This window comes from Pholcus phalangioides, unplaced genomic scaffold (assembly GCF_987345545.1).
Source record: "Pholcus phalangioides strain wild (caught in Gottingen) unplaced genomic scaffold, Ppha-v1.0 ptg000011l_1, whole genome shotgun sequence".
In the NCBI taxonomy this organism is placed as follows: domain Eukaryota; kingdom Metazoa; phylum Arthropoda; class Arachnida; order Araneae; family Pholcidae; genus Pholcus; species Pholcus phalangioides.
The window spans coordinates 20,297,007-20,357,274 of NW_028301604.1; the positions used below are offsets into that span (position 1 = coordinate 20,297,007).

Below are 60,268 nucleotides of genomic sequence, written 5' to 3' on the forward strand. Positions count from 1 at the left end.
GAAAGGGGGTTGACTGCACAACACTCTTGCGTACTACACAGGAAGTAGCTTCATGGCAACATCATTTGCACTTTCAGACGGTAGATAGTGCAAAATACCGATGTTATTAAATATCCCCAAAAGAACAAACACTGATAAGGAATTAAAATAAAAAAATAAAATAAAAAAACACTGATATAATTAAAATTATCGAAGGTGGTTTTAAGTGAAATATAAATAATATATCTTTGTAGCGGTTTCGAAATATCGTCAACAATATCGCTATAGAGGAGTTTATTGTAGTAATTGTAGTAAAGGATATCGTGTTGCAGTGAGGTTTTACTGTATTAGAAAAATTTGAATTAATAAAAAGACTCTTCAGTGAAATGAAATTTTATTCTCTAGAAAAAGTTTTTCAGAATTTAAACATTCGACACAAAGCACTGTTTTTTCTTTTTATCACAGTATAGGCTATTAGTGAAACAAACAACAGATTTTGTTCTTTTGTATTCCCCAATTTCTAATGAGGCTGTTGCTTCCTAAGATGTTATAGGAACAAGAGTTAACACAAGTCTCACAACTTCTCTTTTGTACTCGCTGACCACTCGCCAGATGGGGCTCTGTGCGTCTTCCAGTTTCCATTGAAATTAAACTATATATATATATATATATATATACTCGTTCAATATACAGATATATTTTTGGTAATCAAAAGAACTAGCATCCACATCGGTAAGCTCCTCCTTGAGTAAGCTGCTTACTTTGCAGTAGATCGGCTTTTTCCCATTGCAGCCGTTCCATCTCGTCGAATTTGCTAGCCTGTAAGAAACGAATGCCAGACTGAAAAAAAAAACTTTTACGTGTATAAACTCACAACATTAGGCACCTGAAAGCAGTATGGAGGCGTGGTGGGAGGAGGAGGTAATTATCTAAAAATTGTGCCTGTGACATGAAAGGTTTTGTTTGTGGTTTGTAGGCTACAAAATAGATGAAGGTTTCACAAAATATATTAAATCATGTTGAGAAGTTTTGGGATGAGCCCTCGTTAATTGCTGTATAGTATAACTTTCTTCCCCCTGCATAAACTTTCTGAAATGATGACGATAACGTTTTCAAATGATTGCTCTCTAATAACAGTTACAGTATCGTCGAGACAAAGAGTGCAGGTATACAGGGTGATAACTATCGACCGCCCAATAATTACACACGCGATTTCTTGTAAAAAACTTATAAAGAAAAGTTTTTCCGTTTTTGAATCGGACGAATATTAAAGGAGTTATAATGTTGTCAAAATTTTGTGACGTGTCATTTTCTAAGGGTCAATTACGCGCCAAACAAGTAGCGAAAGTAAATTTCTCTGCCAGCAGTGGGATTCCACTGTTTGAAAATATAAACTGAAATTCGTATTCGATCCCATTTATTTTATTTATTTATTTTTTCTTTTACGTATTCCCAAGGGATCAGCATGATCCGTCCAGGGAATTTGTTAGTAGACATCCATCACGGCCGACTAGACATTCATAATTGTTTAGTGGGCTATGCATCCATGCCCGAACCGGGGCGGAATGCGTAATTCCATACCGTACATAGGATTTTTAACATGGGATGTGCCTCAGTGGTTAAGATCACTATTGCGTCACTAAATCGTCACACCCGATCGTGACTTCGGGCCTCGATGTAATGCGCATGCGCGACATAGTTATTGGTGCGCATTTTTCCGTCGACTGTTGGTTGGCGCCAATATATTTCCTGGCAAGATTTAATGATAGATATATCTAATTTTACCAACGATCGTTATATACCAGTCGGTTTAATGGTAAGAGCATGGAATTTGTGTAATGAAGGTTGTGGGTTCGAATCCATTGAAAACCCACTCGAATTTTTTTTTTTTTTTAAATAGTGTTACCCACGGTCTGTTTTTGGAACATCTTGTTTCAACTTATCAGTTTCGCCATATTTCCGGTTGTGGTGAGAACAGAGTTGACATTTTCAGTCCGGGGGCAGAGGGCCTCCTTTAACAGCCGGAGGAGCGAAGCGACATCCGAGGGGTGAAGCCGTTTGGGGGGCCTACAGGGGCACTTATTGATAAAGTAGTCGGAAACATGTTTTTTTTTGCGTTGTGATATTATATTGTATATCATTATTATTATGATAATTATATTACTATAAATTTTTAGATCCTTGTAATATCGCGCGAGCATTCATGACGAAATACAAGCGATATCGTTAATGAATCCTGGTGTTTGGCGATAAGCTGCCAAACGTAACAGCCGTAGCTCCGAATCGGTAATGTTCGGCTCCTACGTCGCAAGATAGGTTCGGAGTCAGAATTTCCCTCAATCTTCAATGACGTAATTGTGATCTTCGCCAATGAGCGTATCCCATGTTAAAACCTAAGTACATTATGGAATTGTGCAACCGGGATTCGAACCCAGACCTGCACAGTGAGAGGCTAGCTTCCTAACCACTCGACTGCTAGGCGACTTCGACGACGAGTTCGATCATCTTCTTTCACGATTGGCGCTTTTCTCTTCGTGAAGAAGAATATAACCTTGTTATGACGTAATAACTTAGCTCACTATATCGACAAATTTATCACCAGATTTATAAAGTGTTACACAAATAAAGTGTTTGAAAAATTGTTTTCCCAAAATCAATACTTTTTGCCGAAACGTGGTAATTTGTTCTCCTTCACTATCAAGTCAAATTTTTTGAGGAAAGGTGAATACAGTGCGTATGTGTGTTAATTTTCTTTTTTGCGATCGTTATTTTACGCTGTCGTTTTAATCAGATTACATGTTAATCAATGAAAAGGGCAATATTTTTGAGCAATTTTAAAATTTCATCGAAACTGTTGCGCGTAAAAAGCTTCAATCAAGGATGTAAAAATTGTAGTTTGACAAAGGTGACTGGTGGAAACAGTAAAATAATTACAACGATTCAGTCAGAAACTTTTAATTAAACTAATTATTTTATGAATTGACATTCGAAATGCTTAGTGGTTTCGGATTTTTTTCTATTGGTTATTCATTCACATTTGCATACTAATTTATAAATGAAGATTTTTAATTTCCTTGTGACTGCAATTGATTTTTATCGGTGAAATGTTAATAAATTTACCTTTTTATAAGAAAGATTTTGACACGACTTCGAAATTTATTCCAGCTTGCATGATTCGAGCAGAATTTGGTAAATTTTTTAGATGAATTTTCATTCTGGGGCGTATTTATAGGGGGGGGGGGGCTGTTGCCGCGGGCCCCTCTTAGCAGAGACGAACTTCAGGCTCTCACCACCCTAGACACTACTAATTTTGCTGCCCCTTTGAGAGATGCTCTTATATTTCGTTTAATTTTTTTCCCCGAAAAATTATGCACTATTTTCTTAGCTTTCAATCTTCAAAATGTGAAAGCTATCACTTTATTATTTGTTTTTCTAAATATGGTTTTTAATATTTTTCATACATACACTCATAACTAAATGAGATGATATAAAAATGTTAAACTGTATTTGTTAGACTTCGTAGTAACAATTTGTAACTGTAATCGATTTCATTCACTAAGCATATAGTGTTAATCAAATTAATTGTGTCGCAGAATTACAATCAAAATCTGATTGCAACATGTAAATTTTCCAAAACTTCTGAATTGGAACTGGGGGAAAAAAATCTCATCTCAAAATTGTTAGTGATACTTTATTCATTTAAAGGGTGTCACGACCCCTGAAGTCAATTTTTCAAACATGACTTAAAAAAATATTTCATGCAATTGAAAATCAAATACAAAAAAATTTCGAGTCTCAATCGGGTTAATTTGTTTTTTCCAAATAAAGTAAAAAATTAATGAATTATACATAGTGTAAACGCGTAAACAAGAAAAACCACTGAACGCGATTTTCTGAAATTGCAGTTTTTGAGCTCATCCATAAAGATAAAAAAAAAAAAAAAAAAAACTATTCCACCAAAAAATTTTGAAACTTTGTAGGAATATTTATACGATATATGTGTTGGTAAAATGAACATCCTTAGATATCTTCATTCGTTAGAATTTTATTTATTTTTACATTATGAAAAAAAATGTATCAATTTCAAAAATCTGAATTACACATTTTATAAAATAATACTTCGCATGGGTTAATTTCTGAGGTTCATTTTATTAATATACGTGACGAGTAAACATTTCTGCATAATATTTCAGAATTTTTGAAGCAGTTGTTTTTTTTTTATCTAATCCTCAGGATGAACTAAGAAACTGCAATGTTGCACACACATACATACGAGAGAGAGAGAGAGAGAGAGAAATATACATAAAACTCTGTTTGCATCCCTCAATTTCTCTAAGGGTTCTTATTTTTATATAGTTTCAAAAACGCTAAGTTATACGTTTGGTGTGCGTGTGGTGGATTTGGCAGAATTTTGAAGTGACATCATCAATTTTTAAAGCGTTATAACTTTTTTATGGGTCAAATCAAAAAATTGAAAGCACTTTTCCATATTAGTTTTCACAAGGAATCACGTGTGTAATTATTGGGCGGTCGATGTCGCAATAATTTGGAATTGTAAAAAAACTACATCAAAAGTAACTCAAATACAGGGTGGGAAAAAAGTCCGTAGAAACTTTAAAAATGATTAAAAACCGGAAAAAAACCGAAATAAGAAACGGTTTGGAAGGTTAGCATCGCTAAGTCACGGGAATTTTTTAAAACAGGAAAAATAACTCAAAAACGGCCGATAGGTGGCGTTGGTAAGAGCGACTTCGGTGGAAATATGCAAATGAGATGGTTATAATAACTTGTGCTCCTAATCCACAAGCAGTTCACCGTTGTAAACCGTGTATGTGGACCTGCTGCACGCTGCCGTTGCTGGATTTGTGACTCGACTGAAATGTGTTATACCCTGTGGTGGTGTTCATGTGGAACACATACTGCTGTAATAAATGATTTGGAGGCATTCTGTTCGTTATTTCCGTATCTTTTCTTTGACTTGTGTACATCAGTGCCACCTATCGGCTGTTTTTTATTTTTATCCTGTCTTAAAAAATTTCCGTGACCTAGCGATGCTAACCCTGCAAACCGTTTTTTATTTCTGTTATTTTTCCGGTTTTTATGAATTTTTAAAGTTTCTACCGACTTTTTGCCCGCCTTGTACTTCATTTTTTTAATATTTCAGTTTTAATCTTACGTCGAGCTATTTAATCTGCGAATTAAAAAAAAGTGTGATCTCTTTTCTTTTCCCGTTTAGAATTGGATTTTTTCTTGGAAAGACACATGACTCACATTAGTTTTCCCCTCAAGCCACCGTGGGGTCGTGTGGGGATTGTGATGGACTCGCATCGTGAGGACCCGGGTTCGATCCACTTAGGTAGTGTTTAGTGATGCGACTACATCGATCACGAACGAGAACATAACTGGCACTTTAATAATAAACATCCGGCCTAGACATGTTGCCATAACAACCGAAACGACATTCGAATGCCATACTGTTGCCATTCCGCGACTCGTTATAATAATAATAATAATGATGGTACATTAATAACATCTTCAACAGGTAGCACAGTGGTATTCGGCTGAAGTTGTTTCCTGTGGTTTTCCAACTTGGAGGTGTGAATGTAAGCCCATCTCTCATTTAAGGGGCCATTCAAGTTTTACGTACGCAAATTTTTAGCCATTTTTGATCCCCTCCCCCCTTGTCAGCAAAATTTCGTCATCAGCTCTGCCCCTCTGTATCCTAACGCATATTGGTGGGATGAGAGACGTACACGGGGGGAGTTTCCGACGATCAAAAATTTTATTTTTTTAATGCAAAAAAAATATTTTTTTAAATTGAAACTTCGGAAGAAAGTACCTTTATATGTTATTATAATCAATTTCTCTTAATTTCAATGTTATTTGAAGGCTGTGAACTCAAAATTTATCTTTAATAAATTCATTGCGACCCACCCTCTAAGCCATATAATGATAAATCGAAATAAAGGTCCTTGGCCCGCGGACCAAATATGGCCCTGGGGTTATCTGCTGCAGCCTGCCCTTTAACCTAATTTTGTAAAATGAACTAAGCGGCACATTTACAGATCACTTAAGTGTCCCGTGGTACAATTCCAGAGCATTTAAGCGGCCCGTGGCACATTTTCAGATCACTTGAGTGACATGTGACGTAGTTTTAGAGCACTTAATTGGCCCCCAGTGCGGTTCTACATCACTCAAGTTACCCGCGGCGCATTCTCAGATTATTTAAGTGATCCGCGGCTTATAATTGCGGATCACTTGAGTGATGCGTGCCACAGTTCCAGAGCACTTAACTGGCCCGGACACATTTCCAGATCACTTGGATCCGCGAAATATTTGGAGATCACTAAAGTGGCTCTGTAGGGCACTTATCAATAGGGGGGAATGTTACTTCAAGTGCCCACAAACTATCGAAAGGTTTTTCTCGTTTTTGGTGCACCGAGTAAGATGTCATTAAAAATATTTCATATTTTCATAAAGGGTGGTTGATGACGTAAGCATTATCCAAAATCCTTTTCATCAAAAGTCAGCAAATTGGAAAACCCCCTCCTCCCATCGATGCTGATGTAATACTTGAATAGCCCCTAAACAAAAAGTCTCTTCACAGAAAGTAATCAGACCTACAACATTTAAAATTCGCGCATGATAGGAGCAGGCAAAAATAACTTTCCACGTTGTTGCCTAAGAGTTTGGATGACAGAGGGCAGCAGTTCTTGAAAGTTTGAACATACAACTAGAATTTCTCAGAAACAAACGTCATGTTAGGTACACGACATACAACGTGGAATTGGCCTTTGCTGCAGCATTTATATATACCACTTTAATTTATCTCGGTGACTAGAATCTTGCGCGAACTGTTATGTACTTGCGATACAGGTGACAGGGAGGTCGAAAGTGTTTTAAACTTTTAGGTGCTCTGCCTGTGCTCTATGTGCGTACATATTAATATAAGACTGCGTAACACAGTTAGACCTAGTATGACTATATTTCATCTATAGAAAAACGCAGGATATTGAAATACTAAATACAAGATAATTGGAGGCATTGCTGATTGTTTCCAAAAATGTAGCCAATTTTTGACAAAACTGCCTACTTAATATTAAAACAGCTATAAGAGTGCCCACTGATAGGGAGTGAAGTGTGTGTATGTACTCTTTTACTTAAAGTATTACACGGAACTCAGAATAGTGCCTGTTAATGGAAGGTGTCTGCTACGTGGAATGTCCGTTAACCCTTTTACGCACGAGCAACAACTTCAAATGATTTATAGTTGAAATACCAGAGATAAATCAGAAAAAAAACTCAGATATTTCCTCTTCCTTTCCAACTAGCCACCCTTCCCTGCACACTGTATGTAATATTAGGGCAGAGGGATTTAACTTTCATAGCCGCGACCCAAAATAAACAACAAAATCAGCTTCGCGACACCTGGAACTGTTTGTTTTTTTGTGAAATTAGAGAAACCAGTGACGCAATAAGTGCATTTATAAGAGGACTGTAAGTGGATTTGAACGACCCATCTAAGAGGCCCCTGCGCATCAAGTTTGGGTACTGACCCGCAGCTCGCTGGACCCTAGCTGTGTGTATTATTACGACGCATCTCGGAAATAACGCGAATCAACCACAAGCTTGGGTAGCTACCCATAGTTCAAGAAACTGTGGCAGCAAGTTTACTTGTACGACCTATCTTGTAAGCCCGGCAAATCAAGCTTGGGTTGGGACCTATAGCTCAAGAATCCCTAGCTGCAAGAGGATTTGTACTACCCATCTCGGACACCCCTGCGAATCAAGTTTGATTAGGATCCATAGCTCAAGAGCCCCTGGCTGTTAATGGATTTGAACGATCCATCTCGGAAGCCCTGCGACCCATAGGTTAAGAACACCCGTTCTCGAAAATTTCCGGGAAATTGGTCGGGAAATCGGGAAAATTGTTTTTCAACCTAGTTAACCCACAATATGAAATAGGAAAAAAGATGGTTGCAGATGTGTTCTGTCTGAAAATATTTCTTTCCCCATATATCCCCTTACCTATCTCTTTTTCTTTTTATTTCCTTTCTGGCTTGTTTATAATTTTTTCCTTTTTACCAAGAATGCAAGACGTATTCTACGGTAATTTCAGTTTGAATGAGACGAGGCGAGGCGTAGTATAGCCCCTGACGGGGGGGGGGGGAGGAGGTTCATAGGACATATAGGACAGCCTCAGTCCTATAATGGGCAACTAGCGGAATAAAATATTCCATGGATGTCACCAAATGGAACCGTTCTCGATTCTTGAGGGGGGGGGGAATATCCTTTTCCATTTGAAAAAAAAACGTATAGTAGAGATGTGGCAGCACTGAAAACCGCTTTTCCATATATAGAAAAAGTTGAAGCCATGCTATCGACGTTATACTTCTTAAAGTATGAAACATAAGCATAAAAAACATTAAGCACATGACTTCTGGGGAAGGAAAAAAAACTGAATTCCGTTCATAAGGTTACCAACAAAACGTCAAAGTCATGAGAGGGAACAGAACAGAGCGTGAGCTCCCTTTAAAGTATTTTTCCAGCTACTCTAATACGAGCTATCTCGCCTTTTGTACGGGAAGAGTTATATTACCTTAAAATAAAAATGCCAAAAAATGAAACTTCAAAAATAAGAATCGAAACTTGATGGCAATACGGATGTAAAACCTTATAACTACTTTAAAAATAAAGGTTAGTACATTTGCACTGTGAAACTTTTACGAAGACTCCATCTGGAATAAGTGCAATTAACGTGCTGGCCGAAAAAAATTCACTTTTTATCTAAATCCTTATATACACACCCACATATCTAGGATAGTAATTTAAATTAAATTCAGTAGCAATAAACATAAATATTTACATACATTTATGTTGTAAGTTCGATCATAACAAAGTTCCATCACATAAGAGGTGGCATTGCGTTTGAAGAGAGCGGTCCTGTCACACAATATTTCGAATACATGACAACACTCTTTATAGAGTTTAGTTATTGTTTTTGCGTTATAATAAGAGTGATCATGTTGTATAAAACAAAAAACTATTATCTAGGACAGTGTTTCCCAACCTTTTTGATGACGTGAACCCCTTTTTAGGGAAATTCAATGCATCACGGACCCCTGCAGCTAAGGTCAATTTGGAGCACCTCCCACCATGAAATCCAAAATGTGTAATGTATGTATGTAATAATGTATGCAACAATTAATTTTGCGTAATTTGCATATCATAAAAAATTGATATAATAAATTAAATTTCATAGCACTAAATGTGTCATTCATGCAGTATGGTAGTGAATGAAAATGACACCACAGACCCCCTTGCAAAATACTCACGGACCCCTGGACCACAGGTTGGGAAACACTGATCTAGAAGTTGAAAAGACTCACCCTGATTTCTCTTTGCTCACGTATTTTTCTTGCTAGCTCCATGAAGGCCTCTTGAATATTCTCATTATTCTTACAGCTGCATTCGAAATAAGGAATTTCGAAAGTTTCAGCAACCTGAGATGAAACAGATTGAACAATATATATGAAGATTGTTTCTGCGAAATGCAATAAATATCCATCCATTGCTCGATCACCAGATCTACCGTAAATGAACACGTGGGGAGCTATCTGTGATATGAATTTTAACTGCTTAAAACTTGAACGAATATTAAGGGAGTTATAACGTTTTGAAATTTTGTGACGTGTCAGTTTTGCAACTGTCAGTTACGCGCCAAACACCCAACGAAAAATTTTTTTTCCTATACAACCAATTGCCGCTAATTGAACTGAAATATTCAATCCCTTAGAAGCCAAGTTCAGTTAATTTCTTTCACGGTTGACGCTTTTTCCTCTTCGTGTAGAATCATGTTAACCTTGATACTGTATTACGTGTTTTACTCGCCCCACTATACTGACAAATTTATCACTAGATTTGTAAAGTGTTAGCCAAATTTTATCAATTTGGTAAAATTTGTTAATTAATTAATTAATTATTAATTAAAAGTTATTTACCAAAATCAGCTGAGCTACATACTTAACTAGTAACTGGGATAAATTTGCAATATATAAACAAAATTTACAAAACTTACCAAAAGGGACTGACGCTTTTGGAAAGTTATATAAATTGTGTTTAAAAAATTAGTTATAATCGCCAGTTAATATTAATGTATATAATATTTTATATTTATATGAATAGCATAAATGATTGAATTTATTTAAATATCTGTGCGTATGTTTCGTGCTGCGTCATTCAACCGTAGATGGTTAGTGGTGCTTATACGGGTTGTTCTGTTAATGGACGGATAAACTCAGAGGGTTGTTAGTAGGCATCAAGAGGAACAAAAATTGCAATGGAACATGGTGTCACAAACCACGTTGAGAGGGTGAAAATCGCGAAAAACGCATGCAGGCTCCGAGTCCAGAGGAGACGAAAGGTGGATGTCAGTTGATCGCTGAATGCGTTCGTGGGTTCGCTCATCATATCTGACGTAAGCAATGTCGCGAAACGCATGCGCTTGAGTAGGATCACGTGCTGCGGACGACGTAAATTAGTGCTATTGCGGTAGCAAGCATGTGTAGCAGTTAGTTGTCTGTTTCAATGAGTATTGTGATGGCTGACTACACGAACGAGGAATACGCTGATATGTATCTGATTTACTGCCGAGCAGATGACAATGGGCGCTTATCACAGCGGATGTACCAACAGCAATATCCGATGAGGCGTTGTCTGCGCCATACTATCTTCGCCACGATCGATCGACTACTACGGAAGGCGGGGACCTTCCACCCAGCACGGCATGATGCAGGGAGACCGCGCAATGTACGCACTCCTCAAATGGAAGAAACCGTGCTGCAACGGTTTGCTGATTCCCCGTCGACAAGTACACGAGCGGTTGCAGCTGAACGCGATGTTCAGCACACGGCGCTCCAGAATCGCGTCAGGGAATCGCTTTTACGTCGTTGTAGACTGTGTAATGACGTCATTGGCCGCCACTTCCAGCAAGTCTGGTAATAACTAATCAAATAAATTTTTTTGTAGTTATTATTGTACTTTTTGTCGTTCCAGCGTGACATCGAAACCTGCATGCGTTTTTCGTGAATTTCTCCCTCTTACCGTGGTTTGCGATACCATGTTCCATTGCAAATTTTGTTCCTCTTGATGTCTACTGACAGCCCTGAGTTTGTCGATCCATTAGTTAACAATATGTGGAAAGTATTTGATACATATGTGCAGGGCGGGACCTAGAGAGGGCGGGGAGGTCAAATAAAATAAAACATAAAATTATCGAATTTTAAAGTTGTGGGGGCGCCAAAATAATGTTTGCCCCAGGCGGAAAAAAAAAATAAATAAATAAAATAAATAAAATAAATAAATATATATATATATATATATATATATTCGTTTTTTTTCAAATATTACTTTGTAAATTCACATGTTCATCACTCCTAATGAATTATTTCATTTCTAGTGAAAATTCTTTGTTAAAACTGATGCCACTATAAGTATAATACCGGAAGAATAAAAAAAATACGAAGTACACAGGTAATAACAACAAAAATAACTAAAAATGGTATAAAGTCAGATTTCAAAGTAAGGGCGTCGGAAGTGCTTTATACCTGTGGGTGCTCAGCTTTCATTTTGGTGTGAATCTATTTATAAATCCCTTCTGGATATGCTCGGCATGTGTTGCAAAATACTATGGTTGCTGACAAGGAAGAGGTGGCGGTCTTGACAAAGCGGTGGGGGGGGGGGGCTTGGGGGTCTGGTCCTCCCCCGAAATGTGAGGAAATGACCGAAAAAAGGGAAAAAGATGGCTAAATCTATTGTTCTACACACTTTGGTCCCTCCCGAACGAAATTTCTGACTACGGGCCTGGTTCCTGATAAATTCATAGCACCCCCGATGCCACAGTTATACCTACATAGGTATATAAATTGTCCCTATTACGTATAAGAAATCATTATGAATATTTAGTTATACTGTGATCTTTGGTTTTAAAACCTCTTGTTTAAAAGGAAAAAGAAACCACGACGCGTGTTTTAGAACCAGGAACGACTGAGAACAAATACTCACTCTTCGGCCGAAAAACCTTACCTACTCTATAATGACGAATATCCACTCATATACACCCCTCTTCTCCTTTTAGCAAATCGTATCGAAAACCTGTTTCGAAATCAAGAATGTATTTGAAGAAAAAAAAAAATCCACCTTTTCTATAGAGAATAATCTCTTTTCGTCTATTTTCGCGATCGTAAATTTTCCACTTTTGGCGAATCTTTGCTAGGGAAAGAAAAAATGCGTTTCACTGAAAGAAGGAGAAAATAAAGAAACATTTTTTTCCTCTCTAGGCGTTAAGTTAAATTTCTTGAGGGTAAGGGCAAGGATTAAAAAATTGGTTTGCACAGCTTTAACTTTCTTGATTACTTTCCTTTCAGGATTACAGCATTGCTATCACCTTAAAACCACCAAGTTATACGTTTGGTGCACGTCCGGTGAATCCAGCCAGCACCTCCTAGAGATAGAAGGCCTCCACACTCAGCTTGTGACGTCAGTAAGTAGTCTATTTCCCTCAGAATATTCAGGGGAAAAAATTCCCTGCTCGTGCCAGTATCATCGTTGTGAGGAAAAGAAATGATCAGGCTCAGAATGGGCGATTTCTATGAACCGCATCCAATCACTATGCGGTATTTGTGAGATAATCGGGAAGGTTCTACGCCAAAATAAGAAGAAACGAAATAGGATGCTGTGTTTCAAAATGTGGCAAACTTGCTAGGTAGTCTGAATGGCGTTTATGGCAAACACTGCAGAGGCCTTCTATCTATAGGAGGTGCTGATCCAGCATGATTCGAAAGTGACGTCATCAATTTTTAATGCGTTATAACTCCATAATTGTTGTTCAAATAAAAAACTGAAAAACTTTTCCATATCAGTTTTTCACAAGGAATCACGTGTATAATTATTGGGCGACGGGACTCAAACATATACGCAGGAGAGGGAAGGGCATTGCATTGTTTTTTCAGAAATTATTGGCGGAGGTGGGCTCAAATGCAGGACCGTCTTAAGAGCGTCATGGGCCCTCGGGCCAAGTGAATTTTCTGAGGCCCTACTTGGCAAATTCTTGAAAAATTCAACTACTTTTCATTTTTCTGAGGCCCCCGGGCCGTGGTCGGGTGGACCCATGCGTTAAGACGACACTGCTCAAATGGCCTCAGCCCCTAGGTTCCAGCACCTGTGTGATTCGACTCCGAAAACTCATACATTTTTTTTGACAATGAGTGCATTTTTGGCAATGAGTGATCTTAAGACATTCATGTTCTCCCTAATTTGTTGTATTATTAAAAAGCTCAGGAAATTTTTTAAAAAGTTTGTTAATAATAGGAAAATATTAAAGTTCCAAGAAAAAAACGAAGCGTATTTTGATAAAAATTACAATAAATGGTGGATGTATCTATTTTTTTTACGACTCTATATTTTTTCTTCAGTTTTCATCAGATTCGCTTGTTTCTGATTGTTTATAATATCATTTCGAATTACAAAAACTGTGAATACTGAAAATGTTTTAGAGAAAAGACTAAATTTTAATTTTTAGAAAAGTGACGGTACATGAAAATTGACGGTTCGCGTGGGTTTTTATTAGGAGGTATGACTATATTGTTTCCGTGTACAATTAATCAAATTTCTATAGCAAAGAAATTAAAAGATTAAAAAAATATATTTAGAGGAAAATATTTTCACACAATTTTCATTACATTGACATAGAGGGAAACATTCAAAATAAAATATACTTTTTGGCCCCGTTCTTTGTCAACTATTCTCATATGAGTGACGTCGCATTTATTTGCTGCTAAAACTTTGACAACATCTGGTGAAGCATTCTGTAAATGAAGAATAAATGAACGTGCAAATAAGTATTCTTACTCTTATCTTATAAAAAATAGATATTTGCTCTTTTTTAAGATTTTTTTTAGAGTTAAGAAACTAAAAAAGTTTATTTTTATTTCCTTCGTTGGTTATTTCCAAAGTCAACTAATAATAAATTTTATAATTAAGTAGTTTAATAAAGAGATGATCATCAATTTATCGTTCCAGAACGTAAGTGTTGTTAATGACATAAATTGAACGAGAACCAAAATGAATAGTCTCACCTCTTCAATATTTCTGAACCAGTACGTTAGGTGATCGAAAGAATCAAAATTAGTGACATCATACATCACAAGAATACCCTGAAAATGAATGAAAGTTTTTGAACCGTGTATCTATGTTTTCGAAAGTTGTCGATATTCAAGATCACGTGCGGATAATATGATCGTTAAGCAAAAAAAAAAAAAAAAAGATCAAATCAGCGATTTTTTGGATATTTATAATATTTTCGAAAATAATTATCACTTGAGCCGCTTACTCTAAGTTAACTAAAAGAGGAGGATTTATTCAATAACAATTTATAATAATTGAAAATTCTTATTTAATCCCAGTTATAATTTCTTCCGCATAACAGACATATTCATTGCTCACAGGGCACTGTTGAATTCCAGAAACTTTTCCTTGAAGGGTAATTCAATCTCTAGCACAAATCGAGAAAAAAGCAGGTACCGGTGAAGAAATGTATGGGTGGCTGAATACTATAATGAATAATGAAAATTTGAAATGAAGAAATGCCATACACTGGACATCAAATACAAATACAAGGCCATAACAGGCAAAATGCCCAACGAGGTGGCTGAGAAAAAAGGTGCTCATAACAAATACGGATGTTATATATTTCTAAAATACAGATATATATATATACATACATACATATATATATATATATATATATATATATATATATATATATATATACAAATGATAAAATATTATACAATGCCCATAAAATGTATTTATGGTTATTTAAGAAAAGTAATTATTAAAAGTTACAATATAGTTATTAATTATTTAGAAAAGTTATACACAGAGAATACTAACAACACGATGATCACTGGAAGAAAACTCGTCCCCCACATCATAAAAACTAAAGACTATATATACATGATAAAATATAATCCAATGCCCATAAAAAATATTTATGGTTGTCTTATGTACGTATGGATAGCTTCTCGATTTACTCCAACATGTTTATCGTATTTCTTTTTAAACGTGTCAATTGTGTTAGAATTTACTACACCTGGGGGAAAGCTATTCCATTTATTAACAAGAAACAAATCACTGGTCATACAAAAATATACTTGTATAAAATATACGGTATGTTTCGTTGAGAGTGACCGAAAGGACAAAGGAATAAAAATTTTATGATTGACTCTAAAATTAAAGTAAAATATTGAAAACAAATCATCAAAACAATTGAGAGAGTTGAGCTATGATTGTTTCACTCCTGCAAAATGATTATTGGGGGAGTATAAGAATAAAAAAAAATTTAATGGTCCCCCCCCCCAATTAAAAAAATGTCAATAAAGATTGAGATAAAAATTGAGATATGATCAAAGTGTTCAAGATTTTCAATGAGATGGATAGGATGGACCATGAACTTTTAGTACACCGCCAATCGACTGCTTTTACAAGGGGACACCAGTATCGATTGGTGAGGGACAATGCAAGGTTATGGTGTCGCAGGGAATTTTTCTCTAATAGGGTTGTTAATAAATTTAATAGCTTACCCCCGGAGGTAGTAAATTGTAACACAATTGACACGTTTAAAAAGAAATACGATAAACATGTTGGGGTAAATCGAGAAGCTATCCATACTTAGAATAAGGCAAGCATAAGTATTCTTTATGGGCATTGTATAATATTTTATCACGTGTATATATTGTTTATAATTTGTGTTAATTGCATTTTTAATTGGGTTGCTATATTTTTGAAATATATGACATTCATATTTTAATGGGCATCTTTTTCTCAGCCACCTCGTTGGGCATTTTGCCTGTTGTGGCGTTGTATTTGTATTTATAAAATATTTGAACCTCTCTGTATTATACCGAAAGAAATTTATCGTTTGTCATTGGAATAAAAATTTGTCGAGATGATGGTGATCGAAATAATTCATTTTTACTAGTTTTTACGACTTTCTCAGTATTTATTTTTAGAAAATTGGTAATTTTATCACGTAAAAAGTGTATTTTGATGAACTAAATTTACCGTATGTGTTTTTATTCATTTTTTTTATTTGACATTGATTCCTTCTTGCCCTTTCTCTGAAATACTTCGGAGTAATAGGTCTAGATTAAATGCAAAACTGTTGTTATTTCTATATAATTTTCGGGGCAGGTGCTCATTTTGGCGCCCCTTGTGTTGAAGGAGAGATCTGACAATAAATTCTGCGTCCCCTCCGGTCCAGGGCATGGGGCCCGATTACTCGGTTGCGGCCCTGTGTCTGTATATATTTATGTGTGTGTGTATTAATTTGTGCACAACTTTCCAGTTCTGACTTATGTATTTTTTTTTCCTTTTAATCGTTAATATATATGTATATATTTCTTTTAATTTAGTCGAATGTATAACAATGCATGCTTCTCACGTGTTTATTATTTTTTTATTTATTTTTATTTATTTATTTATTTATTTTTTCGTTTTTACTCCCTCTTTTTGTTTGCATATATATATGTGTACATATATATATTTTTTCCCTGCATGTATTTCATATAAAACCAAAATTTAACTGTTCACCTTGTTTCCTTGTAACGGGGCAATTGGCCCTAAACAATAAAGATTATTATATTATTATTATACAAGGATGACGTCACTCTCCGCTACCATACGAAGGTTTTTAACAACTGGCTGTTGCGAAGATATATTTCGGAAAGAAAGAAAATTTAACTGCCCCTGTGGGGAATCGAACCCATGTCCTTTCATTTTCCGGGTGAACGCACTAGACTACAGAGGCACAGAATCTCTCACTCTTTCCTTGGAGCTCGTGTACACTGAAAGGGACCGTACATGGAGTTGTGAGCGTGGCCCGAGTCTGGTCCGGCCGTCCATGTACGGTCCCTTTCAGTGTGCACGAGCTCCAAGGAAAGATCGAGAGATTCTGTGCCTCTGTAGTCTAGTGGTCTAGGGCGTTCACCCGGAAAGTGAAAGGACGTGGGTTCGATTCCCCGCAGGGGCAGTTGAACTTTCTCTCTTTCAGAAATATATCTTCGCAACAGCCAGTTGTTAAAAACCTTCGTATTATTATATAATTTTTAAACCAACTTCATACGAAGTTTTTAAAATTTATGAAAAAAAGGAATCTAAGTTGTGGAAAGCTGCTTGCATCACATTGAAAGAAATCCAGAAAATAAGAATCAGCAAGAGAAAAAAAAAAGGTAATAGAGATCTATATAACAATTACAGATAAAGATTTAACCCTATCACTACCACATTATGAAAAAAATGAAATAATTATCATGCAAATTTTTTGGTTGATCATTTTAGTTCTAATTAAAGCTTAAAAACTAAAAAAATATATTTTTTTTTTCAAAAATTATGTACTACACAAAGAATTAATTAATCTGGTACACTTGAAAGTTTCGTCTCAACACTATACGCTACAGTAAAAACAAAAAATAACAACTCAACTATGTTGAGTAACACATAATAATCAATATTTACAGTATTTATTTTACTACAAAGAAAGCCATAATTTGTTTTATACATTTATTAGGGAAAACAAATGCGGTAAAAACTTTTACAGGGGTGAAAGATCTAACTGAATTTTATTAATTGACATACTCTCTGTATTTAAAAAACTAGCTGTCTTATACACTTGTGCTGTCATCTGGTAATCGTAAAGTAGTTATTCAGGTTTTATACTTCAAAATACCACCACCACCAAACAACGATGTTACTGGGTTAAAAAATTAGTGGTGCTTTAAATTACTGTCAGTAGTGAAAGGGCTAATTAAAACAACAGCACCGAAAGGTGGATTTCTTCGAGTTACAAAAGTCAGTGCATCGAGTTCAAGTACACTCTTAAAAAGGGGGGGGGGGTGGTGGTTAATAGAAATAAGCAGCAACTGAGAGAGCAAAACGAACATTTTTACTGAAAATTGCGATTGACGTTTGAAAATTTCTCAACTCGTCAAAATGGAAAGGAAGCGACATCAGATACTCTGCTGAAGCAGAGATCGTATTGAAAACAGTGAATACCTTGGCAAAGTGCCATGACCTGTTAGAAATATATTTCCACTCCTCAAGAAAACGCGGAAAATCTGCTTTTCGTTATCAGGATAGATTTTCTGACAGTTGAGAACACGTGAAATCAATATGCTGCCGCTATTTTATTTTATTTTGTTTTCAGATCTTTCATTTTCTCGTAAATAACACTAGTGGTCAGAATATTTGTAAAAACTATAAGCTTTAGATGAAGTCGATACATTTTAATTTTAAGATGAGCTTTGAACTTTGTCCTTTCGTCATTGAACTCGAAATGAAAGGACAGATTATAATAATTCCAAACTAAAAAAAAGTTTATAGTATAAGGCTCGTATTTCGAGCGTTCATAGACTCTCATTTGAAAAAATCTACAGCTATATTCTGACTCGCATTTTTTATTTAGTTTCTCTAATGATTCTACAAGCAAGGATGGTGATTCATCACGTACAGTATCAGCTTTTCTGCGGAGAGGGATTCAGAAATTTAATTGGAAATGTTTGTTGGGTTCTGTAATTACTGTAGCCACCTGGTGGCTTTAGTGAAGTGCATATGCTATTCAATGAAGAATATTTGTTTGAGAGCATTTTTTATGAGTTTATTATCCATAAAAGTGTTTGTTTGAGCATTGCTGATATATTTGATCGCTTCTTATTTGATTAGGCTTATTAATAATGCATTGGAAGTTTCTTATACGAACATTCACAAAGAATTTCATTGAATCTACTCAAAAAGTAAAAGCGGTAATTTTTATAATAATATAATATACTGTACTTATATGTATTCTGTCATAGCTTCAGCTATTTTATTTTGTTTATATCTCTTACTAGTTGGTAGGTATCAGGCGCTGATATGACACTTCAAGGTAATTATCGTATTTCTTGGAACAAGTGCCACATGGGCGTTTGCGTCGCAATGAGAAAAAGCATTAAATTGTGTTTGTGATCCTGAAGTAACCGCCGCATTGGTGTATCCACGGCAATTTTCCAGGACAATATTCAATATCCATTTAAATGCAATTTACATTGTTTTTCTACATTTTATTCTACAAACAAATATTTTTTCTCAAGATGCTTCTAGATACTGAGAACAAATTCGGGATGGTTGAAAAAACTTAATTTAAATTTGATTACCATACGATGAGACCATAGCAAGAGGGGGGACCAGAGGGTCCACCTCCCCGAAAGATGTGAGAGAATGACTGATATGTATGGAATAAGATATGGTTAAGTCTATTTTTCTATCACTTTGGTCACCCTACCCCCGGAACACCAGATGTTTCCATCGGAAATAAATTTCTGATTACGACCCTGTTATACGATGATGTTCATAATAAATTCCTTGGGGATAATGATTATTGAACAAAAATTAAAGTGCACACAACATTAGTGTACGCACCGCAATCTACCAAAATTATATTTTTAAAACGTAAGCGACAGGGGGATAGGCCAAGAAATATGGTAATACGAAATAAGCGCTGTATAAAATATCAATTAGTAAAAGACGGGATGCATTGTTCAAAACCATAGTCAGATAATCATGGTTCGGAAACAAACCACGACAGACTGATGTTTGAAAAAAAAAACCATTACTTATATTTTTTTACACTTTCTTTAGCCATTTTTTAATCTAAGTTATATACAGAGTTTTGTACAGAAAAATTGCAAAATACTATCCACAAATTACGCAAATTTGATAAGACAATCGATAACAAAAATTCACGCATTTTTTTTATGCAAAGAATTGTTTACACATTTCGGGAAAACTCTTAACATTAAGTCTTAAGCCACATTACCTGGTTACATTATCAGAAAGTAAGAAAGAAACTCACCATAGCTCCTCTGTAATAGGCAGTTGTCAATGTTCGGAACCTTTCCTGTCCAGCAGTATCCCTAATACAATAATAATAATAATAATAAAACGGTTTTCGTGATGCATACTTAAATTTTGCCACATCGCAGATGCAATCATCGAGTGGTAGAATTTGAGAATTTGAATGCAGGAAAAGTGTTGGATCCTTAGAAAATAAAAACAGTTTTTTTTACCCATTCCCTAACGCAGACGAATTAACTCGTTATGACTCGTCGGAAGAAAAATTTAACTCTCCTCCAGCCACATTCTTGTGACATTCAAGGTAACATCATAGAATTAAAGGAAAGAAAAGTTTAGGGGGAGGCAAGTTTCAGGAAAGAACAAAAGTACCGTTATAAAATCATTGAATTTTGCAGTGGGGAGGATATGTTTGCCCCCCTCCCTCACAAAAATTCTAGTTACGGTCCTATATTAGCATGTTGCACTTGGATTTGATTCTGTCGTGAGTATGTCTGAGGAAAAACGTGAAAAAAAATGTAATCAAAGGCCAAACAACATAATATTGTTGTTCGGTTGGAATTAATAAGTGAAGAACAAATTCATTGGATCTTTTTCTCTCAAATTCCGAAAAATCTTAAAATATAATAGTTTTTTATTTTTTTCAATTTTTGAATTAATTTTCAAAAAAAAAACCGAAACTCTACATATCAACCATAGCCAAAAAGTGAATTTAACAATGTGCAAGAGAATTTATAAAAATTAAATAATGAATAATTAATATACTAAATATAAAAAACTAATTTTTCTGATAAATAGGAAACGCATTATCCAAGGGAAGGCGGGGAGGTAAATCGTATTGCAATGTGGGTGCAGGATGGGGAAAAAGGTCAAGAACCACGGATCTAGATGCTTGTAAGATGAAATGGTCTAATTTATCGCAATGTTAATTTAAAATTCAACTATTGTGTACATATTTTGACAAAAAAATAAATTTCCAACTATTAGAACTATTACAAGTGGAGATTTCAAAGTGAAATCCTGCTTTCAGGAAGTGCCTTGAAAATATTCCAAGCTTAAATATAAAATAAATAATAATAATACAATAATGAAAAATAAATCAACCTGCACTCTATCTTAAAAAGAATTGTAACTGGCGTGAGGTAGAAGGTTGTGGAACGAATAATTTGAGTTTCTATCACTTTTTATGGGGAATTTCGTTTTGATATACGAGTATTTTTGATTACGACACGTTTACGGATGGAATTATTTCTTTTTTCCGATTATTATATTTTTTTGCAAAGGCACGTGTTAGACTTGATGAAGTTTGGAAATTAATCAGTCATATTTTGTTACCTGTTTAATACGCAATTAACCAATTTCGCGTATAAAATTAACATATTAAAATCTCCGTATCTGGTTTACCTTATTTCCCAAAAAACAAATGCTATTTTTCATGTTTCGATAACAACAGCAAATGAAAGCGAAAGTTTTGCTGACGAAACGGCCACTACTTTCAATGGAAAATAATGAGAGAAAAAAAAACATTCACGGAAACGCAGTAGGCTGTAAATATGTTTGCCACACTTACATCTCGTGAAGTTATTTTTTTCTTTTTCAATTACATAAAGTGGGGGAAAGATAATTTTTTCCCGTAAATTAATATATGGTCGCAATGTGCTTCATCTTGAAGACACAGTGATTAAATTTGCTTCGCGATGTACTAAAAAGTTATTCTGAGCCAGGGGCGGTTTTAGGGCAATGCGACCGGTGCAATTGCACCGGGCGCTAAATGAGAAGGGGCGCCGACACACATTAGATATACATTACTAGAAAAATATCTTTAAGATACGTATTTAAAAAAATAACTGTAAAATAAACATGAAAAATGACCGAGATGAGAAAAAAATTGGAGGTTTGAGTGTATATAATATTACGGTTATTTTTCGAAAAGAAAAGAATCGATGGGCAGTGCACCTATAAACGTACATCACATAGCGATTTTAGCCAGATAAAAATACATACTCTCTCTCTCGAGCTCTTTTCGTTTACCACTGAAAGAGATTTTGGGGGAAGACGCTTTCTTCTTTCTCTTTTGTTGCGCTGTAAAAAATAAAAATAATGGAGCAATCGCCCTCGGGGTCACCCAATTTTTCTACTAACGAGAGCAAAGGTGTTTTCCTGTGCTGTGGGCAGTATTACAGGAATCGAAGGTGTATTCTGATGTGGGAAAGATTTTGAGCTAGAGGCGTTTCATTCCTCTTTTTTTCCGACTTGTATTAAAAACGCAGAATCGAATCGCCAACACAGTAAAGTATTTCAAAAAAAAAATATTGAATAAATATATTTACAACTCATATTATTCAACTCAATTTTCAAACTGCGCTACCCCATCCGAACGTTGGAAATTGATAAATACAATACTTGAATTTGATAAAAAAAAATGACACACTGTCTTTCGAGACTAACTTACAATTGCTAACAAATAATTTTAATAACCACTTTATAAATATTTCACAACAAAACCAAAAACTTGATGATAGTTTTGAGCAATTCATTACTCACAGTGATAAATAAAGCAAGCTCTCATTTTTCTAGATCTCACTGACCGTAATGAAATCCATAGAATAACAAAATCACTCAAAGACAATGCCTCTTGTTACAAAACTTTAACTACAAAAATTCTCAAAAGTCTTCCTGAATGTATGTTTCAACCACTGGCACACCTAATTAATAATTGCATTGAAAGAGGAGAATTTCCTGAATCACTTAAATCAGCTATTGTTATTCCTATTTTTAAAAGTGGTGACCCAAATAACATTAGCAACTACAGGCCTATCTCAATATTATCACCTATCTCGAAATTAATTGAAACACTAATTAAAAACAGGATTTATTCTTTTTTAAATAACAATAAATTCTTTTCTAATAATCAGCATGGTTTTCTCCCTAATAGAAACACAGAATCTGCTCTTTTAAACTTTTCTGAATACGTCTACAGGAATATTGATCAATCCGAAAATACAATAGGCATTTTTCTTGACATAAGAAAAGCATTTGACAGTGTAAATCATAAAATATTGTTATCAAACCTGTATTCCTATGAAATATGGGGCAATGCTTTCGATTTTCTCGAATCTTATCTCACCAACAGAACTCAAAAAGTCAAATGCAATAATTATTTAAGTAATGCCATGGAGATAATCAGAGGAGTCCCACAAGGATCTAATTTAGGACCATTATTATTTATAATTTTTATCAATGATCTCTGTAATTTAAATATTAAAGGTAAAATCATCACATTTGCTGATGATATTGTTATACTTTACTCAGAATATGAACTCCCAACACTTATCAATAATATAAATACTGACCTAAAAACGATTCGTAATTGATTCATTGCTAATGATCTCCTAATCAATGTCTCCAAAAGTAAATTTATCAACTTTTCCTTATAAAATATTCTACCTATTGCCTACGACATAATTTTGTATGAACCAGTTTGTACTATCTATCATTCATGTAGCTGTCAACATCTAGAGTAAATATGCAGCATAAAATACCTTGGTATTTATATTGATCAAAATTTAAAATGGCTCTCGCATTGTAATTATTTAAAAGCAAAACTCTGTTTCATTATTTACAAATTATACAACCTGAAACCATATGTAAACCAATCTTTTTTGTTGACGTATTACCATTCAATGTTCTAAACACACTTACTATATGGTCTGCCACTCTGGGGTAGTGATTATCTTTCCGCTATTGCTCCCTTAATTGCCTTACAAAAAAAGCTATTAGAATTTTGATGGGAAATTACATCACTCCCTCAAATGAACTTTTTTTACACCTAAATATCCTACCCTTAAGGCATTTATATCTTTTTAGATCCATACTTATAATCAAGAAAAAACAGTTCGCTTTACCTTTGGATTCGTCACGAACATCCAATAGACATAATTTCATATACTCTCTGCCTTTAGTACATAAAAATATTCTCAAAAAACATTTTAGCTTCCTCATTCCTAAATTTTATAATAGCCTTCCAAAAATTATCTATACAGCACATCCATATTTTCGATTTTCAAAAAACTTCTTGAACAATACTTATTTCAAATAGTCAATATTGAAAACTACTTTTGATTTCGTCCTCAAATTCACATTCTCTTCTTTGCTACAGATTGACTTCCTGCTCCAACTGGTTAATTTCTCATTTAAAATTCCCTTGCTGTCAACTCTACTGTACTATTTCAAATCATATTACAGTTGTATATAATCTCATGTTGATATTCATAGATTTTTTTATAAGTGATAAAGCACTCCCTGCCCGTTGCATCATTATATTGCATTTTATATATAACTTATGTATTATGTGTGTGTGTGTATATATTTTGATTTTTTTCATTTTATCATGATTTTTTTTCCTCTCTCAAAAATTACTAAACACTGTACGTAATTATATTTTATATTGTCAATTGTAGTGTTTATGAATTAACTTCATTGTAACAACCAGTATGGGACCTAGGTGTCTCCTTGGTGATTTTCATTAATCAAATTTAACATGCTTATTAACCTTATATATTAATAAATTGAATTGAAATTTAAAAAATTAATGAATTAAAACCTATGATTTGCTGACCATTTTAAATAGAGATCCTGCACTTGGGCCTCGTTCATACCTGTCACACGAGGAGAAATAAAAATGTGCTCACACGAGAAAACCCATGCACTTTGGCACTTCCGATCACTGGAAAGTCTCCCGACTCACCAGACTTTGCTATTAGTTCAACTAGGGGCAGCTCGGTAGCACTGGGTGTGCTCTAGAAAGGCGTCAAATCCGAAGTGAAAGGGCGAAAAAAAGTTTGGGGAAATGATTTCTGTCCCCTCTAGTAAGAGCGCCAAATCCAACGTAAAAGGGTGAAAGAAATTACAGAAAATGATTTCTGCTCGCTTTAGGAGGGGTGTCATATCCGAAGTGGAAACGGAATAAAAATTAGAAAAACTTATTTGTGCCCTCTTTAGAAGGGGCGTCAAGTCCGAGTTGAAAGGGCGAAAAAATGGGAAAATGATTTCTGCCCGCTCTAGGAGGAGTGCCAAATCCAAGGTAAAAGGGGGAAAAAAATTTCAACATGATATGTTATGACATAAAATATCGCTGTTTCTTTGAACGCACCAAAACGAAGCGGTTGAAACAGAAGTTTTTTTTTAATTGGGGGAGGTCAATGGGCCCAGAAATAGGTCCCGCTCCAATAGGTAGAGATTTTGTCATGAGCCGCCCCTGAGTGCAACGTATATGTGTGTGGACTTGAAAATTGTAACAAACCGTACATACAGAACTGAACATCTTTTCGGAGTTGCATGGATCTTATTCCAGATACCCGGTGAGTAACGGCAAAACCTATGAGGTTCCTAGACAGTATCTCTGTCTAGGATGCCTTGGTAAAGTGTGGTCACAACGGGACTCTAAAAAGACATCTTTTCCCTTTCAAGAAACTAATGAGGAACGTATGTTGGAAATTCAATTAGATTTTTTTTTTAAACTGCTTTGTAAATCAGATTCCACAATCATGACCCCCCTGTTTTTGTTTGCACCTTGGTAAGGTACTAGGTGGAAGAGCGATGATACGTCTCATCAAATAGATTTATTAATTAAATAGTGTGCAAGTTTATTAAAACATGCAATTTTTCCACTATGTTATATATTATTCGGGAATACAAATCATTGTGTGAACTTAATCAATCTAGCTGCCTGTAACTGTAAGGTAAGCTTATATATTACGATTTGAGGTACAGTGGAAAACATATTGGATACAAAACATATTGGAAAACATTTGGATTGGCACCGCAAAACAAGAAAAAAAGAAGTTCGGGAACTAGAGTGATTTTTATGACCATGTTTTAGGAAATGGAAAGATAACATCTGAAAGAGAGAACTGCTAGATTTTCCAGGAGTAGATTGAGTGGTCTTTTTTTGCCATTAAAAGGAGATGTAGAAAGAACCGTTGGAAGTTGCGATTAGCTGAGCAAATTCGAAATAATAGAACCATAGATCGAACTCCTTTTTCAGAACAGTTCGCTCTGTACAAGTGGAGAGTCGACAGTAAAAGTTATCTTTCTTTCAAAAGTGGAGGAGGTTGATAATCATCGATTTAGAAGCAATACTATATGAAGCTGGAATGTAAAAAGATTGTTCTCTCTCTCTCTCTCTCTCCGTTTTTTATAACTTTTTATGGGGGGTTGGGCCATTGATTGCTGTTCAAATCTAAAAAAAACAAAAAAAAAAGTATATATACGTTTAATAATATATACGCATCACGAGAGACTGTTGACACTCCAAATTCTTAAATGGGGAGGATGGGGGAGGCGGTGGTGATAGCATTTTCGAGGGGATATTTTGATGACAGCCCTGCTTCGGAGTGGTCGGTCAACCAGTGAAGGATGCAGGAAGGTCGTAATCACAAATCGATGTCGAGATTGCTTGACAAGATATGCCAACCGTATTTCAAGAAGGGCCATTTTACTAGGATCACCAGATTTTCATTTCGATCGAAATGAAAATCTGGTGATCCTAGTATCTGGTGATCTTGGGATGTTCAGCCAAAACTTCAAGAATTGTGCGTTATCGTTGAGATTAAAGCCGAAGTTCCCGAGGTTAAAAAAAAATCTACAAAGAGAAAAAAACAACCCCTTCCCAGTGCCGTCTTAACGCATGGGCCACCCGGGCACGGCCCGGCAGCCTGAAGAGTAGAGGGGGCCTCATGAAAATAATATCTAGTTAAAATTTTCTAGAATTTACTAGGTAGGGCCTCAGAAAAACCACTTGGCTCGGGGGGGGGGGCATGATGCTCTTAAGACGGACCTGCCCCCTTCCCCAAAGCCGTAGGCTTTTTCGGGGGCAGTCTTTTCTTGGAGTCTCCTTGAAATGGTTATGCTCAGGAAAAGGAAGAGTTACAAGCGACCCCCCCTATTCGATTCTGGGTACAGCCCAAGTTACCTCAGAATAGTTACGGGCAAGCCCAAGTTGCAAGGCCGGGTGCTTTAGCAGGTGTTTGAATGCCCCTTCCGTTTCTTAGTACTGTGGGTCTGAAAGGGATAATTTCAAATGAAGTTCATGAGTTTTATAAATATGAAAGAAAAATCATACGGAAATATCACTTTAATTTAACCAATTTTATTATCAGTTTAGCCCATACGTGATGCGTGCACTACACGTATTTTACTATAAAAATCCAATTAAAATTCGTGTGAAGAAGATAGATTCTTTGTGAGTATCCTGCATAAATGTGTGACGTTTTGCTTTTTTTAATTTTTTTAAATCTCTTAATTAAATCAAACAAGTTGGGTTTTTATGCTTGTTTACAAGTTAAATAGCAGTAATCCCATTTTAGGAAGAAAGTTTTTCCGACTTCTTCATCCCTTGATATCCAACAGGAGGGGGGGGGGCGATGAGGGTGATCACCACACCAAGAGTCTGATAATACGGTAGAATGAATCTGCCCGTATTTTAAGGGACAGTAATAATACTAGCAAAAATTGCCTCCTCCGGCACATCACTCTGGATCGACGCCTGGGGGAAGGGGGGGGGCGCTGACTACTGTTTTTGCACAGGGCGCCGCTAGGTATAAGACTGGCCCTGTTCTGACCTTACACTTTATTCGATTAAACCCTTGGTATTCGGTGAGGCATGATTGCATTGCCTGAGTACTTCCATCTTATTCGCAATATATACGAGCCTGTTTGTGGATGAAATTTCTTTTCCACTAAAAATTTTTGTATCCATTATTTTTTTTTAACTGAGAATCTCTACGTGAGCTTCATTTCTGCTTTTTCCTTCAAAGCACATTCGAAAATATTTCTAGCTTCCCTGTGACCCCTTGAAAGAAATTGCCTACTCAGCTATCTAGAATTGTTGTTTTCCAGTCGATTTTTTTTGAAAAGCATGAAAACTATTCTACAGAGACACACACATTATGCTTTTAAATTTTTTTTCTCTTTTAAGAATACTTTTCATATACTTTTATAATTTTAGGTCATACGTCGTACCATTCGCATTTTCTTTGTCAACTTAAAATTACTCTCACGTGTAATTTAAGTCTGCATATGCCGTCAGATATCTTACATTTCATTTTTGAAATAGAAAGACGCGTTCTACCAGCATGTTTAAACGTACTTGAAAAATTTGAATCTCAAACTTATTATAACATCACAATATTGACATATTTTAAGCAGTAAAAGACAAAAAGTGACAGCGAATTTCAAAATAACTATTATTAGTTCAAATCATGGTAAGAAAACGTAAGAGAAATTTTAACGCAAGAGAAAAAAAACGTAGAGAAAACGTAGCTGAATGATACTTTTAAAATAAATCACATGGGTTGTAAGAGGTGAACAGAAAACCTTAAAAAATTCCGTTCTCAATTTCAGATACTCACACAAACAAATTGCGCGTAGAATGATAGTAATGGGTAAAGTTATTTACCAGATTTGAAGTTTTATTGGCATCCCATCTAAATTAACTATCTTCTGTTTGAAATCTATACCTAAAAATAAAATAATGTAAAATTAGTGAAGCTTTGTTCACAGTATGGTAAACAATAAACTTAGTAACTGACTGATTTTATCAGGTTCACTGAAATTGCAAAGAGAACATAGAGCCAGCCCACTGTACATAATCATGAAAAATAAAGACAAACTTTTATGTGTGAAAATTTAATTAATATGAGAGTTACAATTTTTCTCGAACAATTAAGCAAATTGCCTTCAAACCAATCCTAAACATGTATTCCAGAACTTAGTGTCTGTAGCATTGAAAAAAGAAAACTTTACTGAAAATTATAATTTATATTTAAAAAAATTAAGATTTTACGTAGGTATATATGGAGAAACTTTTTCAAAATTTAGTTAATGCCCCAAATAACATAACTGAATAGAAGATATATTAACCAATTATTCCTTTTTATGTCTTGAGCATTTAGGGATTTTATATTTTCATATACTTTATGAAATGGATGAACTTACACATTAGAGCGGTCAGAAAGAAAACCTTGAACTTTTATTTTACGCTGATGCTACTATTCCAAGAAACCTCCAGGCGTTTAGACAAATTGCCAAAACTTCTTAGATAATGATGTATTATTTAAATTCATTCATTTATTGCTGTATACAGCCGTGGCTTATTTTCTTTTTCTATTTTGTGCGTAAGTAATTTTAATTCAATCTCATTGTAGCTTTAGCTAATTTTTAAGATAATTAAAGAAAGGTGAACCTGACAGAAAGTGTTAACCTCGACATTTCTCTTCAGTTAGTCCTGAAGATCTTCGTTCCTGAGCCGGGAATTCGATCTCAGACGAGCATAGACAGAGACGGTTAATAGTACTAACCACTCAATTACAGTACTAGGAGGTGTATTAAACTTCCTCTTAAATAAACACTGATAAAAAACTTCATTTTTTTCTTTAAAAAGTACTTTAGTGTATATGACGGAAGCTTGATCATTGATATGACTTGTCCGTTGAGTTTTTGCTATTCATTTTTATCAACCAAGAAAACACCATGATAAGAAGCTTTTTACCTCCTGTTTATCGAACTTTATCTATTCACAACTTTTCGTAACAAGTTCCAAAAACATCTTTCCATTTGATTAAACATAATTACAGAAATTTAAATTCAAAATATAATCATGTCAATAGCAACGATTTTTGAAATAAATTCTTATTTTCACACAAAATAAATTTTGTCTGCTCATTTTAAAGAACCAGAGATACACTTTTGAGGAAGACCAGAGATAACATATTTAATAACAAGGGTAATAATTCGCTTAAGATATACGAAATAAGAAGTGATAAAAAAGAAATACTTGACAGTTGTGGATGGTTGATAGTGTCAAGAATTTGAAAGCTTGCCAAGCTGTAAATTGCATTATTAAATACATTAAATTTGTTCGAAATGAGACCTTTTTATTTTAAATTCATTCGAATCAAACGTTTCTCCGTCATAAAAAAAATTATACAATCTACCACATGACTTCCTTCCATTACTTATTAAAATGCTATGACTTGGAAAAGAAGTTCATTTTGAAAATGGAAACTCTCAACAAACATTCCTTACTTACTTCGCAAAAGAGAAATGCATTATAGGATCAGATCGCAATACTGATATAAATTTGTAAAGATGATCAATTGATCAGTTTTACTGATTGTATCAGTTATTTAAAGAAACAAATATCAGAACAAAATTTTATTCAGATTTGAATAACGTAAATTAAATATCGAAATACAGTTGCAATTCTTGTGCTGACGTGTACAATTAATACAAATGGAGAGCGAAAAATATTCTCTAAAAATGCTTCAACTTACGAGCATGGGTAATGTAAATAGTAAAAAATTAACAAAGTAGAAGGTCCATTCTCTGGCAACCCGGCTGAAGCCCATCAGCTTCATTTAATGAAATATGATTGTCGTTTTCTCTGGACCTATGTATTCGTGCTCAATCTTACCTGCTTTATTCCTAATTCAACGACCGAAAACTTGTGGTTTTCAAACTTTTGCCACTGGAGACTCCCTTCCCTTATCATCGTTTATCCGCAGCTCCCCAAAATAGTACTGTATCAAAAAAAACCACTTCATAGCACACATCAATATCGACAGCTCACCACAACGTCGCTAACAAAGGTTGGCGATACCCCTAGGAGCCACTTGCACACTTTGAGAAATACTACTTTATGGATTAGGGCTACCACACCCATATCCTTTTTGAAAAGACGCTGACTGAAGCTACAGTCCTGGGAGCCTGATATGAATGTAATTATATATATATGGCTTTTGAAAGGGGCACAAAAGATTTGGGGCGAAAAGATGCAAGCATTTTCTTCCCGAGGAATTTTGAGTTAATAACCTTCAAAAAGCATTCAAATTAACCGAAATATTTTAAAATAGGATATAAAGGTATTTTTTTCCGGGGGGGAAGAGGCTCGTGCCCACCCCTCCCAAGACGATGAAAAATTGCTCCTATGCTCTGATGTTGTGTTTCACTGTTTTACCCTCGGGACACCCATGTCAATAGCTTTTAATCATTCTTATTTTTTGAAAGCTTAACGAGAATAACAAAATTTTGGACATTTATGTTTATTAAATGGGATTTTTTTTTTTTTTAAATATAAACAGAGTGGGCAAAAAGTCCGTAGAGACTTTAAAAATGAATAAAACCCGGAAAAAAACCGAAATAAAAAACGGTTTGCAGGGTTAGCATCGCTTTAGGTCAAGGGAATAATTTTTTTTAAGACAGGAAAAAACTCAAAACAGCCGATAGGTGGAGCTGGTACGAGCGACTTCGGTGGAAATATGCAAATGAGACGGTTATAAGAAAATTGCGCTCCTAATCCACAATCAGTTCATTGTTGTAAACCGTGTATGTGGACCTGCTGCACTCTGCCGTTGCTGGATTTGTGACTCGCCTGCAATGGGTTATCCCCTGTGATGGTGTTGGTCATGTGGTACACATACTGCTGTAATAAACGATTTGGAGACATTTTGTTCGTTATTTGCGTATCTTTTCTTTGACTTGTGTACGTCAGCGCTGCCTATCGGCTGTTTTTTGGTTATTTTTTTCCTGTCTTAAAAAAATTCCCGTGACCTAGCAATGCTAACCCTGCAAACCGTTTTTTATTTCGGTTATTTTTCCGGTTTTCATGAATTTTTAAAGTTTCTACGCGGGCTTCTCGCTGACCCTGTATATAAATAGGTTTAATAGTATTTTCAGTAAAAAAGAAAAATTAAAAAAAACAAACAACAAAACTACCCCTCCTCAAAAGGTCTTGCCTACATGCTCTACGCAGAAACACTGCTATGATGAAAATGCACGCACTAACGCCTTCTCTTTTTCCGAGCTTTAACGCTTTTAATTAAATTGCATTATCGATGACTTAAGAATCATAAAAATCAGTTTTTAATCCAGTTATAATGTATAGAAGAAAACAATAAGCTTTTTTGAACTAGAATCTATTTTCTATTTTTTTTCATATGTAACCAACATTCTATGTTTGCTGAATTTCTGCGGAGGAAATGTAAATACTTTATTAAAAAGAGGAAAACCCGCACCTCGCTAAAGAGTTAATCTCGTAAATCGAGGATCGCCAATTTGTTTGAGTTGGAAAAACTCTCTCGCGAGAAGTTGTTGAATTCTCAGTTTGCATTATTACTCAGAATTCATTCTCAATTCAAATTCCTTTACACCATTCTTTGTGGAAAAAAAAATTTCAGAGGTAAATGAGCACATATATTAAGCGCGTTTAACTTTTTTGTTGATACAAAACATGAGGGGCTGCGTAAGTGGAAATAAAGAGTGAAACGGTTTTCCGGAAGTTGGCTTATGAATACTCAAACTACTCCCGTAAAGAGGGGGAGCACTCCTTAATTGTCGAGTTTTTCTCTTGTGATAGCCAAAAGAGGACACCATCTCATCAATTATGAACCCAATAATAGAAGCAGCAATATTAAAAGAGCTTAAGTACGAGTAGAATGTTCGAAGAGTGCCTAGCCATTGTGTTTTAAAAGTGATAAGCTTACCATTATGTTTGCTTCTTAGCAAAATGAGAGATGCTGCAACAAAAACTGCTACTTCAGCAGCTAGCTCCGACAAGGTTTGAATAGATGCTCAAGCCTGTTGAACAGTCGACAAAATATTCAGGTATACGGAAGAGAATAGGAAATTTAAAAAAAAAAATTCACTTTATTGCTATTTGGCAAATTTGTTTTCAACACGGATTTTTTTTTATCATGTACATTTTTGTTTGTTTCTTCTCGTAAAGTACCAATAAGTCTAAATAACTATTTAACAAAATGAAAATTGGTCGTAGTAATTCATGTTGCGAGATAAACGATTGGATACGTAAAAGATGGGTATTATACATTGGATACGTCAAAGATGCTTTTTTTAAATAGTATGACAGACACATCGATATACGAATGATATAGAAATCCGACTTCATTAATTTGACCCAAGTCATAGGAAATCCTTTGTTTACAGATTTTCTCAGTCTGTTTGCGCACGGTACCAAATCAAACTTCATGCTAAAAATACTGTAACTATAGCTGACATAGTTTGCAGATTTCTCTCTCTTTGTTTCTCCAGAAAAAAAAACCAAAATATATACAGGGTGTCCTGTAAGTGCTAACTCGGCTTTTATCTCCTCAACCGTCAGTCGTAGAGGTATGATTCCAACTTAAAAAGTGCTCAACAGGCGTTAAAAAATTACCCTGTACCAGTTTTGAGAGGGGAAAATACAGTGTGTAACAAAATAAAAAATCTAAATTTTTATGCGATCTTTCCGTCCTCTAACTATCAATTACAAAGTTGTTTCCTTGTTTTTCCCCCGATGCAACAAAAAAAATTCCATGTTTCTAAGTGCAATATTCACAGAGACGGTTTTCCGTATTTAACGCTGTACGATGGACGGTTGATGAGATAAAGGCCCTGCTAGCACTTACAGGATATCCTGTACAATGTAAAGTGAAATAAGTAACCTCTTACTGTACAAATGCGTGGCTTTGAATATCTGAAAAAAAAAATGAAATTGAAAAGAGAATAAACGAATATTGACCTTAGAGAGATGTGATTTAAGACTGTAACAAGTACTAAAGAATTAAGTGTTATGGACTAGTACGTGTATTATATGATTAGAAGTAAAAGGAACAAAATATGACGTAAATCAAATTTAAACGAGTATTACGTACGTAAACGAGTATGACGTAAATAAAATTTAATCACATATAAAATCTCCCCCCCCCCAAAAAAAAATTAGATACTTGAATAAGAAAATAAAACAAACTTTTCACGAAACTAATGCAAGTTCACACCCACGTTGGAATTTGTGAACTCTTTATACCCGAAATCATTATTCATTTCAGAAATCCTTCAGAATTTTTGAGAGAAAAAGCTTAAAAAATTCAAAAACCTTTTTTCTGTAAATTCAAACATTTATCAAGTTGGGAAGATAAGAAAAGTGAAATTCCTTACCTATCGTAGAGATGTAAGTATCATAATACCTTTCATCACAAAATCGGTGAACGATGCAAGTTTTTCCAACATTGCTATCGCCCAAAACGAGAATTTTATAGGTGGCTGAAAACTCCGCTGCCATGTTGATACTGAGCAGACAGATCAATCAATGGCTGCCAGCGTTTCTCGCCAGGTGTCGTGCTAGTCATTTACAGCCGTTTTTCCCGTGACGTCATTTCGGATTTAACCGTTAGGGGCACACAAACACTTACATGGTTAGATTCGTTCGCCTGCACTTTTTTCCCTTGGTGCTCTTACTGCGAAGAGAAGGAGGAGAATTCCGATAACAATCCTATTTATGTTTTCCCCCCTCTCCTAACTAGAAAGGAGGTTGTTGTGGAAATATAATAATAAAATAAACGGGCGAAAAAGAAATACACGAAAACTTGGTATATTCGTAATTTCCAACCAATTCTTGGAAGAGCATTAACTGCGCGGGTTTTTTTTATCCTTGAACTTTTTTATCCTTGAACTTTTTTTTCCTGGAACTATTTTTATTTTCACTACCAAGAAAACTTCTATAGTGAACAGATATCATTCATCAACCGTAAAACCATATCTTTGCAAAAAGGAATGAAACATATTTTCAGTGTCAATTCTTTTCAGAAAACTAAAAAATTTCTCCCCAGAAAACACATGTTTTATGCACAAACAATAATAATAGAAACCAAAACAGTAAGAAAACATTATGCCGGATGAAAGAGAGTGTAAGCTCCCAGTTTGGAATCAAGAATTCTCTTTTATATCTGTGTATTATGTATAGGTGGATACAGGGGGGAAAGGCGATCGCTCCCTCGTTCAGGAATTTTTTTCTTTATTGTAGGGGGGGGGGGGAATCGAAGGTGGGCATTCGCCCCCCCCCCCCGTTCAGTGTACATACCCTTGGTGATTCTCCCCCCTCCTCCCCGTTCAAAGAGCCTGCATTCGCTTATGGAATTACGATGTATCCCGTCGCGTTAAAACGTTTTACCCATTCGGCTGCCAATTGCTTACGGCATAATAAATGTGTCCTCAACTGATTTAAAATTTTTTGATATTACATATTGTGAATACAGGGAGTATTATACAGTATAACATTTACGGTTATGCAGTATAGGCTAAGATACATCTTTAAGCTACTGCTATCCCTCTATCTCAGCTTCGTTCATCATATTAAAAATAACTGTTCTATCGTGACTATTTAAATATGACTTTTTTTTCTCTTTTTTGTATTTTCTTTTAACTGCTCTAAAATTTTTAATTAATTGTAAACCTGAACTTGTATAACCTTATTTTAATTTAATAATCAGGGACAAATAAATTATGTTATGTTATTTTACAAGTGTAAAAAAAAATTGTAGGAAAGTTCACGTTTGAGACTTTTCATGTTGAATACGTCTTTTATAGCATGTCTCTGACATCTCGAGTAGGGCCCATTGTATCAACTAATCTAACATTTACGAAGTTACACAGATCTAAATTTTAAAAATATGACTATGGCCGGGATTTCACTATAGAAGTTTGACAATAGATATTTTACAAAACTGGAAAAAAAACAACCAATGAGGCTATTGGTTACGCACGGTTATTGGTTGCATTTATTTTCAAGTTTTATAAAATAATTTTTATAATTGGAGAACGCTGTTTAATACCGGGGACTACCATGATATGACTCGGTGGCCCGCGGGCGTAATGGGAAGTTTTAATTTTACCCGCCATATCTGAAATTTTGAAGACTCCGGTTAACAAAAATAATTTCGTCCAAGAGGGATGAAAAAAACTGTCACGGTGAATGATGGAAAACTTGAAAAAAAAATCATTAAAACATGATTTAAACAATAAAAAATTGATTTCATTCCATTTTTGTAAATTCCCAAAATAAGTGTTTTTGATCCAATGCAAACTCGTCAACACAGAAATAAATTGCCAAAACATAGACACATAGTAATTTTCCATCTTTAATATCTGAATAAATATTGCGTTTAAAAATATGGAGTTTTTTGCGAATGACTTTCCGGAGCAGATTCTACGTGCCACTAACTGGAAGAGGTCTAGAAAATGTTGTTGTTGTTGTTTTTATGTATACGACTCCTCAAAAAATTATGACATTTTAAGTAACCGCGTGTCATTTTTTTTAAACAAATTTTGTAATTGAATTTTGTTGCCTCTCTGTGTGCAACAGAGGCAAATTTGGAACAGCCTGTATAGGCTATGTCAGTCGTTTTTCCACATTCCGAAGTGGGGAGGGACCTAGGGGTGGTCTGATTCCCTCCTCCCACTACGGTCTTGGGAGCAGGTCGGTAAGGCACTCGCCCACAGAACCAAACAGTGCTAAGAGGTGTGAGTTCGATACCCACTTGGTACTTGTCAGTGAGAAGCTTTCCTGACACAGGGGTACAACCGAGAAGCGACGCAAAACGATCGCATCAACTCATTGCTGAATCAAGAAGTCTTCACGCCAGGTGTCATTCTAATCAACCCTTGTGTGCAGAAAATAGCCGTGGTGTGAAAAAAAAACTGATCAAATGGAAAATTGGATCAGTTTTTTTTTGTGACAGTAATATACTGTGTTAGTCATTGCAGCAGTGGAATTTTATAATTGAATATATATCACTGGAAAAAATGAATGGTATCTTTTGATTTAACTACTGTACTTCGAGTTCGACCACTAATCTGCAATAAAAGATTTTTCATTAAGCATTGACTCATTTTAGGTACGAGTTAAAAATGTTATATTTATGTCACCAACGGGACTGTTTGTCTTAGCTGATTTAACCCATTCGTGAGGTCATTGATGCAGTTGAGCAGTGAAATATTTTACGTTACATGTATGATCATAAGTTGAGTGCGTGAGGAATAACAGAGAGGAAGTTGAATGAGATAGAAAATTAAACGTGGTGTAAAGTGAAAAGCATTGCAAGTTGGCAATATAAGCGGTCGATGACCTACTGAAACGAAGATAAAGCACTTTTCTACGTGTTTCCAGTGACATTCTACGCTCAAATGGGTTTGAAACTTTCCTAAATGGATAATTCCAATAAGCAAACGCAAGTCTTCTGTAACGTTGAATAGCCATTGTCGCTCCACATTAATGATAGGCAACTGTGGAGTAGATGATTAATAAGAGATATAAACTCTTCCATATATCATTTTGTATAGGTAAATTGCTAAGAGAAGAGATTGATGGACTGTTGGAAGTATAATTCCTTTTCCGTAAAATTAGTCGAAACCTGGAAGAAAGAGACATAATTATTGTTTTAAAGTAGATGTCTCCATTTTTTACTGACAGTTCGATGTGTTCCACGGAGAACTAAGCATCAATCAACAATACTAAAACGTTTCTGAAATTTTGTGTTTTGAATTACTTAACGGAATCAATTAAATTTATTTATTGCACAATATAACAAATATACATAAGGCGATCTGGCAAAAATAAAATTCGAAAATTTATAATGCCCAAAGTATACATATACAAGAGAAAAACGCGTTATTTTTTCGTCATTTGTGTTTTCTTGCAACGCGGTAAGATAGTTATATTCTTCTGGTGATTCAGTTTTAAGTTGTTACTATTTTTTGCAAATTATTTCGCTAAAAAGTAAGATCTTTTAAAGTTAGGACTCAGGGTAAAAGCTTGGTCTCTCCTCGGGGGCATGTTGGTGCTCATGCCATTTTCAAGAGCAAGAAATTAATTCAATCTCTGGTCAAAGGAACCAACGCCAACGTTTTTCAAAAAACCATGTGCTCTGTCAAGGCGGATACCTTCTCTTCGGCCAGCAAAGATAAGGTGCCTAACCTTTTTAATGTTTGGTCGTCCTCAATTTGTGATGCGGAAATCACATCGATCTCATTGAACTATTATGCATGTTCACTATCAAGTTGTTGTGTCCTGAAGCCATACCGAAAACGAGACCTTTCGAATTGAAGAAATATATATATATGTGGGCAAATTTTTCGAATGTCGAAGATATTCATGAAATCCGTTTCACTCTTGCTGGCGAGCTACTTATCACTTTATCACCTGAGAGAGGATTCTAAATTTTAATTGCTTAAGAATAGCCACGAGGGAGTAAAGTCTGATACGGACATGACCCTTTTTTACAATTAAACATTTTAGAGCCCCAATGCCCCAATGAAAAGTCTCAGGAAAACACATAAATAAACAAATATACGCAATGAAACAAACTTTAACTTTTTATACTACAAACTTCGATTAGACAGGGATCAAAAGCACTCCTCCGGTTGCCTTTCTAATGAGATAATGGTTGGTGCACTAAAAATCTGGTCCCAAAAACCGTTATACTCCATTAGGATGTACATTTTTGTTTTATTCAAGTCGTCAATTTTTTCTTTGGTTATTGGAAGTTTTGTCGATGAATAAGCCTTGCTTTGGGGTATTATTAGTGGTACACTAGGTTTTCTCAGTGGGAAGATTCGTGAGCTAATACCATTGATGTATTGTGTACATTCCACTGTATGGGATGCATCTTTGTGAAGAAGAAATAGATGGCATTTGGCAATAGAAAAATAACTTTTGTTCTTTTGGGACATTCTTTCCCCTGCTTTCCAAATTTAAGACTTTCTTCTTGTACAGATTAGGCCACCATGTCTTGAAATCGATAATGTTCTTAGTTTCAAGTTTTGCTACAGTAAACTTTGAAGCATTCTGGTTGATCAAATCCACATTTGGTCCACTGTGTACAATCTCTCATTCTTGTTGATAAGTCTTTTTATCAGGGCGAAGTCCTTATCACAGGGTAAACTTTTTCTGAGGTATTTCTCACTCCTCGTTTCCTTTGCTTAGTCGAGACGGTTTTCCTCCTGACACGAAGAAGAGTCTGTACAGTCTGATGATACACTCGTGTGCAAAATTAAGAGAATTTGCATATTTGTGTCTATTTTCACAAAAAGAATTGAATCCCCCATGATTATTATTGTACATTATTGCTTTACGTTTGCAGCTTAAAATTTTTATGTGTCTGCTTTGTTTTGTTTTTTGCTGCTGTTTTCGTAATAAGGGGTCATTCAAATATTACGTCAGCATCGATGGGGAAAGAGGGGGTTTCCGATTTGCAGACTTTTAATGACAAGGGGAGAGGGGTTTGGATGATACTTACGCGATCAACCACCCTTTATAAAAATATGAAATATTCTTAATGGCATCTTACTCGGTGCGCAAAAAAACGAGAAAAACCTTTCGCTAGTTTGTGGGCACCTGAACTAACATCCTCCCCATTGATAAATCCCCTACAGAGCCACTTCAGTTATCTTTAAGTGTTTCGCGGATCCAAGTGATCTGCAGATGTGTCCGGGCCGCTTAGGTGCTCTGGAACTGTGCTACGCATCACTCAAGTGATCCATAATTATGCTTAAGTAATCCGGGAATGCGCCGCGGGTAACTTGAGTGATGTAGAACTGCAGTGCGGGCCGCTTAAGTGCTCTAAAACTGTGTCACATGTCACTTAAGGAATCTCTAAATGTGCCACGGGCTGCTCAAGTGTTCTGGAACTGTACCCGGGTCACTTAAGGCAACTTACTACGTGCGGGGTACTTTTTTTTTGAAACATTGTGATTTTTTCAAAAAACAAGTGGGGTTTGAATCAAAATACTGTATGAAATAGGAAATCCAGTGAAATTTCTGAAATATCTTTAAAAGTTTTTGATATTCTAAATAATGTCCTCAAAATTGGTTCATTTTCAGTACTTACGCCAAACATTGTAATTGAAAATCACACAATTTATTTGAATAGTTTTGATACTGTATGTTTCTATGACTGTTGTCTGTGCAATGGACTAAAAGCTTTAAGATACACGTAATATTTTCTGAGATCTGGTAGTTTTCGTGAAATAAAACGTGAATTTCCACAAAAAAATTCAATTTTTTTCATTCAAACACCGGTAAAATACTAAATTCTAAACATATGGCCAAGATCCTAGTTCATTGCACAGCTAACGTTATCTGGAACACTGTTGAATAATTTCATGAGAATATATTGTATAGCTTTCGGGAAATTTGGTTTCCGCGGAATAAAGTAACGAAAAAATGAATTATCAAAAAACGCGTTTGAAACTTGTTTGCTGCCTTCGAAACCCTTGGTCCAGATGAATTAAATCAACCATAACTTTTGGATTCTGTGTAAAAAACATTCTTTCCAATGAATTTATAAAACCATTTTCGACAATTTTCGAAAAAATCCTCATTTGAACGTAGTCAGTTGCCTTAAGTGATCTGAAAATGTGCCACGCGGGCCGCTTAAATGCTCTGAGATTGTGCCACGGGTCACTTGAGCGATCTGTAAATGTGCCGCTTAGTTCATTTTTTACAACATTAGGTTTGAGGTGGCGGGCCACATCAGATAACCCCGTTTCATCAGATAACACATTTAGTCCGCGGGCCATGGATTTAACATATATGGCTTAGAGCAGTGTTTCTCAACATTTCTGAAAACAAGGACTAGTAAAGTGTCTGAAACAATTTGACGGACCACTTGTGCATCGTATTACGGGACATTCCTGCAACTTTTCGTTGCTCCGATTTTTCTCATGCATTCGTCCCGTTCTTTCAACGATACTTATTTGAATTTGTAATGCTCGCTGAAGTCGTGAATACACAGCGTTTTCATGCTATATATAAATTATTTTTGTGATAATTATGCCGTCACGGCTGCTGGATGCTCCCTCCAGTAATAAGGCTTTTTGAATCACTGAGCTATAAGTAAACTTATAGCTCAGTGTTTTGAATAGACGTCAAAACCATCATCAGTAGCACTCTGCGGGACAGGCACAGGATGATCCCCATAGAAATCAATGCTAAAATTGCCAATTTCAATTGTAGAAATGCGGAAATTTAATTGGGTTTTCCTCCACATCAACAATTTTAAAAATTAAATTGAATTCTCCATTTTCGAAATGTTGAGTTCGCTTAGAGATACGAAGCCCAGAAAATTAAATATAAAATAATTAGCCGGACTCATTTTTGAGTTGTATATTCATGTAATAACATCGATTTCAACTTTTTATTTATATCTTCTCAAGCGTGAAAATGAGAATTAATGTCTTTGTATTGTCTTATATTATCCAATTGCATCAATCCATATAGGGAATGTTATGATGTTTTGAAACTAATTATGGGCCCATATAAATTACATTGAAGAAATTCCGCGGCTTCAATCAAGCATTTTATGAAGGAAAAACAGGCAGATTGATAACTTGAACTTAAAAAAAGATTTCGAAATATCTAGCTCAAATTAAAAAGGAAAAAAAAACGATTCATTTCTATGTTTCTTTAATTTATATTTGTTTCTTTCATGAGTCGCACAGGAAGTCGCCATATTGGTTACCTTGTATGTTCCTCAAGAAAAAGAGAAATATCACGTGATCCAAAAAGCCTCATTGGGCAGGCAGATAGATAACTTGAACTTCAGAAAAAAAATTTTAAAGAGTCTGAATATTTACCACTCATCAATGAAAAAAAAATAATCTGTTTTCATTGTCATCATGTTCATTTCTACATTTCTTTAATTTATATTTGTTCTTTCAGTCTTTTATGAACTGCCGAGGAAGTCGCCATGTTCGTTGCCTTGGATACGGTTTGGATGTCCCTTAAAAAGAGGGAAATATCACGTGATTCAAAAAGCCTCATATAAGCTTGATGGTGATAATGTCTTGTCCATGGTTTTTGTTATTGTGCATTTATCTTAGACAGTAATTTGTTATACTCTGATTATTGTTATTGACTGTTAGCGTATAATTGAAAGTCTTTCTTATCTAATGTCCTTGATTTTGTTTTTGTCATAATCTTGGCATCTTTTTTTTCTGTTAATTAATTTTTTTTTATATTTATTCTAATGATCAGGGGATAGTCATAGTAGCCAAAAGTCTTGTATAATTATTATTAAATTGTGTAGAGATCAGCAAACTAAAATGACCATACTTCCCGGTTTTTCTGTTTATCCCGACTTTTTTTTTAAAAATGCCCTGGTTTTTCATGTATTTTCAACGGAGCCAACTTGACTTTTATTCTTCAAATCAACGATTAAATTATCTTCCCAACTCAGAAATTATATCAAGATAATTAAGACTACAAATAAGAATATTTATTACACATATTTGCGATTTTTTTTCAATTTCCTGCAATTTGAAGTGGTGCTTTATTTTCCTCGATTGGCGACTTTTCAGATTTTAGTACGAGTTGGCAATTTTAGCATATTTTTAGCGATTATTGGCGATGTCTCGTATTTTGAAGTATTTTTCTGGAGAAAATATTGTCAGCTCAGGTAAAACTTTGCCGCTCGCTGACTGAAATGAACCGGCGTTCTTTCACGGCTTTCCCGCTCTTTTGAAGAGTTGATCAGAAGCCGCGGATGATGTCACACTGCCGCTATCCATACGAAGGTTTTTAACAGCTGGCTGATGCGAAGATATATTTGGGAACATAGGCGTACGCAGAATTTTCTCGAGGGGGGGGGGGAATTTCAGATTTTTTTTTCCTTCTGGGGTTTTTCCTGCAAAATAACACTATAATCTTGGCTCGGGCGGGGGGGACTTTGCGTACTGCTCCGACAGAGAAAAAATCGAACCCACGTCCTTTCACTTTCCGGGTGTCTAATTTCGCAAATGCACCGCTATTCCGCGATTACACGATTTCAGCGAATCACGTCTCTTCTTGGTTACGATAATTCCCATAATATCATACGATCCGTTCTGTTTTCAGTCACAAGGCGGCTTGGTTATGTAATTACTGGAATGTATTCTGAAAGATTAACACTGTATGCCAAACAAAATTGTTCATTTTAATTCGCGTAAGAGAAGGATTAAAATTCCGTGGTTAATGGTAGCGAATGATGAAGGTGGTAATATAAATTTCGAAAAAAAATTAACTAAAAGTTTATTTTTTTCTGGTCATAAACAGTTTTAGGAACTTTTCGATCAACCGAATTAGTGTAGGTGATAGTGTACCGGACTGCGAACCCAGCTCGCTCCATCAGAAAATAATTTAAACATTTTTATTCTTTTTGCTGATGCAATACATTTTACAATATATTTTGCGGACTCTTAAAATACAAGACTACTGTAAATCAGTCAAATATTATAACAGAATCATGCAGAAGAAATTAAGACCAATAGTTATAAAAAAACGTAATTGTCTTTTAGTGTCATCTTTTCCTAAGTTCCGATTTTGAAATATTTTATAGCTGTTTACGACTAATCAACGTGCATAATATATATTTTTTTATACAATAATTTTTCTGTTTATTTTTAGTCAATTTGCTATCGAAAAATGCATTGATAAATTGGAGAAATATTTTACCAAAATTTGAAAAGATTTTCGTGATCTGCCCCTTTAGCTGTTTGAATATTTCAGTTTGTACCGAATTTTAATGTATTTATATTTTGCCGAATCTTAAAACTTTGGTATATAATAAATCAATTAAATATTACAACAAAAAATATATGTAGAAAAAATTATCTAGATCAATAATAATGCTCTAAAAAATGTAATTCCTTTTAGCATATCTTTACTCTTCTGAAGTTCTGATATTTAAATAGATGTTTAAATATTTCATAGTTGTTTGCGATTATTAACATGCGCGATATATTTTTCATACTATAATTTATCGGTTTATTTTTTCTCGATTTCCTATCGAAAAATGCACTAATAAATTGGAGAAATTTTTTACTAAAATTCACAAGGATTTTCTATCAAATTTTCAGAAATTTGAAGTCATTATCCTCCTTTAACTGTTTGAATATTTAGGTTTACTTTTAAGACATAAATTTGTTGGTTTAAAAAATAAAATCGTCTTTACAACATTGGAAATAGCGCGATTGCACATTTGAAATGCCTCGCGGAACATCAGTGGAAATGTCTACCTTGTTTGCACCACTGTTCCGCGATCAGATACGAATATCGTAGAGTTACGCAAATTATCGTAGAGGCTGAAGCAACGTGATTGGCTGTGTGGAAAAAATTACAAAAGAAATCGTGTCATCGCTGTATAGCGGTGCATTTGCGAAATATGCTCATGGGTTACGTGATCCGCAGTATAGCTAACAGGAGCAGCCAATATGAGCGGAAGAGCGCATTCCGCTCACGAGCCTCACGGTTCTTTTCCCTACGTTTGCAAAGCCTGCTTGCTCTTGGGAGTTTTTTGTGTGCGATGGAAGTGTAAAAGGGTCTTATCGCCTTAGCTTGATGTTAAAGTCGGGTTTTCCTAGGAGTAGAATTTTTGCGCTATATGCAGCGTGAAAACGCTGATTGGTTAAAATCTGAAATTCAGGTTTTTTGACCAATCAACGTTTTCATGCTGCGCGCACCATAGAAAACCTGCTCCTAGGAAAATTTTTGCGCTGTGTGCAGCGTGAAAACGTTCATTGGTTAAAAACCTGAAATTCAGGTTTTTTTGACTAATCAGCATTTTTACGCTGAGCGCGCTGTAGAAACCTGCTCCTAGGAAAACCCAGCTTAAGAGCAGCTGTTTTTTTTTTCAATAACCATCGCTCACTCGCTCTTTAACAAGGGCCGCCGCTCTTCTAAACGGTTCAAGAGCGAATCGCCCACATATGCTACTGTAGATCAAAATTGGAAAGCGTACTATTCTCAAAGGTCGAGCAGTAGCTTATGTTTTTTGTGTTTAATGATTACAAGTTTTTAAAAATTTGATTTCTTTTGATTCGATCAGATAAACCAAAAGTTTAAAAACAAAAAGAATAGAAACAGTGACGATGAATGGAAGAAGAATGGAAACTCTTTCTGTTTTGCGCTCGTTATTGCGAGAGATGACAAAATCCTGGGTTCGTTTCTCATTCAATTTCATTAATTCATGCTTTCATATACCCACTGTACGGATGGTCGTCTTGATGCATGGACCCACCCGGGTATGGGATCTCGAGGGCATAAGGGTCATCGTGATAATGAAATTCCATTCGTTACTACGAATTTTTGAGAGTTAAGGCCCCTTTAAATAAATTTTGTTGTCAAGTACATGGTGGTTACAATTAAACTAACCCTACTCAGACCTATATACAGCAAGTTCTGCTTAAAGTATTTCGTTGAAACTTAGAATATAAGTTATATGGACCATGGAATCGTGTCTTGACAACAAAGATATTGAGAAAACTTTAGCGGAATAGACAGGGCCTGGATCGTAATACCAGAAACAAGGATGGACTCTATCCTTTATTCAAATTATATATTTTATAAGAAAAAACATCTATATTGTCCACAAAATAATTCTGCAGGGAGTATAAAATAATTTTACAATCATATTAAATATTTATTCTTTGTATAACATAAGTCACTTTAAATATTGCATGCAATTAACGTGCATATTTCCAGTAAGAATTTGTATATTGAAAAGCAATATTTGAGGTTTTTGACGTGACAGTTTGAACCAGTGATTCCCAACATAGGCCTTAATCGCCCCTTTCTTCAGAAATTTTTTTCTCCCATTCTGATAGCCTAATATTAAATTGCTGTCTCTCGATAAAACGATAATCCCTCTACAAAGATATTTTTTCGAAGTCCACAGAGTATCGTTATATCGAGATTTCACCAAATTTAAAATTTAAAAAAACCAATATTCTTCAAAAGAATTTTGACGTGCAGTTTCGCTTTTCGCATATTGTGAATATAAGCGGGGAAAAAAACACAGTTCCTCCTTGGAAAGATAAATATTTTCCTCTCTCCTCTATACCCCTCCCTAATCCCATTCTAACAATCTTGCATTTTTATTTTCAAGATACCAGTAAAAAATGTCCCCTTGTTTTATATACGAGGTAGTCATTGTGATGATCTAGGGCGAATTCATTGTAACTTTTCAACCAAGTGCTTCATTCACTTGAATGAGTCCGGGTTTTAATTTATAATACATAGAATATATTTATTTATACAACATGCAGGACCGTTGTTTATTTATAAGAACCCGGATTCCCGAAAAGTGTTCGGGTTTTCATTTATAATTATTTTTTTATTATAATTATGCTTGTTGGTTTTAGCATTTTTATGCTCACTCAATTCAGCTCTTATTTATGTTTCCGTTTCTCTTGTGTTTCATGATATTTTTCATATTGTTTTCTATGCTGGCGATTTTTTTTTTCGGTGCCCGTATTGTGTCTAACAGCCCTGGCGACTTCTGATGGGGTCGTCGGACATATTTGGCGCCGAAAAAAAAAGTCACAGAAAATCGCCAACCTGTCCCCTATACCGAAGCTGTTCCAAAATTTTTTATTTGTGATTACTAGCTTGGGCAAAAGAAATATGCTTGGCTCCAAAAATATTCAGTTGGCACCTAGATTTTTTATCTATTTGTCAAGCCCTGGTATAGCCTTATATGTGTGTAAACCAATTTATACAAAAGTGAATTTGTGTGTGTGATAGTAACACTAAAAATAAATCCATTGGCATGCTTGTGCAGAATTATTAAGAAAAAAAAAAGAAATTGTGAAGCAGGAAAAGTATGTGTGGTCAGTATGAAAAGTAAAAGGATTTTTTTTTATTTACCTCAGAACTTTCATAGAGAAGTCAAATTTTGTTGAGGAATTTTTCGTTTTAAAGATATAGGCTAGACAAGTAGTATTTTACTATAATCTTAAACTTAATTGTTTTTAATACCTATTTTTATCAAAAGATTTTGGACATTAAAACCCTAATATGGTATGTCTGTCTTTGTGTTCTAATGATTTTATTTATTTAGGGAAAAACAAAGGTGAAAAATGAAGCAGCTACCCAATATTTGCTACATCAGTACAGACTGCATCAAGTAACTGAAAGAAGACTTTGCAGAGGTGAAAATGAGTTGAACTTTATGGCTAAAACTTATTTGTGCTATTTGCAGTCAGTTCGTAAACAACAGGTATTTACTTTTTGAATAAAAATTTATTTATGTAAATTGTTCAGTGAAATGATTGAATTCCACTTTGTAATTTAATTGTCAAAATTTTGTTGTCATATTCTCTCATTCATCCATCTTAACGAAACCCCGAAACTTTTCTCCAACTCCCAACCCCATCTCATCTGTAATCACCACAAAATTTGTTAATCGTGACAGTACCCAATTGTCCGGGGAAAATATGTTGTAAAAATTTTGCATGTTTTTTTTTTTTTGACAAAATAGTGTTCCGGACTCTGCCACGAAGCTGGGCTGGAAGAGATCTTGGCAACGGGATAAGTCCAGTGGCAAAGTTCTGGCGTTCATTCATGCCATATTCTCTGAATTCAAGATTATAATTAAAAATTGTAGTGGAATGGATGTAGTTTCGGTAAGAATCAGTCAAGTTAGTGCTTTGTCCTATTGAAGTTTTGAGCACTATCATAGACGGAGCTAACAATTTTCATGCCAATGGCTGATACATTTTATTTGAATCTCTAAAAAACATTAACCTACGTTATTTATGTTATTTTATTGACAAAATGAAAGAAAAAGAAAATATATTGAATATATCAGAGGATTAAAAAGATCGAAAGTTAATAGCAAACTTGTCACATGAGAAGTACAGCTATGAACTTGCTATTCTTATTGTATGTGAATAACTTCTATTTGAAGTTAGAAATCAAAACATGACATACAAAAAGTAATAAAAGTACATGTTCAAAGAAATAGTTTTATGTTCTTAACCATGACATATGATATAGTTGTTTCCTCATGAGGTAGCTTTCTTCCATTTTGTTTATAGAAATAATTTTCAGTACAGAGTAAAATGAAAATGTGGGTAAAAGCATTCCAAAACTTTTTGTATAGAAAATAATAATTGTTATATAATAAATATTTTGCTGTATACTATTGGTTGGCTTTGATATTTTTTCTTTAATAAAAAAAATAAAAAAAATCAACTCGTATTTTATAAAAATATTTTTGTAGTAGTATTTATAAGCATTAATTATCATTGCATTGGGCATCAAATTTTTTTGTAATTTTGTGGATATTTCTTACGAAATTTGAAGTTGTTTTAATCAGCAGAGATTTCCAAATAGCCTTTAGAAAGGCTGATTTTAAAATATGTTATGTGTACATCCATGTTATAGTAATATTCTATAAGGTGTGCAGGGTATGAACGTTATTAACCCTTTAAGTGATTTTTAAAATTTTCCCGATCCACATCGTAACTGCTACAGAGGAAATTGTTAAATTCTGGAAAATTTTTTAAAATCTCCATGCAGTGATAAATGCTTTCCCTCTTAAAAATGAAGATAATAATAAAAACACAAAAGGGAAAAACTATTGTTTTCTGCTATTTATGCTGTGAGCATAAACGTATACAACCTCGAAGGGAAAGGGAAAACATCCTTTCTCTCCCCTTGCTGTTATCAGATTTTGAACAGAAGCTGACTCTGTCCACTGGCAGTGGATTTATGGGCGGTGGACATGTCAGGAGAAGAAAACGTACCGCAGGATTTGGGCTCGTCAATGCCATTTTGAGAGAGTTTTAAGAACCCACGATATCTCAGGATTTTGCCACTGTAAGGGTTAAGTGAAGCTATATTATACTACATTTGAATTACTTCTCATAATGAGACAGTTTTTCAAAGCCTGTGAAGCTTTTCTTTCAATAATTTTTATTTTATTTACTCTGAGTAAATGAGACTAATTTTTTTTAGGTATTATACTTTAATGCAGTAAAATTTCGAATTGCAAGCAACTTGCTTTACGATTGTTTTTCAAGACAAGAGGATTTTAAACAAATTTTGACTTGATAAATGTTTTGCAATGTGAACAAAAATCTAAAAGCAACTCTATAAACTAGAGTTTTCTAATAATACAAGTATAGCCTACTAATTTTTATTAGAAATCAGTATGAGTAGCAGGATATCAAAGAGGTATTGGCCTATACCTCTTAACCTCTTAGATAAGGACTAGTTTATGAGAGGCTTTATGTACATAAGAGGGTTGTGTGTTGAATGTCACATGATCATCACATGCGAGCAGTATTCTTAGCAAAAGCCCATGACAGACTTTCTTACCTTCTTTTTGAGAGTTGGTAGAAGCGAGAATTTTAGTCTGATATAATGAGTACAGAGTTGCCAACTGCTACGGATTGTCTGTAGTTTCTATGGACGGCTGCAATAAACTACAAAGCTATGGGAGATATTATCAATGCTACAGAAATTGGTTTTAAAAAAATTGAATCTTTGGGTTTCTTGTGGTGTTTTATTTATTTTTATTATTTTTTTAAAATTGCATCAATCTTTACCATAACGAATTTATATACGCATGTGAGAGAAGACAAACTTGAAGGCAATATGTTTTGTCTGTTTGTCTGCGCGTAGAAACCAATCTGAAAGCCAGATTGACTTGTTGCCAAACACTCGAAACCCGGTTTTTTGTCAAACCTCCCCATGCTGTGGGTTAAAAACAGGTTTTTGAGTGGTGCTACGTGGCGGATCTGGATTCGTCTTCATTTGCATAGTGCATGGTCAAGCACACGGAACATGTGTCTGAAAGAATGTTTCTTTGTAGGTGCCATGGGAGCTCTGATACAAAGAAAATGGGGGATGGGGTCTAGGGTTCTTAGACATCTGCATATACGACCAAAAAGGGCGCATGCAGGTTGGGATTGCATTGAATATTCATGAATTATTAAGCGATTCAGCAACCTCGGAAAGTTGCTTCAGGAAGGGGGGGGGCTCATGTGCCTGAGCCCTTTAGGTTCTAGTGCCAGTGAGGTGCTGTATTTAATGAACTTTCAATTAAAAATTAAAAAAAATTGAATTTTTGAGTGATTTTTTTATTCTACTATGATTATGTTGTCCTGGGGGCATGGCAAAGCTGAACATTCATCACTGTTGACAAGCTTCAAGCAAATGTTGGCATGTCTGTAAGTATGGCTTTTATGAAAATATTGTTGTTATACAAGCATAGGCATACACTGGAGTTTCTCAAAAGGGGAGGGGGGGGGAAGTAAGTTAATTTTTTTTTATGAAGGGGGAGGGTTAAATTTTTTTCCCTGCAAAATAACACTATAATCTTTGCTCAAGGGTAGTTACAATGTTTATGATTGGTGATTGGTAACGTATGCCATATGATTACAAGTATTTACAATGCACCATCAGTGAGTTAATGCTATAGATACAAAAACAATGCATAGCAAGCTTATAAATTTAATTAATTTATTTAATCAAACAAATACAAAACGTTTTGGGTCTAAGCTAGTTTGTGAGTGCCCCAAACATTTAAGGAAATGTTGCAATGCTGCAAATGTTTTCCTGAATATTTATTATAACATCAACATAAATTCTCAAGCAAGTTGGGTTATTTCTCATTTCAAAAGCTACATTAAGTATTGACTACTAACATTATAAACGCCTTACAGGTGGTATAGTTGATGCGAGTCACATTTCATCTTCATGTGATTTGGACTTCTGCTACTTCCAGTGATGCTAGACCATGGTCATTTTTAAATTTATAATGCAGATAAAGTAGGAGTGTTCTGTAAAATTTTTATTGCAATGAAATGTAAATTCATTTATAACAAGAAATCTGTTATAATAAGAGTTACTTCTAAGCTGTGTGTGGCAAAAGTTCTTCCACATACTTTAAATTTTGTCACTCAAAGGACTGAGAAAGTGTGATAAGACGTGTGAGATTTTTCCACTTTTCTAATGCACCAACTTCAAAATTTGCCGTTTCTTCATTCATTTTCATTAACTCTTTGACTACTGATGATAAATTTAAAGTACCGGGTTAGATGTTTTTTATGTACTAACTGATTGTTTGAAGAACTATCATTTTTTGTGTTTAATTAGAATTAAAATGACATGAAATAATTTACATAATTATTTATTATCATTATAGTTATATTTTTTTATTCATATTTATTATCATTTTCTTCTTATTCTACTTTTCATAATGTGAAAGTCAAAGGGTTAAATTTAGTGTATACAAATACTTCTTCCCTTAAAGCCTTCAACATTAAGTTTCTTGATGATTGCCAGAGCTTTTTCATTCTTTCATCCGAAAAATTTCAATCAAAGAGTTACACTTCTTTGACAAATTCAAATTTTGATTTTGGCAATCATTTTCTTTTGTCTATGATATCACTTGCCTTTATGCTTTGTTTTGACAATATAAATATTCATTGTTGTTATGAAATACCATGTTCTCTAGCAAAAGAAGATTTTGAAATGTTTTGCTTTTTCAATAAGGGCAACCAAATGTTTTCCTGTTGAAAACTAAAGATGAGTTTTTCTTTTGAGATGTAAATCTGTATTAAGGGCTTCAGTGCTAAACAAGAAAGATCAGCAAAATGTTGTGGAATCAGCAGCTTGATCATAGGGTCACAAGCAACACATGCTGTGCATTTACTGACAGAAGCCACAATTTTAGGAACTTGTATCATCATTTGTTATGTCTTGACAACTGAAGGAATAAAACACTTCCCCTTTTTTATGTTAAAAGGGGTCCATCCAAGCTGAATGAATGAACGCCAGAACTTTGCCACTGGACTTATCCCGTTGCCGAGATCTCTTCCAGCCCAGCTTCGTGGCAGAGTCTGGAACACTTTATTTTGTGTCGAAAGAAAAGAAAACATACAAACTTTTACAACATATTTTCTCCGGACAATTGGGTACTGTCACGATTAACAAATTTTGTGGTGATTACAAACGAGATGGGATTAGGAGTTGTAGAAGTTTTGGGCTTTAGTTAAGATGAATGTACACATATTAGGATGGAGGTATGTTTTAAAAGAAATTGAGGCCCCCTCCCCAATGCCATCTCATCTGTTACCTTACACTTGCCATATTATATACACAGGATACAAAAAGAAAAAGAAATGAGAATCTTATTGTGAAATAAAAAAAAAAAAAATATATATATATATATATCCATGGGAGCGAGTCATCTTGCTTAACATCTTATTGGTGAGCAAATTTTGGGTTTGATAACTTGCGAACCAGAAGCATCAGTTTTATTGGGTTGAGTTCACTCGCTCCGGTGGATTTAATGAAAATATACAAAATAGAAGTATTGTGTGGGGGAATATATACAATTAGGGGATCACCCGTGACATCTCGCTTAGCACTTTATTCGGAGAGCAACATGAATACAATATTAGTACGCACGTGTGTTGTGGACATGAAATATATGAAGAACTTGAATAGAGGAAAGAGAAATACACACATACACACATTTATATACATATATATAACTGTCAGGTCAAGTCGTCTCGCCCTAACCCTATTTTGGTGAGCAGTGTGGGCTTGGTTTAAATGGGGAATTGTTTGGAGCGAGCCTTAGCTAAGGATCAGCTTTGGTCTTGGTGTTTTTCCATAAGAAGTGGAATCAGTTGATCCCAACTAACTTGACTCTCATTTTGTGCATAGGTTTCTTCTTTAGGGGTGTTTCTTTCAGTGATTAATTTAAAAAGGGGAGATGGTTGAAATCCACAAAGCACTTCATATTGAGAGACAGAAGCTCTTTCTTTAAAAGAAGCTATTGAAATCATCTTTACTTCGCCCTTAAACTTTCCCACCAGTTAACCAAAACAAGTGACGAGTAAACGTGAGTTGTAATGATATTATCTATGACAGCAAGATGAGACGGAAGAAAAATGATTAGTTATATCACCATTTTTCTTCTGTCTCATCTTGCGATGATAGAGTTTTCTTATTCGATTGACTTATTGGGGCGATGAGAGACTTACCAAAGTTTTATTATATATTTATAAGATCGATACTCTGGCTCCATAGCTAGAGCCCTACCAGCCACACCCTTGTGCAGACCATGATTCCTAAGCTCAGTTTGGCAGTTTTAGCATGCCTAGGAAAAAAGTTTAAAAAAATATATATATTAATCTTAAATTTTTCTTTTACTTGGTGTGAATATTGAATTTTTATTTCTGTATTTTTTCTAGGGCCTTCTGGAGACTTTCAGAAAGTATTTCTGACAAAAAAAAATGCTATTGTATTGTGATTGTTAGTCTTCAAAAAAGCCAGCATATTATATGAAAATCATGAGTGCAAAACTACCAACAATACATGGATATTGCAGACCACAGTTGAGAGCATATTAATCTTCAACTGTATGGGTCTGGGTTCAAATCCCAGCTTGAGCAATGATGTCAGCTTGAGCCATTATTGATCATCTTCAGACTGTGTAGGTCCCAGTATAATTTATCCATTCAAGTGCATAACATGATCATGGTTATGATGAATGGAAGTAAATGAAAACTGCCCAGGTAAATACCATAATTTCCTTCCTATAATCCACGCATGTGAGAATTTTGCTAATTTGAAGAAAAAAAAAAATCCATCCTATAATCCATAGTGGCCTTTAATCTGCATATGCAAATTTTCTAGTAGTTATCTGTATTACACCACAAAGGAAATTTCAAATAATGGACAGGGTTGTTGATTACATTTGTTCAGAAAAAATGTTAATCTTCCCATTTGCAACTATATGCCTAAATTATTTTTATGGATTATTTCTAAAAAATATTTTTTTTTATTCCCACGTCGTTCACAAAAAAAAACAAACAAAAAACACTGCAGATACATAACCAGCTGTAAATCTGCACTAAGATTTCAGATTTGTTCAGTTTTGTTCAGATTTGTTTTTCAGTTCAGATTTGTTTAAAATATATTATTCATGGATTATACACAGGAAATTATGGTACTTCCCAGACAAAGACTAACAATCACAATTCAATAATGTGTTCGAAATCTTTCCTGAAAGTCCTCGGACGGATAGAGCACAAAGTTGACTCCTTTGAGCTTATCCGATAACCAGAATCTCTTTCAGTTTTAATAAACAGCATGCTGGTAGAGATGACTGGCTGGATAAGACTGAAGATATTCACTTGTCATTGTCTGTCTGTCTGAGGTTTTTCACACAGGATCTCTAACACATTATTGTATTGTGATTATAGTCTTTAGAAGGACATGCAAGGTTTGTTCTAAAAAGTAGCAAATACTATTTTTCTCAAAGACTACTGTAGGGATGGACTTGATATTCGACACAACTCTTGACGATATTGGTGCCAAAAATGTCATTAATAACTTGGTGAAAATTATGATCAGGAGAACCTTTCTTCTGGTTATGTAACTTTTTGTATTCCTTCACTTCCTTCTTGGAGTGGTAGGATAAAAAGAGGAAATGTTACATTTCATCCAGTTTTGTCAATATAACCCACATATTTTTATTGTCTAAAGTTTTCAGCAAAACTTGGAGCTATAGCATTGCTCCATTTCCCCCTTTTTGCAACAATTACAAATTCCTATTCTGATTCCTTCAGTAGTTTATGAGAAACAAAATAATGAATCTCATTAGTTTTGATCATACCTCGTATTCATGATGATGGCATAGTATTTTTTCTGGACTATTGTGCTCAGTGCCGTCTTAACACATGGGCCCACCCGGGCTTCAAGAGAAGAGGGGCTTCAGAAAAACAAGAAGTAGTTGAATTTTTCCAGAATTGGCTTCAGAAACTTGGCCCGGGACCCCATGATGCTCTTAAGACGGTCCTGATTGTGCTGATTCATAGGTTGAGACATCAAGACATTTGTTTGCAACTTGGATAGGCATTATTGGTGAACAGAAATCAAACAAAAAATTTGACACGAGATTTTTTTTCTGTACTTTACCAGATGAAGTCAAAACAGACGAGAAAAGTGAAATTTGATTAATCCCCTTGCAGCTTTTCAATGTTTGTTTGGCATCTCAACTGGTTATGTCTGCCAGAGTTGGCATATAAAATACTAGTTATATCTGAACCTATGAACCACAGTATAACATCCTAGAAAAAACAGTAGCCATTGTAACATAAGCTGTGAAAGTTTACATTTTAATAAATCTCATATTCATCTGTACAGTTTTCCTGTATTGTTGATTGAAGGTTCTAATATTATCCATAGGCTTTATTGAAAAAATATCATAGTCGTGGTGAAAGAAGCACTGAAGAAGCTGCTAGACTAGTGGGACTTCGCCTTCCATCTAAAAGCCAACATGATGTTTATAATGAACATAAATGATTTGTGCTGTAAATTTGAAGTAAAACTTGTACAATTAGACTTTCTAGTTTCCAATTGAATATACAGGGTGATACAAAATTCAATGTACTAACTTTTAGGGGAGGTAGAAAACACGAAAACAAAACAGAATTACATAGGAATGTATGACCGGAAAACCCAACCTGATCAGCTGGAGGATAAATTAAGATGCAGAAATGACAAGCCAATAATAGGTGGAAAAACTCTTTATTTAGTGATACTTTACATGAGGACAGCGTGTATATACATTAAGTTTCACAAAAAGTATTCAAAGTTCTTACCACCCACAGTTATGCACGCTTCACAACGGCGACACATTGATTGTTGAACCCTTTCAAAAATACCCAGATTTTTGCTGATGTTTGCAGCTGCGACGAGGTTGGTGTCAGAGTCTACAGACATCTCGTAGACCATGGCTTCCAGGGTCCCCCCAAAAAAAAAAGAAATTCAAGTTTGATAAATCAGGCAATCGTGGTGGCCATGGGATGGGTTTACCATGCCCAATCCATTGAGGCAGATAACAGCACCCTCAAACGTGCATAACTGTGGATGATAAGAACTTTGAGCACTTGTGAAACTTAACATGTTATACTGTACTCATGTAAAGTATGCTAAATGGAGTTTCTCCACCCATTATTGGCTTGCCATTTCTACATCTTCATTTATCCTCCTGCTGATCAGGTTGGGGTTTCCGGTCATACATTCCTATGTGATTCTGTTTTGTTTTTGTGTTTTCTACTTCCCCTAAAAGTTTGTATGTTGAGTTTTGAATCACCCCGTATTGTGTATTTGCTATATGCAGAATTTTTTCAGTTGTATGTAGTAAACTTGCTGGTCTTTAACAATCTATTTTGCTTTATGCAATTTAATTCAGCAGTTTATATATATATAATTTTTCATAGTCATTTCAAAATATGAGCTTTAGTACAGTGTTATAATTTTAAAATTGGTGTCCAAGTTTATGAGAAAATATTGTGAACAGTATTTCAAGAATATACAAGGAGTGTTTAACAAGTAAGTGCTATTCTAGTGATAAAAAAAATGATAAAAATTTGTTATAAAATTAAATTTTTACAAGAATTAATTAAACTTGAAACACATTTTTAACACGATTCCCACCATTATTAAGGTACTTGTTATCTCATATCGCTAAGTTTTCTATTTTTTCCTCACAGACGTGTTGCCAGTGATATGTAACATCTTTGACATCTTCAAAGAGTTGAAAAGTCAAATTTCTTCAGGTGAAGAAATAAGTGATAAACGGCACTTAGTCTGGACTGTAAGCCAGAGCTTGACAAATCACAAAAAATATTTAGGAGGCCAGAAAAAATTTTTAGGAGCCAATTTTTTTTTCTGAAAGAAAAACAGGTTCAAAAATAAAATTTCTTTAAACTTTTCCAGGATATAGTGGCCCACTTCCATGCTGATAAAAATGAATTCCAAAAATTTTGTTGTCTTGACTCCAATTTAGTAACCACGTATAGAAAATTTTAAGTGCTAATTGCAATATTTTAGTCGCTATGATGACCTGGTGCCTGAGATTTGTCCTGTCCTGCTGTGAGCCATATTCCTCAGCTGCTGAATGTTATCCTGTGGTGATAATGAGTATTACTTATTCCTTCATCTTAAGAAATTCCTGGCTGGTCAGTACTTTTGCGATGTCAAATACGATGTGCATTATTTGTACAAGATGGTGTTACTCCATCAGGAGGGAATAAAAGTAGAATAGGTTGTGTGTGTGTCACAGAATAATAGAATAGATAATTGCTCGATATGACAAGTGCTCTATAGTAATAGCATATACAGTCGATCCTGCTTATAACATTTTTGAAAAACCATCATTAAAAAGTGTTGTAAATGGGAAAACGCTTTAAACAGAAAATCTTGATGAAAATTAGTCAGGGTTGAGACCACGAAATAAGTCATACTAAGCAGGGAAACGTTCTAAATGGGAACGTTATAAGCAGGATCGACTGTATTATCTAAAAAATGTAGTTCAAGGTTGGATGCTATTAATAAAAATTAAATTATTTTTAGAAAAAAATAGAAAATTTATACTAAAAAAATAGTGCTGGCAGTTTCATGGTTTGCCCACAAATTTTTGGCTGTATGAGTTTAGGTCAGAATCAACTCTAAATTTTAGCTCATCAGAGTGCATAAAATGAAGTGTTCAACCAAAAAAAAAAAAAAAATGAAGGTATATATGTTCCACCAGTTTGAAAGTGACATGTTTTTAAAACTGAAAATGTAACTTTTGAAATGTAGAGGATACATATTTGTTAGAATATTATTTTTGTTATTTTATCCAATTTGAGGATACATACTTATTAAATAAAATTTTAATACTTTATAATAAAATTACAAGTTCATATTGTAAACAAATATTGTCTTGAAATTAAAAAGACAATCTCATAAATTTGAAATTTTTCAAAATGGTTTTAAATTTTATTTATTAGAATGTACATGTGTACTCTCGCACAAAGTATATACAAGATAGACTTTGGAAGCTGCAAGCAGTTGAACTGACTATTTTTTACTATATTTCACTGAGAAAATAAGCCATTCATATGCATAGGTGCCAGAACCTAGGGGCTGAGGTCATTTGAGCCCCCCAATAATTTCTGGAAAACCAATGCAATGTCTTCTGCATAGGCGTTTGAGTCCCATATATACGGGACGACCAGCAACATTCAGTTTTCCTAATGTTTTCTTCATGTCGGCACCTCTGTTCAGACGCAAAATTTCAACCCAGAAATTGTGTCATTTTTATTGTTAAACAATAGTAAGAATGACAACTGTAATTTTCTGCATATAATGGGAATTTTGCTGCTTCAAGGAAAAAATGTGATCTTATAATCTACATATGAATATGAATACTACATATGAATAAAAGGATGGAAGGGATTGTTGGTTGTGATTTCTTTAAAAAATATGTAAATTTTTCTTTAAATTTTTACTAATATGTTTAGGTCCTGATCTAGTTAACCTTCATGCACAGAAAATGACGGTGTGACAAATATGATCAAAAGATTTACTAATTAGTTTTATAAATATCTTTATTTCAATCTCTCAAAAAAGCTGCAGATAATACACATCAGTCTAATTTGCATGAACAAATTCTTATTTCAATGTACAATTCTTGAATTATAGGTAGGAAATTAAAGTAATATAAATAAAGATCTCGTCATTCAGCCTTCACTTACAGCCATTTCAATGCTTTTTACCACTTCAAGTGTACCTGAAGTTTTCATTATTTCAAAGAACACATCACTGATCACCCTGCAAAGTTGTAGCTCACAGAATTGCTTGCTGGTTAAACCTCAATGCTTTCTAAATTATTCAATAAAAGAAAGTAAATATAAGAAAATTGATGCTAGCCATTGATGATGAGACTTTGGGACCCCCTTCTCTCTCTCCCTGTGCCCACAAAATTGTGGAGGGCCTTCTCCCAATAATTCATGCATATGCAACCCATCGCATGTAGTAGGTGGAGATATGGAATTTTGGGAGGGGGCACGATGAGATGTCAATTCAAATACAGTGATTCCATAATTTTCCTTGCTGCCTTCTACTGGCGAACCGTTGATTCTAGAGGCATACTTCCAATTAGAAAAAGTACCCAAATAAAGTGTAAACCTTGGATACGACGTTTTTGTTGCAAGGGGTTTTGTAGTTATTAAAATAAAAAACGATTTTTTTTATACTGACGCCCTGTCCTAAAAAACCCGATTAGAAAATTGTTGCCCTGTCTCTCCAGATATAGCATTTCAAAAGTTGGAGAAAAATTGGGAAGAAACATAAGTGAAGGGAAAAAAAGAAGCATTGTCCATTAGTTTATGCTGTTCTTTCCACACTTCTGTGATTTTAATGAATCTTCGGTGTTGGCCTCAGGGCAACTACTTTCTAATTGGGTTTTCAGGACAAGGTGCCCATATAAGAAGTTTTTTATTAATTTCATATAAAATTTTTTTATTAATTGTGCAACATGAGTGGCGTATCCGAGATCTAAATTATTTCTGGATACTTTTTCTACACTCATGTCCATAAATTAAGGATAATGCCAGCTCGGGCAAATAAAGGTTCAGAAACAAAACAAACGTTACTTATTCATAAAGCCCATTTATTAAACAAAAGATAAAGAACAAAAACGATGGTGTATGTATGATACCATTCATAAAAACTACGATTTTTGCTCCCTGGAGCAATTGTAAAAAATATCTCCTTTACAAAAACTTACTATTACATGGTTGGTATGATGGTTAATACATTGTATGTCTCCCATGCGATGAAATACAGTCCGTACAACGCCTAGGCATGCTGAGTATCAAATTATCGATCTGATCTTGGGAATGATCACTCCACTCAGCAAGCAATGCTCTCCGAAGTTCCGGTACACATGTAGGAGGTGGTAGACGGGCTGCAACTCGTCGGCCAAGCACACATGCTCTATCGGATTCAAGTCAGGTGAGAATGCTGGCCATTCCATACGGGTTATATCCTCAGATTCAAGGCATTCGTTTACGATGTTTGCTCGGTGAGGACGGGCGTTGTTATCCATAAACACAAATTCTGCGCCCATGGCACCCCTAAACAAACGTACATGTTGTTCCAGAATGATGTCCCGATAAATTTGGGCTTTCATGGTTCCGGTTTGAACATACAGATCTGTTCTGGAACCCAGTATAATTCCACCCCAAACGAGCAATACTGCACCACCGTAACGGTGTCGTTCAATGATGTCTTGGTGGTAACGGGCACCTGGCGTTCTCCATATGAAAGTCCGACGTGAATCAGACTGCAAGCTAAACCTGGACTCGTCGGAAAACATCACACAAGCCCACTGTGACGATGTCCACATTGCATGTTCTCTACTCCAGGCTAATCGCTGCCGACAGTGAGTTGCCGTGAGCGGAACACATCTGACAGGCCTGCGAGCATATAGACCAATATCTCCCAAACGTCTGTACACGGTTTGCCTTGAAACTGTGGTACCCGTGGCTGCAGATAGCTGACGAGACAGGTCGGATGCTGTGCTCCGTCGGCTTCTTTTGGCAGTTACTGCCAAATACCGGTCTTCATTCGGCGTTGTAATTCGGGGGCGACCTGTACTGTAACGTCTGACATTTCCGTTACCTTGGAATCGTTGCTAAAGCCTAGAGATGACACTTTGGGAAGTTCCTCGGATACTTCCACCTGAGTACGCACACATTCCAGGTGGCCGATAATTCTACCACGTAAAAAATCATCCACATGCGTCCTCTGTGTCATAACTATTCGCTTATGGCACTGAGCGCGTTACAGAACTCTTGTGAACAATTTTACTTCTTTGCCACCATTCCTTATATACCTCCC

General features: G+C 35.0%; 2 protein-coding genes and 1 non-coding gene across 4 annotated transcripts; 2 read left to right on the top strand and 1 right to left on the bottom strand.

The window, feature by feature from the left end:
- Positions 1-356: 356 nt before the first annotated feature.
- On the bottom strand, positions 357-34,059 carry LOC149080198 (ras-related protein Rab-8A-like). Its single transcript, XM_089239245.1, has 7 exons — positions 33,916-34,059; positions 28,382-28,442; positions 19,925-19,985; positions 14,115-14,192; positions 13,755-13,844; positions 9,369-9,482; positions 357-798 (listed from the first exon to the last, which is right to left on the bottom strand). Exons 1-7 carry the CDS (start codon positions 34,037-34,039, stop codon positions 697-699), a joined length of 630 nt encoding a protein of 209 aa, XP_089095371.1. The 5' UTR covers positions 34,040-34,059; the 3' UTR covers positions 357-696.
- Positions 16,995-17,068, top strand: TRNAS-GGA (transfer RNA serine (anticodon GGA)). The gene has a single exon. It is a non-coding gene; the product is annotated as a tRNA-Ser (tRNA).
- Positions 34,060-44,492: 10,433 nt separating the features above from the next.
- LOC149080200 (protein FMC1 homolog) lies at positions 44,493-57,820 on the top strand. Of its 2 annotated transcripts, XR_016193548.1 has the most exons (4): positions 44,505-44,727; positions 46,629-46,787; positions 52,783-53,024; positions 54,782-54,937. XR_016193548.1 is itself a non-coding variant. In XM_089239246.1 (3 exons), exons 1-3 carry the CDS (start codon positions 44,659-44,661, stop codon positions 54,896-54,898), a joined length of 345 nt encoding a protein of 114 aa, XP_089095372.1. In that variant the 5' UTR covers positions 44,493-44,658; the 3' UTR covers positions 54,899-57,820. The 2 variants fall into 2 exon arrangements, 1 of the variants encoding a protein (XP_089095372.1); XM_089239246.1 differs by lacking the exon at positions 52,783-53,024 and having other exon boundaries at positions 44,493-44,727; positions 54,782-57,820.
- Positions 57,821-60,268: the final 2,448 nt, after the last annotated feature.

Excerpts from the sequence above, each read along its gene's own strand:
- LOC149080200 (XM_089239246.1), top strand. The coding sequence starts at position 44,659 with ATGAATGGAAGAAGAATGGAAACTCTTTCTGTTTTGCGCTCGTTATTG. Across the intron at positions 44,728-46,628 it reads GAGAGATGACAAAATCCTGG|GGAAAAACAAAGGTGAAAAA; the intron begins GTTCGTTTCTCA and ends TTATTTATTTAG. Across the intron at positions 46,788-54,781 it reads AGTCAGTTCGTAAACAACAG|GCTTTATTGAAAAAATATCA; the intron begins GTATTTACTTTT and ends TATTATCCATAG.
- LOC149080198 (XM_089239245.1), bottom strand. The coding sequence starts at position 34,039 with ATGGCAGCGGAGTTTTCAGCCACCTATAAAATTCTCGTTTTGGGCGAT. Across the intron at positions 14,193-19,924 it reads CCTATTACAGAGGAGCTATG|GGTATTCTTGTGATGTATGA; the intron begins GTGAGTTTCTTT and ends ATTCATTTTCAG. Across the intron at positions 799-9,368 it reads GTGAGCAAAGAGAAATCAGG|GCTAGCAAATTCGACGAGAT; the intron begins GTGAGTCTTTTC and ends CGTTTCTTACAG.